At 49.0% G+C, this 70,048-nt stretch overlaps 2 protein-coding genes across 3 annotated transcripts; both read left to right on the top strand.

The window, feature by feature from the left end:
- Positions 1-22,233: 22,233 nt before the first annotated feature.
- Positions 22,234-34,697, top strand: LOC127563352 (cytochrome P450 2J2-like). The gene is made up of 9 exons (XM_051999757.1): positions 22,234-22,801; positions 24,033-24,195; positions 25,172-25,321; positions 26,114-26,274; positions 28,510-28,683; positions 29,068-29,209; positions 31,514-31,701; positions 32,564-32,705; positions 32,798-34,697. Exons 1-9 carry the CDS (start codon positions 22,631-22,633, stop codon positions 33,013-33,015), a joined length of 1,509 nt encoding a protein of 502 aa, XP_051855717.1. The 5' UTR covers positions 22,234-22,630; the 3' UTR covers positions 33,016-34,697.
- Positions 34,698-35,264: 567 nt separating this feature from the next.
- CAPN10 (calpain 10) lies at positions 35,265-50,327 on the top strand. Of its 2 annotated transcripts, none has more exons than XM_051999756.1 (13): positions 35,265-35,299; positions 36,138-36,334; positions 37,830-37,961; positions 39,311-39,507; positions 40,314-40,531; positions 42,083-42,224; positions 43,372-43,538; positions 43,742-44,028; positions 45,510-45,712; positions 45,798-46,053; positions 47,322-47,521; positions 47,750-47,795; positions 48,486-50,327. In XM_051999756.1, exons 2-13 carry the CDS (start codon positions 36,191-36,193, stop codon positions 48,513-48,515), a joined length of 2,022 nt encoding a protein of 673 aa, XP_051855716.1. In that variant the 5' UTR covers positions 35,265-35,299; positions 36,138-36,190; the 3' UTR covers positions 48,516-50,327. The 2 variants fall into 2 exon arrangements, with proteins under 2 accessions (XP_051855716.1, XP_051855715.1); XM_051999755.1 differs by lacking the exon at positions 35,265-35,299 and adding an exon at positions 35,311-35,394.
- The last annotated feature ends 19,721 nt before the right edge of the window (positions 50,328-70,048 follow it).

The following is a 70,048-nucleotide window of genomic DNA, read 5'->3' as shown; positions in this document are numbered from 1 at the left end:
TCAGATAAATATGAACTCGGAATGCTCTGTCACAGCTCAGACACAAATAGTCCTCGTGACTTAGGGGACGGCTTCTATAACTTTCAGCATCTCCTGTTTCTTCTGAGCTAATTCAATTCTGCTTTGTTCAGAGAGAGACAGACAGACAGAGAGAGAGAGACAGAGAGAGAGAGAGAGAGAGAGAGAGACAGAGAGAGAGACAGACAGAGACAGACAGACAGACAGACGGAGACAGAGAGAAAGAGAGAGACAGAGACAGAGAGATAGAGAGAGAGACACACACACACACAGAGAAACAAACAGACAGAGACAGAGAGACACACACACACACACAGAGACAGAGACAGACAGACAGACAGACAGACAGAGCCTAGAGTCATAAAGATCACAGAGCTAATGAGTGTCTGAAATGAATTTGAACTCAATCTTCCTGACTCCAGGCCTAGATCTCTATGCACTGAGCTGCCTCGCTGCTCAACTACAGGTAGGTCCACAGGTAAAATGCTTTCTGAAGGGGTTAAACTAGAGCTTTGACCTTCCCTCTTCATTAAGGGTGCCTCTGATCCTGTAAGACATTAACAATGATTATACTAAAAGAAAAATAAGCATTACAAATAAATCAGAAGGGATATATTTTAGTAAGGAGATTAAGGCTGGTTTAATCCTATTAAAGCAAGGACTATGAGAACGGGGTTGCTGGTATCTGGGAAGTATCACTGAATTAAGGGCCGAGGACATTGCCAAAGAGATGCTTCATTCCCACCTGACTTGGGCCAGTTTGGGATGCACCGAGACAAGGGAGACTCTTGCAGTGACACACTTGGAAGGTGGTCAGGGAGTGAGCCCAAGAAACCTAGGCAGAGGCTTATGAAGAATAAACAGTTGGTTTTTCCCAGGAGGTTCGATTCTAATAAGGAGATGAGTACCTATATATTAGAATATAAAATGCAAACAGATACTGCTGGTGCCTTCTCCTAGTTACGGAGAGGACACTAGCATGGCAGGGAGGGGAGAGGAAGACCAGGAAACCAGACACAAAAGCCCTACACACAGTGTGAGCCCTCTTTTAATCATCTCCCCCGGGCAGAGGCTCCCTTCACAGCAAAGGTCTCCTTAGGGAGCTATGGGACCCTCTGGATCCCACAGAAAGGTTTTATTTATAAAATAAAGGCTCCAGAAAGGACTCAGACTTGAGCCCGAGAGATTGGAAAGTCTCTCTTCCCACTGCGTCTCATTGCAAGAGCCTTCCTTGTCTCCGGTGGATCCGTCTGGACTACATCCAAAACTGGCCCGAGTCCCGCCGGAATGAAGCATCTCTTTGGCAGTGTCCTCAGGCCCCAACCCATTGATAATTCCACAGGATACGGGCAGTGCCTGTGAATGACGGCACCGCGAGGGGGAAGTCTGTGCCCGCTGTGGGCAGCCCCCCGTGGGGGCATCCGTGGCCCCAGCTCCCATTGATCATCTCTGTCCCTTTTAGGCTTTCTGTGGTTTAGGACCCACACTCCTAAGGAAGGGCTCGTCCCAGCTGTGGGATGGCTCTTCCTGCCACCATGTGTTTCCCCTCTGGTGGGAATTTCTAGTGTTTGACCGCCTCCTCCCATCCCAGCAGCAGGGAGCTTTGCCTCCTGCTCACACCAACCGCTGCGGATCCTCCCACCCTTTGCTTCTCTTTCTGTCTATTCCCTTCTTCAGAGACACGCTCGGGTTATCTCCCTAAAGGATTTCTCCGAGATGGGAGGGGGGAGCCGGCTTGTCCCCACCCAGGCACCTGCACCCAGAAACAGGGGCTTGCCCTGAGGGATGAGGAGTTTTGGCAATGCCCGTTCCATAGGATTCTGTCAATAATCTACCTCAACGTCCGGGTGCTGCTGATGGCCGCCATCTTAATCTTATTTAATGAGAAGCAGCTGGTGCCAGGTACCCCTTGTTCCCAAAGGGGAGACGCAGCCAACTAAGTTGACAGCGATTTTCAGAGCGCTAACAACCTCACCCGCTCCCTTCTGCCTTTGTCTGGGGGGCAGTACCAACCCGCCATCTAGAGGGTGTGCGTTCTTCTGGATTTACCCAACTCCCCCTCAACGACTCTAGAGTCCCTCCATCTGGCTCCCCTTCCCCCTCCATTCTACAGAGCCTCAGCATAAAGGAAATGATTCCTGGCAGGAAGTCGTTCCTGGATGTTGTATCCAGCACTTCCTCTCAGCCTAAGAAACATAAAAACAATGAACAATATGTAAGGAACTCTCTGCTGAGAGGCTGTTCCTATTGGTCTCCTAAACAGACACAGTCTCCGGAGTAGAGAAGCTCTTGGGACCCCAGAAGTCCCAGGAACGACAAAGTATAACTTGGTTCCCCCCGGCCACCCCTCCTGTGAAACTGATGATATCTGACGTGTGCCTCAGGCTGGGCCAATCCCTTGGGAAGGGGACAGGATGTCTCGGTGCTTCCCATTCAGGGCAGCAAGTCTTGCATGAGGAATCTTGAAGTTGGTGTTCTTCTGTTTGGGGTCCCCATCACTGAAGGGGATTCTTTGGGGTTTATTGTACTACAGGTTTGACTGAATTTTTCCTTGTTATTCAGCTGTTTTACCTTTCTCTGTGATCTCATGTGGAGTGTTTTTGGCAGAGACACTAGAATGGTTTGCTGTTTCCTTCTCCCTTAAATTTTTTTTTTCTTTTTGCTGAGGCAACTGGGGTGAAGTGACTTACTCAGGAACTATGTTAAGTGTCTGAGACCAGATTTGAATTCAGGTCCTCCTGATTTCAGGGCTGGTGCTCTATCCACCGTACCACCCAGCTGCCCCCTTCTCCCTTGATTTTACAAAGGAAGGAGCTAAGTCAAAGTTAAATGACTTGCCCAGAGTTAAACAGCTGGTAAGTATCTAAGGCAGGGGTCCTCAAACTTTTAAAATAGGGGGCCAGTTCACTGTCCCTCAGACTGTGGAAGGCCAGACTATAGTAAAAACAAAAACTTTATTTTGTGGGCCTTTAAATAAAGAAACTTCCTAGCCCTGGGGGAGGGGGATAAATGTCCTCAGCTGCTGCATCTGACCCGCGGCCGTAGTTTGAGGACCCCTGATAAGGTCATATTTGAACTCAGATCTTCTTGCCTTTAGGTTTGATATTCTATCATACATCACCTCCCTGCCCCAATTTTATTTTTTTTCAACAAATATTTATTCATCCCTGATTATACCCAAACCATCACACCATAAGGTGAAAACGAGAAATAAAATCAGATGCCTCAGCCAGGGAACTGATGTTTCCTATATAACACTCTAGCCTATATAGACTTTGTGTTTGTTTTTCGTTTGTTTTGTCCTAAATTGAATATGTATAGTCAAGCAAAACACATCCCCACATTGGGCCTATGCACAGGAAGGGATGCCGTGTCTCCACCCGAATTCTGAATCTGTCAGATCTCCATCAGGAGGAGGTAACACATTTCATTGTGAGTCACACACGGACGTACAATAATAACTGTACATGCATTATATATAAACTTACTAAAATTGCAAAGAACAAGCAGCAAGGAAAACATTGCATGGAAAACATGGAGGAGACGTTCCCTACCTCAGGACCTAACACCAGTTGTTTTTTGTTAAATAAGATCAAGATGGCGGCCATCATGGGTGTGATTTAGCTGCCTGAGTGACTCATCTTCTCCTCCTCCCAAAGTTTGGTCCCTCACTCCTAACTTCTCTCTCTCAGAAAACACCAGCCAGCGAGTCACAAATGGATTGCCGTCAGTCAACGCTGGAGTCTCAGAACTTCCCAATGAGGGTCCACAACAAAGCCAAGGACCCCAGTCTGTGTAGGGTTCCCTTCTCTCTGTAAGGTACCTCCTGGCCAATCCCATCAATGACCACCATTTGCGATCCCAGACCTTTCAGGCCGGCTTTGGGGTGCAGCAAATTGGTGGGATCCCAGTGGACCCTTCGGGGCTTTGTTCTCGTTACGTTCCCCCACCAGAGGCATCCGATGGTAGCCATGGTGCAGGTCGGGCATGGAGGGCCTTGGGGACTTAGTGAAGTCCCCAGCATCAGGGGCTTGTAACTCACTTTTGTTCTCTCGTTAAAAGTCGACCAGTCTAGACACAATTAGATCTTTTCAGTCTTCTTCCAAGCTGCTCAATGACCTCTACAGAGAGACGCTGGCCATTCCCCACAGGAAGTCAGAGACCAGAACGTTTGCCAAACGAGGGCAGCGGTCACTGTGAATGAGCCCGCCAAGCGGGAGCGAGCGGGCAGCTTTCCTGGCTGCAGACACCAGGAGGACACAAGGGCATCAGGCAAGGCTTGTGCAGCTCAGCCTCGGGGCTGTCAGAGGCAGGGCAAGGACATGTGATTTCCCAAATGACCGACCGTTCTGGCTCTTCCGAGTTCGGCCACGATCGAGAACTTCCTTTGTTTCTTTTTTCTGCAGAAAGGAGTCCCGGCTGGTGGCAAATGGGGTCCGTCGGAAAGAAGGACTTCTGGGGCTGGGAAGGTGGGCAGCTGCCTCGGCGAGGGCCTGCCACGGGGTCAGAGCGGGGCCGGGAAGCATGCTCCCGTGGCAAAGCCGCCCATTATGCTCCAAGACAAAGACAGCTTTCTGCTCCTGCTGCCTACGTGACCGGGGCAGCATCCCTCAATTCCCACATGACTTGTAATCCTATTGTCCCACAGTCAAAGTAAGGGCTTTCTCCTTGAAATTCAGCCACATGCAGCCGGGGCCTTCCCTGCGAAAAGCTCTCTGCCCATTAGGCTTGGCCCAGCCCTGCTAATGTCTGCAGACTGGCCCTAGCCTGCCCCACACTCACATGTCGCTGCACAGCCCCACAAGCTGCTCTGCCCCGCAGCCTCCTCTGCTGGGGGAGGCTCTTCCCTCAGGCTCCTGGCACTTTGGCCACTCCAGGATCCTCCGTCCGCCCAGGACCAGTTTCTGCTTCATGTTCCGTTTCACAGCAGATCTGGCTGAGCTCCTTGTACCTTTTCCATCTGGGCAATCCAGTGGAATCTCCTGCTTTTGCTTCCATAGCATTGGGCATGTTACCTCACTCTGTCTCTCTTTTCCCCTCTGTCTTTTTGTCTTTATCTCTGACTTTCTCTCTCTTTCTCTCTCTTTCTTCCTCTCCCCCTTTGTTTCTGTCTCTCTTCTCCTCTATCTTTTTGTTTTTCTCTTTCTTGTTGTCTGTCTCCATCTCTCTCTCTGTGTCGCTATCTCTGTGTATGTCTCAGTTTTTGTCTGTTTTTCTGTCTCTCTCTCTTCTTTTCTCTCTCCCCCTCTGCTTCTTTGTCTCTCTGTCTTTGTTCCTGTCTGTTTCTCTATCTCTGGTTCTGCTTTGTCTTTGTTTCTGTATGTGTGTCTGTCTCTCTTTTTCTCTGTCTCTTGTGTGTGTGTGTGTCTCTGTCTCTTGTCTCTTTTTCTCTGTCTCTTTCCCCCCTCTCTGTCTCTGTCCTTTCCCTCTTTCCACTAACTCGGAGCAGTTCACTGTATTGAATTTGTGGCTGAGACGCTCTAAATGCTCTTCCTAGAAAACCAGACTTTAAAGTACTTTCTTCATGGGCATCTTGAGTGAACGAATGAATGAAAAAATACATTTATTAAGGTTTACTATGTGCCAGGCACAAGGATACAAAAGCAAAAGTGAGCCAGTCCCTGTCCTTGAGGGGCTTACATTTTAGTAGGGGAGGCGAGTAGAAGTGGTGGCCAGAGTGGGTCTTGTGACGTTAGCAGTCACAAGGAAAATAAGGGAGAAAGCTACAGAGAACATGGTGGTCTTCTCCCGTTGGCCCAGGACGAGGACAAAAACTCATCATGGACTCTCGGCAACAGCACCCTGCTTCTTTTGTCTTTGAAGAGTTTCTGCCTTTTGGACTTGGGATTGCTGACCGGTCTCCATCATTTCTCTCCTTTGATCACCTGGTTCTATAACATCCTTTCATGTCCTGTCTAGGCCTTATATGGTTAAATTGTTCCCCTGGAGCTGGATGTGGCAACTCAGGGCTAAGGGATCATGGCTTGCCACGGTGACGTCCTTGGCAGCCTTGGGTCTGGCTTACTCTCCACTTCCAGGTTTCACCTTTTCTTCTTTCACAAACTACCTAGAAATATCAGGCTGCCCACCAGCCTTCTGCTGACCTCACCGTTGTGTGCTTGTGAAACCTGGACAGTCCACTCTGGACTTGGCTCGGGATCTGAAGATCACCCGGCAGGACAAGGGACCGGACATCATTGAGGACCTTACTTGACCTGAAGTGCCAAGGAGTCAGACTCCGCTGCAGAAAGTGCAATTCAGATGAGCTGGCCACCTCGCTCCAAGCCAAATTTACCTTTGTCTAAAAGACACAGACTCCACCCAGGCAAAGTGCTCCCACAGAGGTCAAGGATACCCTCAAGGTCTCTCTGAATTCTGGGCCTTGGGAAACACTGGCCCGGGACCACCCATATCAAAGAAGGTGCTGTGCTCTATGAGCAAAGCAGAATCGTGGGAACTCAAAAGAAGCACAAAGTTTGCCAATTTAGAGCCATCTCTCTTGCACATGTTCATCTGGACTAGCTGTGCCTGCCTTGGGGTAGAACATTCTGAGCCCATGTTAGTGTGATCAGCCACAGTTGGGCACACGGCATCTCAGCAGCAACATAGGGTTTGGGTCCTTTTTGAGAAGGAAGGACAGCAATCCGCCGTCCAGGGACTCTAGGGAAGCCCCAGTTTAAGTTTGTTTCATTTCTCATGGTCATTGCTTCTGGGAGGAGGCAAGGGAGGAAGTGCCCAAATGGTGTCTCCTCGTGTATTAAGTATTGCTAGCTAGCCAGGACAGTTAAGAACTTATAGATGCCAAGAGATACAAATCCAAGCAAACAAGATAGTGCCCCCCTCGAGGAACTTAGAAAGGGGGAAAGCAAGACCCAAAGGGGGTCGGAAAGCAAAGTGAGGGGAGGAAAGAGTAACTGAGAGGGAGAAGAGAGTGGGGCTAAGATGAAGTCTGGAAAGGGGTGAAGTCATCCTACAAAGCAATTTGTAACTCTGACCAAAGATGCATATAGCTAAGTGGTACAGTAGGTGCTCTGTACAGACCCAGGTACACAGTAGGCGACCCTAGGCAGATCACTTAATTACTGCCTGCTTTAGCTTCTTCATTGATAAAATGGGATTAGTAATTGCATCTACCTCCAAGTGTTGTTGTGAAAATAAAATGAAGTAATATTTGCAAACCCTAAAGCACTGAATCCTAGCTTTTATTACTATTCCCCTTTGCCCCAGCTATAATGTAATGCCAGAGAAACTGAGGCAAGACAGAGATTGGTTTTTAATCTTTTAATTGTGGAGAGTGTAAGCTAGCTGATCAAATGGAACTCATGTTCAAAAATCATTTGAGAGGCAGCTAGGTGGCGCCGTGGCTAGAGCACCAACCCTGAAGTCAGGAGGACCTGAGTTCAAATTTAGCCTCAGACTCTTAACATGTCCTGGCTGTGTGACCCTGGGGCACTTACCCCAATTGCCTGAGCAAAATTCAATAAATAAATGAAAACCCCCAAACTAAAAATCATTCGACCCTGAGTGAGGAAGCTTTATAGCTGATTAGGGTTGCAAACAGCTAATAGGGGAAACAAAAGCAGATAAAGGGGGCAAGGACACTGGGTGAATGGACTAGCCAAAATTCTGGATCATAATTTAGTCCTGACAGGATAAGGGTCAAGATAAGAAGGTGAGGGCAGGAGACAGTAAGATGTCTCAAAAGGAGGGGGAATTATCTCAGCAAGGATTGAGATAAGGTACCTGGAGTTTTATGACTCAATGGTATTTTAAGGCTTCTTTTCTGACTCGATTCTCCCAGTCCTAATGACAAGGAAAAGGTGGGGAGCAGCTATAATAATTTTATTCAGAGCATAACAATACTACTATTAGTCTTATATCTCCAAAGAACTACTTTATTATATATTTAAGAGGCATAGCAAGTTGCATATAATAGATCTGCAATTTTAAGTGCAATTATATTTTTTATTATACTATGTTATAGAAATGTTTGTTTTATTCCAAAAACTAAAAATTAAATAAATAATTTTTTTAAAATCCAAGAAAGAGAAAAAGAACCTATTTTACAAAGAAATTTATAACATCTCTTTTCACGGTAACCAAAAATTAGAAACAAAGCGGGTATCCATTAGGGAATGATTAAACAAGTTGTGGTGTATGAATGTAATGGGCTATCACAACAGCATAAGAAATAACAAAATGGACAATTTCACAGGAAATGGGGAAGACCTCTACAAACTGAGTCAGAGTGAAGTAAAGAGAACCAGGAAAACAATGTATAAAAAGAAACAGAAAGAAAAGCAGCTTTGAAAAACTTTAGAAGTCTTCTCCTTGCACTGATAAACCATGAATTCAAAAGAATGAAGAGGAAACCTGGCATTGACAGAGAGAGGTGGTGAACTTCACATGCAAAAGAGATGTTCTCACACACACAGCCCCTGTGGACATTTGTTTGGCGGGATTACACAAAAATATGGATTGAGGCTTTTCTTTTTCTTTCTTTCTTTAAAAAAAATTACTCAGAGAAGGGTTTTGAGAATGAAGGTGGGCAGAGGGATAAAAGGGAATAAATCTAAACAAAGGAAACTGAAATAGTGATTCAAGGCAATTCCAACTGGATGATGATGGAAAGTGTCATCCACATCCAGATAGAACTATGGAGACTAAATGTTATAGTGTTTTCATCTTATTTTTGTTTTTATTGTTTGCTTTTTTCCCCTCTTTCCTTTTTCCTTTTGATATGATTTTTCTTGTGCAGCATGAAAATACGAAAATTTTACAAGAATTGCACATTTCACCTATATTGAATTACCTTGAGGGAGAAAAATTTGGAATGCAAGATTTTACAAAGGTGAATGTTGAAAACTAACATTGCAGTATTTTGAAAAATAAAATATTGTATAAAATTGTTATGGGCCAGATTCTTACAAGGTGCTAAGTCAGTGGAATTGATAAATACAATGGTTATCTAGTTTAGCATGGTGCTTAATAGTTCTCTAAGTTCAGTATGATTGACTTAATCTTACAACAAATAATGGTTTCCTAGTGATATAATGATTGGTTTATACTTAGAATAGAGCATATAAGCCGGGGGGGGGGGGGAGGGGGAAGGAGAGAGAGATTCAATTCCATCTTTGGTCAGGCTTTGGAGGCTGGCCTGGCCTGCACTTTCCCATTGAAACCAAGACTGCAGAAGGCCTTGAAGAAAGCTAATGGGGCCCCAGGAAAGGAGATAAGACTTTGAAGGAGCCAATAAAGATTGTGGATATTGACACCTGGCTGTTCTCATGGTGATTACTGAACTGAAACGAAGGCTGCTCCCAAGACCTCCAGGAAACCAAACCAAGAACTTTGCATTTTGGCACCTGAATGTGGGACCAAGGACCTACATCTGTCACTCAGAAATTAGGCTAAGTACAAAAATAGACAAGAAGGAAACTCTATAAAAGGCTAAACTAGTATTGCAGCTAAAATGAGACAAATGTTTAGAAAAGAGCCTTTTCCACTTCAAGGAAAATGTGTAGAGAGCATTTTTAGATTTATGAAAAACCAAGCTTTATTGTAACTTGGATGCAGATCATTGAACTCTTTGAAATATTAAAATACACAACTCCTTGGTTCTCTAAGGAAAAAGAATTAGATCCAGACAAGTGGAAATAAGTAGGAGAGCAACTATGTAAACATTACAATGATAATAATACCAATTCAATTCCTAAAGAAACATTTTATACATATAACAATACGATTCGGTTTAGTAAATTATATAAGTATTAGAATAAGGAAAAAAGAAGAGAGTGCAGGAGGGAGAGGATATTGACAAACTAGGTGAAAAGATTTAAGAATTAGACAAGAAAGGAGTTAAGTACAATTCTGATGAAATTAAGGAGTGTGGTGCTTCACAGCAGGAGCCATTAGGGCATTCCCCATACCCTGACCTACCCCCCTTAATTAATCCTTCAAGGGTGAAGGGAAAAGGAGGAGGAGAAGGGGCAGTGACACCATCAACACTACTCATGCAGGAGCTTTATCCACCCCCTATGACAAGATTACAAAAGGCACTAGTTAAAGCTAAAAAAGAAGGACAGGATACATCTGATTTAAAAATAAATGCAAAGATTTAAAAAAGGGTTGCACTCTTTATGGGGCTACATCGTCTTATGTTAAGATGGTATTAGAGAATTTGGCTTATGAAATCTTAACCCTAGTGACTGGAAATCTATAACAAGGACATGCTTAGAATCTGGCCAAAACTTGTGGCTTTTGGAGTATAGTGAACTCTGTAGGATACAAGCCCAACGAAATAGGCAAACCGGAGTCAATATACAAATCACCTTTGACCACCTAGCAGGTAAAGGTCAGTATGCAGACGCTTTAGCACAGATTAATTACCCTTTGATAGCATATGAGCAAATTGCTGCTATTGCAATGAAAGCATGGGGCTCTCTCCAAGGAAAAGATGGAGGGGAAGCCTTCACAAAACTAGAGTAAGGTCCAAATGAACCCTTTGCTGATTTTGTGGGATGTCTGCAGACAGCTGTCACAAGAATCACTGGAGAAAATGCAGCTACAGGAATTATAAGACAACTGGCTAAGGAAAATGTTAATGAGGTTTGTAGAAGAATTGTATGAGGACCACATAAAGATGCTCCTTTAGAAGAGATCATAAGATGCTGTGCCACGGTGGGAACAAATGCCTTTTATACTCAGGTTATAATGCAGGACATCAGAAGAGGGGTTCCCTCTTGGCAAGGGACTTCCAGAGAGACTCATTGATGCTTTCAGTGTAGTAAAGTAGGGCATCTGAAAGCTCAATGTAGGCAAAGAGACGGAGTGAGAAAACAGGGTGGGAGAACAAGACCCAAAACCGTATGCAACAAGGGCTTCCACTGGGCCTCAGAATGTAGATTGACCCAGGGAAATGAGAGGTGGGACCCAGCTCCAAGACCTCAAACAAAAACAGGTGGGGCATGATGGCAGCCAAGATTACACCCAGAGAGTCTTTAGAAGTTCAGGACTCTGATATGATCAATCAGCAGAGAAGCAATCAGGTGGGAAAAAAAGGATTATAATTAGGGAGAATACAGGCTTTTTAACCCAACAGAAGGGCAGTGTCCAGTGCAAGCAGCTTCAATATAATCTCCAGGTGATGAAGAGAGATCTAGACAGTGGTGAATGGAAGGGACTAGATAGGTTAACTGCTTGGGAGAAAGAGTTTGCTTGTATCTATACAGGTGGAGAAGGAATCAGATGGGTGCCAACAAGCCATCGGAGAGAAACAGAAACAGAGAAAAACCTTGAAACAAAGGAGAAGACCTAAAAAACATCTGACACTGAAAGAGCATGGCTGATAATGAGACTGTTATAGAACTTCAAAACCAGCAGGAATCATTGGACTTCCTGAGATGAAAAATTGTTCATAAGACTTGGCAAAACTTCAAAACCCTCAGGAATCATTGGATTCCCTGAGATGAAAAAGTGTTCATAAGACTTGCAGAACTTCAAAACCACAGGAATCATTGGATTCCCTAAGATGAAAAACTCTTGATAAGATTGATGCAGGACTTCAAAATCTGCAGGAATCATTGTATTCCCTACACACATGAACTAATGGACAATAGATTCTTTTTGGACTATTTCTAGGACTTATGGACATGTATAATTCCTCATGTTGATTCATGTTATTTGTTATATCACTACTAGCTTGTGTTACTATGTGCTTGTACAAATTATGTAATTATATGTAATACCACCCATCTTGACAGATTTATGTATACCTGTTTCAAGAAGGACCCTTCAGAAACCTGCTCATCTGGTTTGATTCCTCATTTTCCTTTGGTCTTCATCTCCCTTCCTGAGATGCCAGAGAGAACGTGATTACCTCCTTTTATGATGTTTTCACCCCTTTTTTGAGCAGTCAGGGAAGCCATGATCACCTCCTTTTTGGAGTTCTCACCTCCTTGAGAAGTCAGGGAGAGTGTGACCACCTTATGTTGTAAAACAAAAGAAAGCAGGAGATGTTATGGGCCAGGACTCTGAAACAAGGATTCTTACAAGGTGCCAAGTCAGTGGAATTGATAAAGACAATGGTTATTTAGTTTAGCATGGTGCTTAATAGTTCTTTAAGTTCAGTATGATTGACTTAATCTTACAACAAATAATGGTTTCCTAGTGATATAATGATTGGTTTATATTCTGAATAGCTCATATAAGCCAGGGGGAAAGGAGAAAGAGATTCAATTCCATCTTCGGTCAGGCACTGGTGGCTGGCCTGGCCTCCTGCACTTCTCCACTGAAACCAAGACTCTGGAAGGCCTTAAGAGAACTAACCTGGCCCCAGAAAAGGAGATAAGACTTTGAAGGAAACAATAAAGACTTTTGGACATTAACACTTGGCTGTTCTCGTGGTGATTACTGAACTGAAATGAAAGCTGTTCCTAAGACCTCCAGAAAATCAAACCAAGAACTTTACAAAAAGTTTTAAAAATAAATAAGTACCTACAAAGAAACCAAAACAAAACAAAAATATCAAACTGGGTGTGAAGTGAACATGTTAGGCTCCTCATGAAATGGTCATGGCCGGAACTCACCAAACAGATGAATGGGCTTCAAAGGGCAGGTAAGCCAGGGTAGTGAAAGCTCATTTCTGTCTGTTCCTGAGTTTAGCCTGGAAGCCTTTCCAGCTTGTTGGACCTGCCAGATGTATGCTCTGTGGCACAGTTTCCAAAAACCCAGAGGGTTCTTCAATCAAGAGGAAATGTTGAGAAAGGATCTTAGGGAAGGTAGTTCAACCATGGCCAAAAAAAAAAAAAAAAAAAAAAAAGAGTCTGGAGACAAGAGGAGCTGAACTCTGCTTTTTACTATCTATATGAACTTGGGCCAGGACTTCCTAGCTTGGGGCCTCAGTTTCCTGATCTATAAAATGGGGAGGTTAAACTCAGATACTTCTAGTCCTAGGTGTTCTGATCCTATGAATGGAGGAATTAAATGAAACTTTTAATTAACAAGCTTATAGAATGAAGCTTCTTACTTCATTACTAATCTTACAAAATCTGAAATTCTTGCCAGGCTCTGCCCTATTTGGCTTTGCCCTTGTGATACAGATCTAGTAACATTGTCACGGTATGCTAATTTGGCAGTAGGCATGGGAAATTAAGGAAGAGACCTGGGAGGAAAAGGGCAGCCTTAGACCAGTGGCTCCCCAACACTGGAGTGTCTCTGTTCAAAGGGAACTCTAGGCTGATGTCAAGGACCGAGCTCTCACTGACCTAGGGACTGTGCAAAGAAGCAGAAGACTAAGTACAATGAAATCCATTTCTTCGGTTTTGTCTATTGGGAGAATGACATGTATATAATAATAATAAATCAGCATTTCTATAGCAAAGTGTTTTTACAAATATCTCATTTTATGTTCACAGAAACTTTAGGAGGTAAGTGCTATTATGACTCCCATTTTACAGATGAGGACAATGAGGCAAACAGGTTGTGACTTGCCCAGAATATAACTAAAGCCAGGTCCAATGCTCTATTCACTGTACCACAAAGCTGCCATGTTGAAGTTTTATTTTGGAGAAGAAGAAATAGGAAAACAATGCTTGATTTGAAACCATGTTCAATCCTTTGTTTTCTCTTAATTTATTCAGAGACCTTTATCTTTCTAGAACCTTGTTTATAAGTAAAGGACTTGGGGTAAGCTGGCCTCTAAGATTCCTTCCAACTTAAAGAGGAGTTGAAAATTCTTATTATTCAGCTGTTTTAATCCAATTCTTCATGATTCATTTGGGGTTTTTGTGGCAAATCACTCCCTGGGCCAGAGGGATTTACATGTGAATTCTACTAAACATTTAAAGAACAATTAATTCTAATACTAAGTAAAATATTTGGAAAAGTAGTAAAGAAGGAGTCCTGCCACATTCCTTCTATGACACAAATATGGTACTGATAACCTAAACCAGGAAGAAACAGAACAGAAAAAGAAAATTACAGATCAGTCTCCTTAGTGAATATCAATGCAAAAATTTTAAATATTTAAAAATTGCTAAAAATATTAGCAAAAAGATTACAATAACTTATCAGCAGGCTACACAATGACCAAAAGTGGGATTTATATCAGGAATATGGTTTAATATCAGGAAAACTATTGCCATAATCGACTATAACAATAATAAAACAAACAGAAATCATATGATAATCTCAAAAGATGTAGAAAATGCTTTTGACAAAATACAGCACCCATCCCTATAGAAAACACTAGTGAGTATAGGGATAAAGGGGTTTTCTGTTAAAATAATAATCAGCATCTCTCTAAAACCATGAGCAAGCATTATTTGTAATGGAAAGAAGCTGAATAAATTCCCAATAAGATCAGGGGTGAAACAAGGATACCCATTATCACCACTATTATTCAATGTTGTATTCGAAATGTTGACTTTTGCAATAAGAAAAAGAAATTTTAAAAATTAGAATAGGCAATGAAGAGATAAAATTGTCACTCTTGGAAGATATGATGATATACTTAGAGATTCCTAGAAAATCATCCAAAAACCTACTTGAAACAATTCACAGTGATATCAAAGTTGTAGAATGTAAAAGAAATCCACACAAATCATCAGCATTTCTTTATATTACTGACAAAGCCCAGCAGCAAGAGATAGAGAAATCCCATGTAAAATAATTAGACAAAATAAAATAGTTGGGTGTCTACCTTCCAAGACAAACCCAGGAACTGTATGAACACAATTACAAAATACTTCTCACACAAATAAAATCAGCTCTAAACAATTGGAAGAACATCAATTGCTTATGGATAAATTGAGCTAATATGATAAAAATGACAATTCTACCTAAATTCATCTACCTGTTCAGTAACATACCAATCAAACTACCAAAAATGTATTTTATGGAGGTATGAAAAATAATAACAAAACTCTTCTGGAAGAACAAAAAAGCAAGAATATCAAAGGGATTAGTGGGGAAAATTACAAAGGATGGTGGCCTAGCAGTACCACACTCAAAACTCTATTATAAAGTAGCAGTCATCAAAACCATTTGATGCTGGCTAAGAAATAAAGTGATGGATCAGTGAATACAGGTTAGATATGCATGACACAGTATACACACACACACACACACACACACACAACTATAGTAATCTAGTGTTAGACCCCACTTCTGGGATAAGAACTCCTACCTCACAAAAATTGTTGGGGAAACTGGAAAATAATATGTCAGAAACTCCATACAGACTTACATCTCATACCCCATACCAAAATAAAGTCAAAATGGGTATATGATTTGGGCATAAAGGATGATACCATGTACAAATTATAAGAGCAAGGGATAGTTTGCCTATCAGATCTTTGGAGAAGGGAGAAATTTATGACCAAAAAAGAACTAGAGAACATTATAAAATATAAAATGGTCAACTTTGATTACATTAAATTAAAAAGGTTTTGCAGAAACAACCAATGGGAAGTACAAAGCTAGGGAAAAAAATTTATAGCAGCATTTCTGATAAAGTTCTCATTTCTAAAATATATAAAGAACTATGTCAAATTTATAAGAATACAAGTCATTCCCCAGTTGGTAAGTGGTCAAAACATATAAACAGACAATTTTCAGATCATGAAATTAAAGCCATCTATGTCATATGAAAAATGCTCTAAATCATTATTGATTAGAGAAATGCAAATTAAACAACTCTGAGGTATCATCTCACACCTCTCAGACTAGCTAAAATGACAAGAAACAATAATAATAAATGTTGGAGGGGATATGGGAAAAGTGGGACAAATACATTGTTGATGGAGTCATGAATTGATACAAACATTCTGGAAAGCAATTTGGAATTATGGTCAAAGGGCTACAAAACTGTGCTTCTATTGGGTCTGTACCCCAAGGAAATCATAAAGGAGGGAAAAGGACCCACATGTGCAAAAATATTTGTAGCAGCTTTTTGTGGTGGCAAAGAATTGGAAAATGCCCATCAGCTGGGGAATGGCTGAACAAATTATGGTATATGAAAGTAATGGAATGTTATTTTTCTATAAAAAATGATGAACAAGCTCCTTTTAGAAAGGCCTGGAAAGATTTACATGAACTGATGCTGAGTAAAAGAAGAACTAAGAATACATCATACACAGTAATAGCAAAATAGCAAAATTAATAGCAAATACTATGAAAGGCTTGGTTGTTCTCAGTAGTTCAGTGATCCAAGGCAGTCCCAATAAATTTTATAATAGAATACTTCATCTGCATCCAGAAAAAGCATTATGGAGAATGAATGTAAATCAACACATGCTATGTTTACTCTTTTTTTCTGTTTTCTCTCGTAGATTTTTTTTTTTGTCCTTTTGTTCTGATTTTTTTTCCACAACATGATTCATGGAAAAAATGTGTATTTAAAAAGTCAATATACATGTATAAGCAGAAAAAATAAAACAAATAATTAGAAAAATTTAAAAAATAAAAAGATACCATTTCCTTCTCTAGTCCATTTTACAGATGAAGAAACTGAGGCAAAAAGGGTTGAATAGAATCAAACAGCTACTAAGTGTTTGAGGCCAGATTGGAACTCCTGAAGATGAGTCTTCCTGACTTCAATCTCAGCTCTATTCAGTTGCCCCAATTAGGAATTCTCTGTAGTTATATATTTAATGGTGAACTTAATCAATCAACCAATCAACAAACATTATTAAGAGCTTAGTATGTGCCCAAAGTTAAAAGGTGGGAAAGGGCTACCTAAATTTTGAATCTCTAAAGGACTTTGGAATCCCCAAGAAATTCTTGGGTTACTTGGGAAATTTCTGGCCTCAGCAGTGAGGTGTATCCCTTGTTAGAAGAAAAGTCCCCATGGAAGCCTGCCTTCCCCCCGCCCCAAGGCCCCTGTCCTATCCAGCTGGCTGATGTTGATTGTTGGGTGAGGGAAGAAGAGAGAGGGAAAGAAGGAGGAGCTGAGCAGGTTGGGACTATATGAGAGCTCAATTCCAACAAATGGGAAAAAGTCTTTTTTTTTTCTTTATAACTCACGCAACCTTTTGCAATCTGGTTTTCTTTTCTTTCTTTCTTTCTTTTTTTTTGTAAACTTTTTTTTTAATTTTTATTTAATAATTACTTTATATTGACAGAATCCATGCCAGGGTAATTTTTTTTACAACATTATCCCTTGCACTCGTTTCTGTTCCGATTTTTCCCCTCCCTCCCTCCACCCCCTCCCCTAGATGGCAAGCAGTCCTATATATATTAGATATGTTGCAGTATATCCTAGATACAATATATGTTTGCAGAACCGAACAGTTCTCTTGTTGCATAGGGAGAATTGGATTCAGAAGGTAGAAATAACCCGGGAAGAAAAACAAAAATGCAGATAGTTCACATTCGTTTCTCAGTGTTCTTTCTTTGGGTGTAGCTGCTTCTGTCCGTCATTTATCAATTGAAACTCAGTTAGGTTGCTTTGTCAAAGAAATCCACTTCCATCAAAATATGTACTCATACAATATCATTGTCGAAGTGTATAATGATCTCCTGGTTCTGCTCATTTCACTCAGCATCAGTTCATGTAAGTCTTGCCAGTCCTCTCTGTATTCATCCTGCTGGTCATTTCTTACAGAACAATAATATTCCATAACATTCATATACCACAATTTACCCAGCCATTCTCCCATTGATGGACATCCATTCATTTTCCAGTTTCTAGCCACTATAAACAGGGCTGCTACAAACATTTTGGCACATACAGGTCCCTTTCCCTTCTTTAGTATTTCTTTGGGATATAAGCCCAATGCTATCTATGCTGGATCAAAGGGTATGCACAATTTGATAACTTTTTGGGCATAGTTCCAGATTTGCAATCTGGTTTTCAACCTCACCACCTTACCGCAATCAATCTCTCCAGAGCTACCAATGATCTCTTTGCCAAATCCAATGGTCTCTTAATCTCTTTATTTCATCCAGGAATGTGCTCAGGTCATATTTATGTGTCCATAACTTCCCTCTATAGTACTTTGAGATCAGGGACTATATCTAATCTGGTCTCATTTTCTGGATCTTTCAAGTCTCATTCTAGATGGTGATGGAGCAGTAGGAATGAAAGGACCAAGGATGATCACATCAAAGTCCAACATAGGAAATTCAATTTCATTTTTTTTTTTATCAAGTGCCTACTGTGTATTAAGCACTGTATTGGGCTACTAAGTAGAATGAAGTTTGATTGTTACTACTGGTCCCACTATGAAGTTAGAGGAATTACATATAAAACTAAAAAACAAAGTAACATGTGATAATTCAATTCAAAAAACATGTAGTGCATATGTGTATGTGCGTGTGCCTGTGTGTGTGTGTTTATGCAATAGCACCTTCTGCTATCCATGCTGGAAAAACAATCCACGCTTGGATGAAGCATGTTTGTTGTCTCAAATAAAATGTACAGATGGAGTGACAATCTGTAAAGCTATCCCCTCGGCACATATACCTTGGATAGATGCTGCACATCAGTGATGAACTTGGTCCAAAGTGAAACAAGAGGAGGAGAGTCAGCTGGATTGCTTTGGGGAAATTTTACAGCAATTTTCATCACCCCAAGCTTCTCTGAGAAAAAAATGACCCATCTTTAAAAAACAAAAGATTCTTCTGATAATACAATGAGGTTTCAAGTCATAGAATTCAAAGGCTTCCCAGGATTGAAGTTCTCACTCAAAGAGCAATGGAAAAGCACTTACTGAGCATAGGGAGGAGACAACATATTGTCAACCAAGAATTGAGTAAGGATCATCACAAGGAATATTATCAAACACTTATATGATCAGGAAAAAAAAATCCTTCCATGGACCTCCACCCAAAGCAGATAAACAAAACATACTGAGCTTGGTCTGAATGAATGCACCATCCATCTCTAAGGAAACAGTAGAAAGATTTCCCCTTCTTTGAGGTCAACTTTGGTCATCCAAACTTTCATTTTATGTTCATCCTTTTGCATTACGGCGTTGTGTAAATTCTTTTCCTAGATCTAGATTTCCAAAAAGTGTCCATAGAAGACTAGGGTGAAACTGAGAATTAAGATCAACTAATATGTGAGATCTCCCTTTCACTCTGCCCTTCTTCCCGCCATGAGGTGCAGAGAGACTTTGACAATACAGAAGAGAAGGAAGGGAGGACATTTAGCAGAGGAAGTGGTGTGATGACCCTACATGACCTGTCCACGGAGACTAAGAAAGCCCATGGTGGGAGCTTCTATTTTCTGATATACACTGAATTCATGCTCTTGCTATGAGAGGCCCCAAGTCCCAGTTTCTGCATCTCTCCCCAGGACTGGTCCAGCTGGCTGCATGAATTAATCACTGAGTGGAAACCAGGTTGTATTGCTTCTGCTTCTCTGCCCAATTTCAGAAGGAGCAGTCAAGGGGATAATAAGCACAGTGGGAAACCTCCTGAATGTCTGGATTGGAAATAACTTCTGGATGGCTAGGGGACTGCTGGGGTCAAGAAGAATGGTGGATTTGCATCTGCTTATTTGATTTGAGTATCATTCATTGTTATTGTTGTTTCCCCCAAGAGTAAAAGAACTGGAGGCAACATTCAAACATGTCTCTCCCTTTCCATGGACAAAATTCCATCATATCAAGACTATGTCTTGAAGGCTCAAGAAGCAGCAAGTTCAAGGAAGCAGAGTTTAGGAGTTTTCGAAGTAGAATAAGTAAGAGCTTGAGAGCTGATTTCTGATTGGTCGAATTTATAATCATCTCGGTATCTCCTAGAAAATTGTCCAGTATAGAGTTGACTCTAAGAAATGGAAGGGGATTCTTTCCCCAGAACGCTAAAGAGTTTTTCATAGTTGTACAATGGGATAGATGCACCTGATCATTTGGGGGGCAATGTGAGACCATGTGAGCTCTGGCTCCTTCCTGTTGACTAGAATCAGGATAATGGCTACTAGCACCATGTTAAACTTTTAATTTTTAACTGACTAGATATAGGAATGAAGAAGGAAGTGTAAGGATCCTCCCGAGACTACACGTGGTGGTGCCTGGAAAGATGATGGTATCTTTAATAGAAAGAGGAAAGTTGGAAAGAAGGGTAGATTTCATGAAGATAATGAGTTCTGTTTCATACATAATGAGTTTGAGGTACCCATGGGCTGTTCAGGTGGAATTGTCTAGCAGACAATTAGCAAGGCTGGACAGGAGCTAATAAAAAGATTGGGGGTTGGGCATATAGATGATAACTGGACTGAACGGAGACCCTGAGATCCCCAAGACAGAGTGAAGAGAAAGAGTAGATCAAAAGATATGAACAGACAATTCTCAGACGAAGAAATTGAAACTATTTCTAGCCATATGAAAATATGCCCAAATCATTATTAATCAGAGAAATGCAAATTAAGACAACTCTGAGATACCACTACACACCTGTCAGATTGGCTAGAGTGACAGGGAAAGATAATGGGGAATGTTGAAGGGGATGTGGGAAAACTGGGACACTGATACATTGTTGGTGGAATTGTGAACACATCCAGCCATTCTGGAGAGCAATTTGGAACTATGCTCAAAAAGTTATCAAACTGGGCATACCCTTTGTCTCAGCAGTGTTTCTACTGGGCTTATACCCCAAAGAGATACTAAAGAAGGGAAAGGGACCTGTATGTACCAAAATGTTTGTGGCAGCCCTGTTTGTAGTGGCCAGAAGCTGGAAAATGAATTCTCCATCAATTGGAGAATGGTTGGGTAAATTGTGGTATATGAATGTTATGGAATATTATTGTTCTGTAAGGAATAACCAGCAGGATGAATACAGAGAGGCTTGCAGAGACTTACATGAACCGATGCTGAGTGAAATGAGCAGAACCAGGAGATCATAATACACTTCAACAACCATACTGTATGAGGATGTATTCTGATGGAAGTGGATTTCTTTGACAAAGAGATCTAACTCAGTTTCAATTGATCAAGGATGGACAGAAGCGACTACACCCAAAGAAAGAACACTGGGAAATGAATGTAAACTGCTTGCATTTTTGTTTTTCTTCCCAGGTTATCTATACTTTCTGAATCCAATTCTCCCTGTGCAACAAGAGAACTGTTTGGTTCTGTACACAGAGATTGTATCTAGGATATACTGCAACATATCTAACATGTATAGGACTGCTTGCCATCTGGGGGAGGGGGTGGAGGGAGGGAGGAGAAAAATCGGAACAGAAGTGAGTGCAAGGGACAGTGTTGTAAAAAATTACCCTGGCATGGGTTCTGTCAATAAAAAGTTATTTTAAAAAATAAATTTAAATTTAAAAAAAGAGCGAGAAAGAGTAGAGAAGAGCAAGCAGAGCTGTGCTGTACACAAAAGCATATAGGGTGGGACATGAGTGATGGCCAGTCAACAAACATCTATCTAACACCTGCAATGGTGCAGGCATCCCTCAAAAGAAGGAGCAGTCAGACATATAAGAACCAGGAGAGCGGCATGAAAACTCAGAAAACATCCAGGAGAAGGGGGTGATTAATAGTGTTAGAAAAGTCAAGGAATTGTTAGAAATGTTTTCGAATTGATTCTCCTGCCAAAAAGGTGAATTTAGATTGAGCCAGATGAACAGCTCTCCCATGGTCCATCTTATATCCAGGGCTATGGGACTAGACTGGGGAGCACAATAAAGAGGACTGGCTCCTGGGATGATCCATTGACTTTGCCTTTAGTAGCCCCATGAGGCTACTGGCCAGCCCTTCAGCACTTTGTCTGGGAGTAGTGAAAAGTATGGACTGGGCAGGGGAATTAGAGGTGGGGATCCCATTAGGAGGTTGTTGCTTCTTGAGGCTAGAGAGAGGACTGTTAGAGTCACTCTCCATAGAATTGAGGTTCTTCTGTATGTGACTGCTAGCTGGAGTATAACGACAGAGAAATGGGGAAGGGGCTGGGAGTCAGTTCCTTGACTCATGGAGCCATTGATTGTCAGAGGCAATCCAGAGATAATGTTGGCTCTCTGAGGGGTTGGGGAAATGGGTGAGTGGTTCGCCTCCCTTAGGGTGAGGCTATGTCTTTCTATGTCAGGTTAAGCTTCTGCTGAGGGGCCAGGGTGTGGGCCCATTCACGGAACCAAAATGAGATCATTCCACTACACTAAGACAACACCCCTGAGGCTTTTCCTTGTTTAGAATGCAGAGTGCACGGTGTGTTCTTGATATAAAAGGAGAGAGAGAGGAAGGGAAACTTAGTATGACTGTATAGGAGACGGAAAGGAAAGGAAAAGGGAAAAAAAGAAAGGAAAAGAGAGGAGAGGAAAGGAAAGACAAAAAGAGAAAAGAGAAAATATTCCATATGAGAACAGAATAAAAAAGAATAAGTAAAGACAAAAAAAAATAGGGGAATAGAACTAAATCGAGGAAGGAAGAAGGGAAGAGAGACCCAAAGAGGAAAATAGAGAAGACAACAGGGAAGAGGAAAAGAACATAAATGTATTAGAATATAGAGAAGGGAGAAAAGAAGAATAAAAACAGGGCAAAGAAAAGGAGAATAGGAGAAACAAACAGGCTAACAAAGAAAAGGGGAGTAAAAGGGAAGAGCAGAGAGGAGGTGAGAGACAGCAGAGGGAAGACTTTGGGAGACCAAGTTGAGGCAGAGTCACGGGAGCCACATGTTCTCGCTGGTCAGTGGTCTGGCCCTACTGGCCACCTCCCTCCTGCTCCTGAGAATGCTCAGTTTCTACCTGGCCCGAAACCAGTTCCCTCCTGGTCCGTGCCCCCTCCCCATCCTTGGAAATCTGCTGCAGTTGAATTTCCAGCTTCATCCTGAGAAGCTCAGTCAGGTAGGGCTTCCTTGATGATTCAAAGTTTGTTTGCCTGCCTTCCTTCAACCCCCATTCACAGGACAATGGAAGAAAACAACTTTCCAAAGAAGGGGAGTTCTCAGAGGGGAGCAGAAAAGGGGAACCCAAGGGAAGAGCTCAGCTTTCTCCCAAATCTCATCATTGGAGTTCTAGACTGGGAAGGAGCATTCTGAGATGGTGCTTATTGACTTCTGCTGCCCAGATTTCTGAACTTCAGCAGATGCATAAATGGGAATATTAATTGCATAGGGGAACCTGCTAAAATAATCGGTCATTAGTTGTCTGCTATATCCGAGGAGCTTTTTTGAAAGGGAGTGAGTCCCATCTCAGAGGCTGATCCCCATCTATCCTGAGGCCCAAACACCTGCTAATGTCCTGCTACAAATGGCACTTTGGTCCTCCTTTCTGGTTCTTGGTTCACCCCAATTGTGCCTCTACTGTAGCTTGCCAGCCCATTCTCCTGCTGGTAAGGATTCTGGATGGGAAGGAGCAAATGTTGGTGTTGGCCATGGGGAAGAGGAGGCACAGAGGTTGTTTCTCTTAGTTTCTAAAAGGCAAAGCAGGAGCAATGGTGTGGAGTTGTAAAGTAAAATTTCAGTTTGATAGAAGGGTAATTTTCCTAAGAATTGGAAATGACTAAGCAAAAGCTGGATGACCAATTGTCTATTATCAAGAATCATAGATTTAGATCTGGAAGAACTACAAGACTATCAGTCTCCAACCCCCTCACTTTACAAATAAGAAAACTGAGGTACAGGGAGGCTATATGACTAGCCCAAAGTCACATGGATACTATGCATTAGAAGTAGGATTTGACACAGGCAATAGGCAATTATACCACCCTGCCTGCCTGTGTGTCCCGGAGACATGGATTACTAGAGGAGATTCCATTAAGGTAGCCTTAAAGGTCCTCTTCTCAGTCAGGAGTTTGTCTAAGTTAGGACAAAGCTGGCATTGGACTCAGCCATGACATAGTCTCCTGGATACATGACTTCTTGCTAAAAGTATAATCTATCCCACTCAGAAAGGAGAAGAAGCCAATCAAACTTTCTCTTTTCACAGCCAAACCCTTACAACTCCAATCTGCTCATTTTATAGAAGAGTAAACTGAGAAATGATTGTCCCAGATCATGAACTAAGCAGCAGGGCAAGATTTTAGACACAGCTCATCTGATTCCCCCCAAACCAGAGTCACATCTTCCCTCTGCAGCTGGCCAGGAAACATGGGAGCATCTTCACTGTGTGGTTGGGGTCAACGCCAGTAGTTGTACTGAATGGTTTCCAGGCTGTGAAGGATGCCTTAATCACTCATTCAGAGGACTTTGCTGACCGCCCAATTACCCCCCTCTTCGAGGACCTGTTTGGAGACAAAGGTAACGCTCTCGTTGCGACCAACAGTGAGGTCATGATGAAGGCCTAATTGTGGATGACAAGTGGGGCTATGCCTGGGACTGGTTAAGGAAACTCGATAAACCTTCAGCCTTTAGATCGGCCTTTTCTCTAGCTTCATTTTGGGAGGTGTGAACTTGGAGGAAAACAGAAGGGAGAGACCAAGTGGTTTTCTAGATATTATTTGTGGATATTACAATGAGCTCCTGCTGGACTAGGATGAGCATTTCAATAAATGGGTGAATGAATAAAAAAAAAGCATCTGCTACATTCTCCCTCTGTGACAAGCATTGTACCAAGTCTTGAGATACAAAAAGAAAAACAAGGTAGCTCTTATAGAAACTAATGTTCTCAATAGAGGGAAATATTACATAAAGGGGACTGGTGGCCAGGGAAAAAAGTTTTGGTTTGAGAAATAGAGAGGATGGTGACGGTGGCCACACACTTTTCAATTGCATTGAAAATATTGATTAGTTTATGGTTTCAGACCAGGTTGGGTTTGGGAAGAGGATACACTCAAAGACAGTAGGGAAAAAGGCAAGATGGCCAGGGTGGAATGTCAAGTTTAGGTATAGCCTGCTGGAGAAAGCGGACTATGCAATGCATTTCTAAAAAAGGCCACATGGAGCCCAAGGAAGCAGTTTCAGATCTCAGAGATTTAAGTCTTCCAGCCTGTGGTCTTTGGTCAGAGGAAGCAGCGAGGCAGAGGGAATGGCAAAAAGAGGGCTGTGTTATAAGGAGCATCCCCTCGTGACCACCTTACTACCAGCCTCTGTCCTCTGTTATTTAAAAGTTTATACTTCTTGTCCCACATTGGACAAAAGATCCAGTAACAGCGTCAAAAAGACTATCATTGAACTGGGTGAACTTTGTCATCATATGGTATAGGGAGTGTAACCATAAGTCATAGTAAAGCAGGGGTAGAATGTCACTAAAACCTCCTTTTTCCATTGGCATCAGGGATCATCTCCACCAGTGGTCACACCTGGTTACAGCAGAGACGCTTTGGTCTGACCACCCTACGCAGCCTGGGGATGGGCAAGAAAGCCCTGGAGCAGCGACTGCAGGAGGAGGCACAGTACCTGGTGGAGATCTTTCGCAGAGAAAATGGTAGGAAATGGGAAGTTGAGGTGGAAGTGGGCAGCAATACTAATGGCTGACATTTATCATCTTCAGGTTTACAAAGCAGTTTTTACAGACCTCTCACTGGATTCTGCTACAGCCCTGGGAACCGAGTGGTTTGATTTTTTTTTTTTAACCAAACTAATCAGAGACTTTCTTTAAAAAATCTTCTTTTCCAGTGTAGATGAGAATCTACTCTTCCTTTATCCTCTTGGATGCTCATAGTGCCATTATAAGGTATCGTCCCAACTCCAAAGTCAGTTCTTAATCCATACTATGATTATCTCTCTATGATTTTAAAGGTGAGGAAGTCAAGACCCAAAGAGGCAAAGCCACTTGTTTAAAGCTATACAGCTTGTCAATGCTGATGACAGAATTTGAACCCAGATCTTTTCTCATTCCAAATTTAATTTTTGTTTTTTATTATACCACACTACCTTTCCAACATGCAGCCCAGGTGTGTGTGTGGAGAGGAGTGATAAGTTGGTGAGTCAATAGTACAAGCAATTGTAGTTACAAATTAAGACAGAGCCAGGCCAAGGGGAGAAGGGAAGGGAAGGGAAAGGAAAGGAAAAAGAAAGGGAGGAAGAAGGGAAAGAGGAAGAGGAGAGGGAAGGAAAGACAAGAGAAACAGAGGAAAGGGAAAGAAAGAGAAGGAGAGGGGAAGGGAAAAACAAAAAAAAATCATTATCTCTCTTCAGATCAGCCTAGAATACTGGCAGGTGTAGCTAAAACCTCTATTGCCATTCGCTTCTATATCTCATCCTTTCTCTCTCAAAGGCAAATCCTTCGACCCCCATGTTCCTATTGTCTGGGTAGCAGCCAATGTGATCTGTGCTCTAGTGTTTGGCCATCGCTTCTCCCACGGGGATCCCTTCTTCCAAGAAATGATGAAAGCAATTGACTTTGGGCTGGCTTTTGTCACTACCATCTGGCGCCGGGTAAGCTGGGGTTGGGGTCGTGCTGTCAGTCATTTGTTCAGGGATTTTGATGCCTTCTTGGGTAATGATCTACAGGAAGCAACCTGTGAAACCTGCCTTCTCAGTCAGTTAAGTATCTATTGAGACCCAAAGGACACACACATAAGTAGCATCTGACCAGACAGTTGTGGCAGAAAAGGTTAGACAAATCATTTTTCCCAGGAGGCTTTTTTTTTTTCTAGAAGAGCTATCTCCTACTTCCTCCATGTATTGGAAGGGTTATCCTCAATGTAGAACGAACTAAGGAGCACAGAGTGAAATAAGATTGGAAACGTAGTCCAGAACCAGTCTTTGAAGGGCTTTAACAGCTAAGTTGGGGATTTGTATTTTATTATACAAACAACAGGAAGCCATTGAAAACCGAGCTGGGAAGTATGAGGGCATACCTGTGCTTTAAGAAGATTACTTTGAAGGAATATTAGAGAAGGGAGAAAATGGAAGCACAGAGACTGAGAGACTATACCAATAGTCCTGGCACATGTAACTAGTAATTATTCTACATATTCATACTTTGAGTGCCACTCATGCGCATACTGCTAAAAATAATTTAACCACTAGGGGGTTCTGTTGACTAGTTTCCTGATCTTGTTCTGTTATAAGGACCAAGTGTTAGTGACCCAACAGAGATCTGACTGTAGACAACACTAGAGGGCACTCTGGGGTGGGTGATAATGCCAAGTTCTTTTTGGCTTTCAGAGAGTAGCAACCTTTCCTTTTTAATCCTAAATCTTTTGTGGGTGGCAATGCTCAAAGGACTTTAGGCAAAGGGCCACTTGATCCCTTAATCCCTTGGGTTTTATCCAGGCAGATTTTTGGATTAATGTTTATTCCTCCTGAGTTTCTGTCTATTGTCACATTCTTGTTATATTTCTTTTCTATTCTTTTCTTTTTTTTTGCTGAAGCAATTGGGGTTAAGTGACTTGTCCAGAGTCATACAGCTAGGAAGTGTTAAGAGTCTGAGGCTGGATTTGGACTCAGATCCTCCTGACTTCAGGGCTGGTGCTCTAGCCACCGCACCAACTAGTTGCCCCTATTCTTGATGTACTCCAATTGAACGTCCTGTCCAAAAGTACTAATTGTGGATACAGCCACAATCCAGGTACTCAGGTTCAAACCTCCCACTTTGGGTTCAGACAACCTCAAATGCGAGAGTTCAAAGAAACACAGGCCATGTGTTATGGTTCAAACCTTCCACTCTTTGTGACTCTGGATCTCATAAACACAAAGGTGTTCATTAGTCACAAGTTTCCATGGCTAGACCAGATACTGAAAATCTACCTCTGGATACATCTTCTAGGCACTCTGCTTCTATTCTGCTTTCTATTTCTATTTTAGCTCTGAATACATGCCTTGCTTGCTCCCAAGAATCGTTTCGAGCCCAAAGACTCATATTTCAGGGACTGATCCAAAGCATCTTACCTCAAACTGTTCACCTAGACTGTGCCCAACCTATGTAGAGCATTCCAAACTCATATTGGTCTGATCAACCATAATCAGACATACTGTTCTTGATTCCAACTTATTTTGGTCCTCTTCAAGAATGAAAGACCACAACCAATCAACCTCTGCACTTCATGCTCAAAGATTCTCATATCATGATTCCAAAGTCTTATCTCAAGAGATTAGCTTAAGGGAAGACATAGGTTGACTCAATCATGGTTCCCATTTTGGCCTCTCTCTTTCCTCAAATATTTCTCCCATGGCAGGTCCAACAGTACCTCCAGGTACCTCACTGACCAGTCCTCTGGAGTGGTCATCTGAGGTAGGAAAACATAGCCATATTTCACCGTATGACAATAATGAAGGTCACACTTATATTAGTACTTTATGATTTATAAAGTGTTGACCTCAACGATCCTGCAAAATAAGTTGGGTAGGTATAATTAAGCCTATTTAACAGATCAGGACATGAAGTTTCAGCAAAATTAAGGGATTTGCCTCAGGTCAATGGCTAGTTCGTGATGGAACCAACATCCTCATCAAAGCCCGGGAATTAAATAACGTGCTGCTTTAATAGGAACTTCTCTGTCCCTTTTTGAAACTCTCCTTCCACTCATTTTCCACTGCAGACTCATTGTCATTCTAATTTATTCTCATAAGCTTCTAGAAACGCTAAGCTTTTCCAGGTTGTTTTCAGTAAGTTGAATCTAATAAGTTCCACAAGTTCTTATATTAAATGTGGGTCCTTTTATGCAGTTGTATGATGTCTTTCCATGGCTACTGCGCCAACTCCCTGGACCTCACCACAAGATCTTTCAGTATCAGGAGATCGTGAAGAATCTCATCTTCCAAGAGATCCAGAGCCACAAACAAAGGGGGCCCAAAGACTCAGAGGACTTTATCAGCTGCTATTTGGCTCAGATTACTAAGGTAAGAACCATGTCAGGAATTCTGGGCCACCTTTAAGCTTCAGCTTTCTTCTTGTATACTCAGAGAGAATTGCTTTCCCTAGAAGTCAATCTGATATCATGTTCTCTGTTCTTTAGGAAAGCTTTCAGAGCTCCTCAGGCCCCTTAGAAGGACCATATTACTTCTTTGCTTCCTTTGACTTTTCTCTGTCTTGGGCCAGAGCTAAAGTCTTATAGACTTGGGCTCCAAGGATGACAGAATTGAGAACTTCCTGAGAATTCTGATCGCCAATTTGGGGAAGTTTGGGACTTGCCAATGGGTGCTCAGAACAAAGGAGGGCTAGAGAGTCAGGAGCATCCACTCATTAATCCTATCTTGTGGTGTTTTTTTTTTTTTTCCTTACAGAAAAAGGATGACCCTTTGTCCACATTCAATGAAGAGAATTTGGTCCAAGTAATCATTGATCTCTTCCTAGGAGGCACTGAAACTACAGCCACTACCCTGCGCTGGGCACTACTCTATATGATCCATCATAGAGATGTTCAAGGTGAGGACACACTGGGAAAAGGGAAGCTCAACACAGGCCATGAGCTCTCTAAGGAAGGCTTTCTCATATCTTGCCAGAGTTCATCCCTGAATAAAGTAGTCATCCCCCCAGGATTGGCACTTACAGATGGGTAGATGATGAATGGTCCTGTATAACTCAATGGTTCGTCAGCCATTCCTGGGGAATCTGAGGCTGATTTTTATTCTTAGGATATCCCCCTCCCCATCCTCCCAAGTGAAAGCATGGAGTTAATTCTCCAATTAATAAAATGGTCAAAGGATATGAACAGACAATTTCAGATGAAGAAATTAAAACCATTTCTAGTCATATGAAAAAATGCTATAAATCACTATTGATCAGAGAAATGCAATTAAGACAACCCTGAGATACCATTATATACCTCTCAGATTGGCTAAGATGACAGGAAAAGATAATGAAGAATGTTGGAGGAGATGTGGGGAAATTGGGACACTGATACATTGTTAGTGGACTGATTCAACCATTTAAGAGCAATTTGGAACTATACTCAAAGGGCTACCAAACTGTGAATACCATTGGATCCAGTTGTGTCTCTACTGGGCTTATATCCCAAAGAGGTCATAAAGGAGGGAAAGGGATGTGTACAAAAATGTTTGTAACAGCTCTTTTATAGTGGCAAGGAACTGGAAATTGAATGGCTGCCTATCAGCTGGGGAATGGATGAATAAGTAATGGTATATGAAGGTTATGGAATATTATTGTTCTGTAAGAAATGATCAGCAGGATGATTTCAGAGAGGCTTGGAGAGATCTACATGAACTGATGCTAAGTGACATGAGTGGAACCAGGAGAACATTGTACACAACAGCAATATTATACCATGATCAATTCTAATGGACATGGCTCTCTTCAACAATGAGGTGATTCAGATCAGTTCCAATGGTCTTGTGATGATTCTGCACCCAGAGAGAGAATTGTGGGAAATGAGTGTGGTTCACAACTAACATTTTCACTTTTTTTGCTCATTTGCTTGCATTTTGTTTTCTTTTGTTTTCTTTTTTGATCTGATTTTTCTTGTGCAGCACAATTGTGGAAGTATGTACAGAAGAATTTCACATTAAAAAAAAAAAAAAACATGGAGGCAGCTAAGTGGTACAAGAGATAGAGCACCAGCTCTGAAGTCAGGAAGACCTGACTTCAAATCTGGCCTCATACACTTAACACTTCCTAGCTATGTGACCCTGGGCAAGTCACTTAATCCCAATTGCCTCAGGAAAAAAAATAGGACTACTCCTGGCTATCACTTACCCTGAAATCCAGTACAATTCAGTGCAGCACTCTAGGCTTAGAGACTGAAGGTTTGCATGAAACATCTAGCTCTGGCATTTACTACTCAGAATTATGGGACCTTCAATAAACCATATCCTCTCTGACTCCCAGTTTCTCCATCCATAAATATTATATTACCTGCCTCACCTACCCTCACCTCACTTTTTTGAGGAAAGTACTTTGTAAACAGCTACTGAAGATTGTATTGCTATTTGCAGAATAACCAACTAGTGTTGATGACTTGGGTCACTAGAACTCAGTTTCCCCAACGTAGGATAGGGAAATCATATTTGGATTACCTGTGCTCAAGGTGGTCAGGAAAGTGCTAAAGAAAGGAAGTTGTTATTGGTAAGGAGGCAAATTAGTTTTGATTAGGGTAGATGAGTTTGAGAAGGTCTTCAATTTTCTGACTCTGAGTTTCCTTATCTTTGTAGCGAGAGGTTCAAGAGATCATGTCAACATCTTGCGCCCTTGTGGCCTATTTTAGAAGAACAAAAGGAATGATAGAGGATAGGGCCCTCTGCAGATTCCTGGCATTGGACTATGGGCCAGAGGGATGGTAGTGACCTTTCACTGCTGTCAGTGAATGAGCTTTGGAAATAATAAGGCAAGGAGTCTGGCTCTTGTTTCTCCTCATAACCCAGAGCATGGTCCTGCTCAGAGGTGTTCAGCATATGACTGAATGCAATACATGGTAGGACTGAGGTATGGGTTACCTTGAAGTAGATGCTTTTTTTTTTTTTTGCTGAGGCAATTGAGGTTAAGTGACTTGCCCAAGGTTACACAGCCAGGAAGTGTTAAGTGTCTGAAGCCAGATTTGAACTCAGGTTCTTCAGGCTTCGGGGTTAGTGCTCAATCTACTGTACCATTTAGCTACCCCAAAGTAGATGCTTCTTATATACAGGAGAATCCCATCTCCTGTGGAATAAGACAAACTCCAAGAGCATCAAATCCCAAAAGACTGGTACCCAAATGACCCAGAGAATCTCTCTGCAGAAAAGGTTCAGGAGGAGTTGGACACAGTCCTGGGTCCATCCCAGGTGATCAGCTTTGACGACCGCAAGCGCTTGCCTTACACCAACGCCGTCCTCCACGAAGTACAACGCTTTTGTAGTGTCATCTCCGTGGGCGCTGTGCGCAAGTGTGTGACGGCCACCACTGTGCAGGGATTTTTCATCCACAAGGTACAAGGGCTGGCCCTGTCCACGGAGCACTAATAATCTACTGTTCCCCTTCCCCCACCCCATCCCATTCCAGTGAGATGGGATCTGGCCATCCCCTCTCCACGATGTCCATGGTCCCTGAGGAGCTTTCTCTTCTTTCCCCATCAGTTCTACCTGGGCCATGATATACTGATGAAGCATCTGTGATGCGCACGGCACCATGCCAGGTGCAGGGCCGTGACGAGGGAGTAATTCACAGTTTGGCTCAAGTTCCATCTCTTCCACTAGGGCCAGAGCTCCTTCTCCAGATATCTCCTGCTGACTTCAAATATGTGACATCACCCAGGGTACAGGTGTTTGTGTGTGTGTGTGTGTGTGTGTGTGTGTGTGTGTGTGTGTGTTGGGAATGGAGTCAAGTCCCAACTTTTCAGTAGGCTGAAATATTCCCTTTGGTCTCCAGAGCATATTCAAAGACTGAGCTATTCTTATTGCCTGAACAAGTGTGAGTTTGTTCATCATCACCATCACCAACCCATCCCATCATCATCATCACCATCATCACCATCATCATCATCACCATCACCACCAAAAATAGATTGTTCCACATAATACACATAATGTTCACTGAGAGGAGTCATAGTGCATAGAATGCCAGTTCCAGACACTTATATAAGTTACGTCATCCTGGGCCAGTCACTTCTTCCTGTTTGTCTCAATTTTCTTATCTGTAAACGAGCTACAGAAGGAAATGAAAAAACACTCCAGGATCTTTGCTAAGAGAATCCCCAAATGGGGTCAAGAAGCACTGCTTCTAGTTTGTTTTCACTGGGCCTGCCCATTCCTGCTGTAGCCAGCAGCCATAGTCCTTTTTCCCTTTCTGTAGGGCACAATCATCTTACCGAACCTGGCCTCGGTATTGTTTGACCCCGAGCACTGGGAGACCCCCTGGCAGTTCAATCCTGAGCACTTCTTGGACCGAAAAGGAAACTTTGTGATCCATGAGGCTTTCTTGCCCTTCTCTGCAGGTAATGCCCGGAGAGCTTCACTCCATGAGCATGGGCGGTGGAGATGGGGGTGGATACCCCAGATAGTACTGATGGTCCTATTCTTCTTCCAGGTCATCGAGTGTGCTTGGGCGAGCTGCTGGCCAAGGCGGAACTCTTCCTGGTGTTTGCCAACCTGCTCCGGGAGTTTCGGCTGCAGTGTCCTGAAGGAGCCTCTGGGAATGAGCGAGATTACGTTTTCTGGGGCACTTTGCAACCCCAGCCCTACAAGCTCTGTGCCAGCCCTCGTCGAGGCGGGTCTCGCGGATGTGGCAGGGAAGACAGGCTTTAAGCTCCTGAGCTTCCCCTGGATCTCCTCCACTGTTTTCTGTTTCTTCTCATGGCTCACTAAACTTCTGTAGCGTTAGGATGGGAGAAATGTGGGGGGGAAGACACAGAGCCAGTGCTTTTCGGTCTCAGGAAGGCCTGAGAGCCGCTAACTGTAGCATCCCAGGAGGGTACGGTGGCTGGCTGGTACTTAGAGACTTCATATTTACCACTACGGACATGCTGGGCTTCATGAGCAAGGGGCTGGCCGTGCTAGAAATCCAGGACCTTTTCCTTGGCTTTGTTCAGGGACTGCAGGAGATTCAGAGAGAGGCAAAAGCCGGGCTTCAGCCTTTGCTTCACCAACAACAGCCCGGCATCCCTTCCAGAAATCCCAAACAATTCAAAGGCACAACAGCCAGGATGTTCTATGGGCTTCCACTCGGACTTTTCATTTCAAATGAAATTTCAATTCGGCCTGAAGTTGGGAAAGCTGCCAGTTCCCTTTTCTGCTTCTGACAGGGAAAGAATCCGGTGGGATAATAGAGCGAACCCCATGGAAAGCGACGGGAGAAGGGCTGGCCTGGGGGGCGGCTTCATCTGTCCCGAGCTCGGGACCAGGGGTCTGCTGTTCTTAATGTCTTGGCAGCCCGGGGGCCCCCACCACAGAGACTCTAGCTCCCCAGATACAGCAAACACAGCCATTTTCGGTGCTGGGACCGTCTGCAAACTCCAGCTGGGAGTCCCAGCGCCCGGCTCTGAGGTTTCCCGGCCGTCACTCGTCCACTCCACAGCCGAGGAATTTCTAGAATTCCAAGGGCCCCCCTCTCCTGCCCGTTTTCCTTCCCGCTCCCCATCCCCGACAGAGGAGGAAGCCCGAAGCTGCCTTTTGGGGCCAGAAGGTTGATGGGCTTCTCTTCCCTCCTCAGTTCCTCCGGCTGCTTTTGAGCTTGAGCCCCAAGTGTGTTCATTTTCCTCCCCTTTTAAGCCCAGCGCTTTCAGGGGCGGGTTTCCACGGTAGGATCGGAACCCAGACCCGGCCCCGGACTCAGAACTCTGCCTTTCCCCGCGCTGCCTGCTTCAGTAAGGACGCACAAAGCAGCCGGCGCAGGGTTCTTGGCCCGCCCTGCGCAGCGTCCTGGGCCGGTCTCCCTCCCTGGACCGCCCAGCTCAGCCTCGCACCCCCGGTCCCATCTTCATTCCCTGGGGAAGCACTGGTAGAACCGGAATAGTAGGGACGCAGGTTCCAATCCTACCGTCGGGCTTCGGGACTTCAGTCTTAAATTCTGAATTTAAATAAAATAATTAGCAGTTCCGTACACGGTAAAGTGGGGTTTTTCATGCCCCTGCTTCCCAGCTCCCCAGGCTCTTGGTTCATGAACTGCATTTTCCTTAAAACTTTTGTTTACAAATCACTGACAATTTCCCCTAGATCCCTCTTGCTGTCCTGGAATATATAGATTCTCTACGTACTGTATAACTAAGGATCCTGTTAAAAACCAGAAATCGGAACGCGGGGGAAGCGATCAGAAAAGCAACAAAAGAGTCTGGAAACAGACTAAGGAACGTTCGCTCTCCGGGAGACGCTTCCTTACCACGGAGGGGAGGGGAGACTTTACAAGTCTTCTCCGGGGTCACGCTCTTTGTGAATCTGTTCTGTTCGCTTTTCACAGAATATATAATAAATTCTGCCCGTTATTTTCAAAACTTCTGCTTCTGTTCTTTTAAAAGTTCATCTTTTTAAAGATTATTGCGATTGACTCCCTGCCCTTCTCCCATTAAAAACTTGAGAAAGAGGAACGAGCCCAAGCCTTGTAACAACCCAGCGGGGCCCTGCCCTCCGCGGCGGCCGTATCTAAAGGGACTGGGCGCTTTTTCACGCTAGGTCCTTTTGCTAAAGGCGCGCGCGGCGCTGGGCCCGGGAAGCCCCCGGCCGGGCTCGGGAAGCGGGACAGCCGCGCGGGGCGGGGCGGGAAGCCTGGGAGGAAGCAGCAGCCGCGCTCCCGGGGACCCCCAGCAGGCAGGGAGCGCCGCCCCGGGGAGTGTCCCGACAGTGTGACTCGCAGTCGGAGAAACGGGTTGTCAAGGAAAAGGCAGGGTCGGAAGAGCCGCCCCAGCAGAGGGAGCTAAGCGCCCCGGGCTAGAGGCGGCGACGTCTGCGGCTGCGCGGAGGGCCTGGGCCGGCCTGGGGAAGTGGCTCACCATTGGTCGGCCGTGTCTCGTGACATAACTGAAATGTCTGATTGGCTGCGGTGCGGGAGGAGGGTCGTTGCTGTGGAGACGGAGTGACAGGAGGGAAGTGACAGGAGGTGAGTGACGGTCCGTCCGGGCTCGGGGCGGCGGCGGCGGCTGCAGGAGCTGGAGCGGGAGGAGGAGTGGGCCGGGGAGCCGGGGCCGGGCGGAGGTGAGCTAACAGCCGGGCGGAGGGCATCACTGGCTGGACTGCGACTGTTAAAATTACTGGGGGTTCGGCCCCTCCCCCTTCCGTCAGCCCCGCCCCCTGCTCCCCTCCCCCTTTCCTCCTCGGCTGATGGCATTTAGACCCCCTTTGCGTACCCCTCCCCCTGTCCCCTGCAGTATCATAGACCACTCCCTTTCCCCTGCTCCCCCTCCTCTCTCTGTTTCCTCCGGTATCTAAGACCCTCGTGCCCTTCCCCCTGCCCCTTTCCCTCCAGTATCTTAGATTCCTCTTCTCCCTCCCCCTCCCCTTCTCTTGACTGCTTTGGACCTCTCCTGTCTCCTCCCCTTCTGCTCTCGCACCTTTTCCTACAGGTCAGCCGTGGCCTCCCCGCCCCTCTCCCATATTTTTCCTTGGACCCCTCTCCGACGCCCCCTCCTCCTTGGCATGACTCACCCCCCCACCTGGCTCTTAGGGGCAAAGAGGTGGCCAGCTGCCCCGGGTCAGCGCCGTCCCCTCGGACGCCCCCTGGCCTTGGGCCCCACCTGGATCCCCCTCCTGCCAGCCCACTCAAGCCTGGTCCGGAGCCGCAGTTTCCGGGGCTCTCAGAGGAGGGGGAGGGAGATCTGGGGTTTCCCAAGGGCCGGGTTCCTTCGCTCACAGGGGGAAAGCCCCACAGAGAGCTGCCGGGCTCATGTTTTCATTGAGAAGGCCCCTCTCAGCCAACCTGTCCTGCTTTGGTGTTGCAGTTTCAGGTGGGAGACAAAGTTTTGGCAGCTGCTGCTCCTTTGTGAGACTGAAAATGCCGGCAGAGGGAACAGAGTCCCCGGCTGAGAGAGAGTTCTTCAAGGATGCCACGTTCCCTGCCTGTGATTCTTCCCTCTTCTGCACCTTTTCCACTCCCCTGGCCCAGTTCCGAGAAGAGATCACCTGGCTTCGCCCACAGGTGATGCTGGCGGGTTTACAGGTTTTCCACTGTCCACAACAGAGTCTTCTTTTCAGGGTCTGGATGGGCCTTTCTCAGGCCTTTCTTAGGGGAGGAAGACAGTAGTTTGTATTTCATGAGTTACAGAGTGTCTGTTAATGGTCAGTCCAAGACACCATGCTGAGGGTACTTTAATACTTTGATTAGAAACGATCATTGTGAGCATCCCCCTGCATCCGAAAGGACTCACAAATAGGTTTGCTGAGCCACTGTTTATATTTGAGGAATCCAGCCCAGAGAAGTGCCACAAAATTCAAGATGGTCAAAAGCTTCCGTTTTCCAGTGGAACGGTGCTGGGCCCGGGCCTGGCTTGTTGGGTGATGTTCTTAATTCATGTCTGGGATGAAAATGCCCATATAGTTTCCCAGTAATGAAATCCCAAAGAAGGCTGGGCTGCCTCTGTGTGGGGAGCCCCCCCCCCAAAAAAGCCTTCAGTCCAAAGCAGAGGTTCTGGTAAAAAGGAACCCTGCTCAGATCTACGTCGGTCTAGATAGTCCTCTACGAAGATGCTGGGATTTAGATAACGTGTTTCTCAGGTTGTTGGCAGAATAAACGAAGATATATGATAGTGTCAGGCTTCACAGACATTGCAATGGCCATAACATGTTTTCTCTCTCAAGTTCAAGTTAAGAAGCATTCATTGAGCACCCATGGTGTGAGATGCTGTGCTAAATGTTGGTGATGAAAAGAGAGGGGAGAAAAGCAGCCCCTGCTTTCAATCTCTTCCCCACAAACCCCTGACAGTAGATTTGTTGTTATTCAGTCATTTAAGTCTCATCCAACTCTTCGTGACCCCATTTGGGATTTTCTTGGCAAAAAAAAAAAAAAAATACTACAATGATTTGCCATTTCCTTTTCTAGCCTGTTTTATAGATGAGGAAACCGAGGCAAACACAGTCACCCAGCCAGTAAGTGTCTGAGGCCAGATTTGAATTCGGGAAGACTTCAGGCCCAGCACTCTGTCCCCTACATCAATATTGCTTATTTATAGAGCATAGGGAAGGCCTAAGCTTGTGCTTCTGTGCAGTGTTCCTCAAGGTGTGGAATGCCCTTCCTTCCCCTGGGCATCTAGTAAGGGTGAAGGGCCCTGGGACAACAATGTACCTCAGTGCACCTCACCAGCACAGAGTTGTCAGGACACCAGCACCCTCCACGTGGCCTCATTTCTCAGCCTTTGGATTCAGGCCGTGCCTTTCACTTAGTTGGGCCTTTGAGCACGTCTTCATGTCACTTGTCCTTCATCGCTTTGTACTGGGTCTGGTGTTTTCTACGGGACTCTTCTAATGATCATTAATCTGTACCTCGTTCTGCTTCTCTGCTGTACTGTGAGCGTGGAGGTCAGAAATCACAGCGGTTTCTTTAGTGTGCCAGCAAGGACAGGGGATGCTTTGGAATATTTGACTTGTAACCCTGCTACCTCATTGTGCTCTAACTGGGAAGTTTTTCTTTATTGTAGGAAATTTGCTCAACTCCCCGACTGTTCCCAGATAACCCACAGGAAGGCCAGATAAAGCAAGGGATTCTGGGAGACTGCTGGTTTCTCTGTGCCTGTGTAGCTCTCCAGAAGAACAAACATCTCTTGGATCAGGTAAGAGGGCTCCCCCATCCTTGCTGAGGCTGACAAGCACAGGCTTCTTCCTGTCCTCCGCTGCCACCAGACAGCCCTTGAGAAAGCTAGCGAGGGAGCACTGGCACGGAGCAGGCGGGGAGAGGCCATGGGAGTTTTTGCTGTTTCATTGCCTTTACTGTAGCGGCTCAGGATGGTTAGTTGGAAGTGGGAGGACCTGCCAAGAGGTATCAGTCAGGCTGAGTTTTTTGCTGCCGTTACTAGAAACCAGAAACGGGGGCTCTCGAGAACTCGAAGGGCCACTATAGATGTGTCATCCGCCACACAGAATCGGTTCAGAGAATAAACTTGGACTCTCCACTTGGGGAACCCAGAGTACAAAGTCTATGCAGGCCCAGGAGGCCCCATTTCTTAGTGAATTGGCACAGCTCCCTCCCCACAAGTGGGAGGTTCTTCCTTCTAACGTGGTCTTCCTTGGTCTTCAGTGCCAGCTGAAGGGAATGTGCTTTGCTCACTGGCTTACCTGGATCCAGTTGCTTTTTGTGCCATTCTGATATTTTCCAAGCCCTCCAGTGCCCTCAGGGATTTATGGTTAATGAACTTGAAAGAAAACTTCTATATTTTTGAAAAATTCTCCTGGGGAAAATGTCCCTGCCTGTTGCCATGGTTGCATCTCCTAACATGTTCAGGGGATTGTGGATGACCATGGAGGAAATTGTCCAAAGGCCTAGTTGGCTCAACTCTGCAGACACAGATAGGTTTCTGAGGATTTCAGGGGCACCCAGACGTTTGTCTTTCCGTGTCTTACATTTTTAACAATGTCCAGTAAAAGTGATCCTGTCCCTCCCCGCCATCACTCTAGATATTGGATCACATTGTTGCCTGAGTCACTTGACAGAATGTTGGGCCCGCCATTGGCCACCGTTTCTGTGACGGCGGGCAGTTTGTCCAGTGATGCAGTTGTGTTTGATCTCAGTCCAGTTAGGGGCTTATTTTAGACAGTGGAAGGTGATAGGACGATTCTCAAAACACTTGATCTGACCTGAAATCTCTGACTGAAAAATCATCTTCATTTACACAGTATATTTAAAAAGGAACTTCCAAATATCCCAGACGGCTTTAAGATCATAAGCTTGAGTCTAGTGGACAATCTGCATCTGGAGAGAGTTTTCCACACTGGGACTTCCCACTTTGATGAAATCTCAGTTCCAAACACTAACAGTGTCCTACATGATGACTGAGTCATCTCTTAGCCCTAAGAAAGTGGGCTTGGAAGGAAGGGTTAGTGTGTGGCCAGGCTGTTGCCGTTTCCAGGTCATTTCCCTGTTTTCTCTATTGTGACTTCTCACCGACTCCCTCTCTCCCTACAGGTGATTCCCCCAGGACAGCCCAGCTGGCCGGATCTAGCCTATCGCGGCTGTTTCACCTGCCGGGTGTGGCAGTTTGGACAGTGGGTCGAGGTGACTGTGGATGACCGCCTGCCCTGCCTTGGGGGGCGGCTGTGCTTTTCCCAGTGTCAGACAGAAGATGTATTCTGGCTTCCCTTGCTGGAAAAGGTGTACGCCAAGTAGGTGTGCCAGCAGGCAGGACTCCACTGCAAGGGGTGGGGGAGCAGAGGCCGGAGCCCCTGAGAGGTGCCCCTCTCTTCTGCGTGGCCCGTTTAGCTGGATCCCGGGGAGCAGAGCTGCTGTTTGGGGTTAACTCCGAAGGGAGCGGCAGAGATTCATTTCTGCGTCTTTCATCCCCGCCTGTTTGGGGGGTAGGTTTCAGGACATCACTCCCCAGAGAAGGGGCCGGCCTTTCTCCGCCTTTTTAATTTTTCCAAACCACACCAGCTCTCCTCTTGCTTTTTGAACAGCAGTATTGATCTAAAAGGGAGACGCTGGCAGGAAGTTTTCCTTGGGCCCGTTTCTCGTTATTGTGGGTCCTTATTGACCGGAATGACTGGCTCCCCAGGCCCCACACTTTGTCAATCAGGAAAGCCGAGTCTCTGCCCCCCGGTAATGAGGAGGAGAGCTGAGGCTTACACAGCACTTGGAGGTTACACGGTCTCGTCCGTGAGTTAGTAACTCCCAGTCACTGTGGGCAGGGCCCGAAACCAGTCCTAGACCAGGCGGGCTTGCTCCCGGGGAACTTGATGGAAACTGGGCAGGTAGGAAGTGGGCGGCCCTGGGCAGCATCAGGAAAGATGTATCTGGAGGGAGCCAGGAAGCGTCGGTGGATGACCTCCGAGGTGAGGAGGAAGCCCGCTGAGGGAGGGGGGAAGTAATGAGTGGGGGCAGTGGTGAGGAGGGAGGGCAGCTTGCTCTGGTAGTCGGGACTTAATCGGGGACCACGATGCCCGGCCTCATCGCCGTGGTGCTGTTCTCCCAGGTTCTACGGGTCCTATGAACAGCTGTGGGCGGGGCAGGTGGCAGACGCCTTGGTGGATCTAACCGGAGGCCTGGCGGAAAGGTGGAGCCTGAGGGACCCAGGGGGGCACAGGGAGGCGGCCCGGAGTCCCAGCAGCCTGGAGCCCGCGACCTTCCGGAAGCTGCTGGGCCTCAAGGACCAGTGTGTGATAAGCTGCTCGGTGCTCAGCTCCAGGGGAGGTGAGGGCCGCCGGGGACCCCGAGGGGGGGGGGGGGGGCGCCTTCAGCCTCCAGGCCCGGCTTTAGGAGGAAGAGGCTTTTCAGCCTAAGCCAAGGCTTCCCCCAGGCTGGGTTCCCTCATTGGATCCTGGGTCCCGGACCTCACTTTTTTTGCTGCCGTTACTAGAAACCAGAAACGGGGGATTCTTGAGGACTCAAAGGGCCACTTTAGCCGTGTCATCCAGCACACAGAATCGTTCAGAGAATAAACTTGGACTCTTCACTTGGGGAACCCAGAGTCTGTGCAGGCCCAGGAGGCCCCACTTCTCAGTGAATTGGCACAGCTCCCTCCCCCCAAGTGGGGGGTTCTTCCTTCTAACGTGGTCTTCCGCGGCCTTCAGGCTCCGCTCTCCCATCGGCCCTGCCCCGCTCCCACCCCCAAACACACCTGCGCTCGCACACGCCCCCCCGGAGACCTCCACCGGCCGTTTCTGGGCCTCTTCAGGCCCTCGGCTCCCGATCCCGTTTGTCCAAGCTGAGGGGCCCGTTTTGCTCAGGGTTTTCACCTCCACCGCGTGCTCCCTTCTCGTTTCCTCTTCGTTCTCCTCTCCCTGCCCCTTAGGGTCCTCCTTATTGGACTGTTCACGTCGGTGCAGCACCGATTTGTAAACTGTCAAAGTAAGAAGGGGGCTCAGTTTCTGAACCGAAGCCAGACTGAGCCTTCCCGAGCTCGGGGCGCCTCCCTCTCCTGCTGCCGGCCCCGCGCCCGTTTTCAGGATCCTCTCCCCAGCACAAGCATGGCCAGGATGTCGTGGTCTTTGAGTTGGCCTTGACGTCGCCCTTTGTCTTCCTTTCCATGTTTTGACCCCACGGGAACTCCCAGGCTATGGCTGACCATTGACTAGAAGCCCCCCTGCCGTCCAGTGACTTGCTGGATTTTTGGCTCGATGATGTAGCTGCTGATGAGGAAACAGAGGCCTTTGCTCCGGGGAAAGGAGCCTCTGGAAAGTGGCAGGAGGTTAGGGAGCCCTTGGGGCGGCCAGGAGCGTCCCAGGTCCCAGAGCACCAGGCCTGGAGTCAGGGAGCTTCTCCTTCCCGATTCAAATCTGGCCTCAGACGTGGGATCCTGGGCAAGTCACGCCCTGGCCGCCCTTCTGTCCCCGCCAAATGAGCCGGGGAAGGAGATGGCCACCGCTCCGGGATCTCTGCCAAGAAAACCCCAAAGGGGGTCGTGCAGATTTGGACACAATTAATGAACTAAACAGCAAACAAGGAGAGGGACCCTTGGAACTGTAGCCCCGCCCTCATTCTCAAGGCCTGGCCAAAGCAGCCTGTGAGGGTTACACGGGAGAGAGAGAGGAGAGCGTTTCTGTGGCACAGGAGGCACTTTCTGCCTTTTAACAAAGTCCCCTAGAGACGCCTGCTTTGGCCCCGGCCGCTCCCCAGAGTGAGCCTTTCCTGTGACAGCTGGCAATGCCAGGGTGTGCCCACGGCGTGTCCCGCCAGTGCCAAGGGTGGCACCCCAGGGTCCTCCCCGGCTGGGGCCGGTCACTGCTCTTGTTCTTCGCGCAGGGGCCAGCGAATTGGGGGAGTTTCACGCCTTCATCATCTCGGACGTGCGGGAGCTGCGCAGCAGTCTGGGCAGGGAGGTGCTCCTGCTCCGGATTCTGAACCCGTGGGGTCGGCGATGCTGGCGAGGGCCCTGGAGAGAGGAGTGAGTGGCCGGGGAGGGGCTCCCAGAAGCTAGCTCAGCCCTGGGGGGGGGGCGGGCAGAAGCCCTGGGGATGCCCCTCTGGGACTCCCCCTTTGTGGCCCACATGACCCCAGAGCTCTGGGGTCCTTGTATCGATTGCCGCCGACACCGTATGAAGTCGTTAGTGCAGGTGTTATTTCTGTTAGAAGTCACTGGGGCCCAAAGCAGTGGGAATGGTTGACCCGAGGCCCCGGGCTGGGGACAGAGCCAGCCCTGGAACTGTGGGTGTCCGGCCCTTCTCTCAGTCCCCATCCTGGCCCTTCAGGGCCGGCCCAGAGTCCCAGCCAGCAGCTATGCTGAGCATGTTTGGGTGGGCAAAGCCCTTTAGTAGAAGCCCATTTGATCCTCCCAACAGCCCATTTCTCAGAGGAGGAAGAGAGAGGCAAAGGGCTTTGCCCAGGCTGTCCCAGCTAGGAAGTCGCGGCCATCCCCCAGGAACTGTCCCTCGCATTGCGTGGGCTGAAGCTGCCTGTGTAGCCCCGATCCCGGGAGCTTCTGCTGGAAGTGGGCGGGCTCATGGTAGAGGAAGAGGATGAGCAGAGGGTGGGGGGCTTGGCGGCCCTGAGTCCTCCCGGGCAAGAGAGACCTGGGGCTGGAGGGGCTTGGAAGTCCCGCATCCGATGCCGTCTCAGCTCCTCAGACCCGCACCCGGCTCAGCCCTGCCGGTCGCTTCTCGTCCTCGCCCAGGAAATGAAAGGCTGCTGAGGCTCCCTCCAGCCCCTGCTGTGACTCTGGGGTCGGGGTCTCTGCCCAGAGCCTCTCCCTGTGCCAGGCCCTTCCTCCCGGGCCTGACCCTCTCTGCCCCCCGACTCGCCCGCTGGCCATCCTTTGGCTCTCCCGGGGTGCTCTAGGGCAGGAAGAAAGCAGCAGGAGCCCCTCCGAGGGGCGGGAGAGCTGGGGGAGCTGCCCCCGCCTCTGTGTACCAGGGCAGGACAGGCTGTGCCCCTGAAGAGTCCGGGACGGATGGGAATGACCTGGGATCCCATGACGTAACCGCCGCCAGACTCTGGGGCCTCCGGGAAGTCTTCCTTCTGGCTGTTGGAGGGCGATGGTTGCCCCTCGTGCAGTCAGACACGCAGACGGGGTTAGCCGGGGCGTCTTCTTCCAGGGGCGAGGGCTGGAGCCAGTTGGAGCCAGAAGATGCCGCGGATCTCTTGTCTCAGCTCCAGGAAGGGGAGTTCTGGGTGGAAGAGGAGGAGTTTATCCGGGAGTTTGACGAGATCACCATCAGCTACCCCATCACCGAGGAGGGTCACCTGCAGAGCCTCTACACTGGTGGGTGGCGGGCTCAGGACAGCCCCGCCGCGGTGGGAGGGGGAGCGGCCCCGGGCCCGGGGAGACAGCAGCCCCTCCTCCCATCCTGTGTCTTTGGGGGGCGGCTTCCAGATGTAACCGAGCCCGTCCCTTGAGCACGGGGAGAGGGGGCTGGCCCGCTTTGTTTGCCCGCACTGACACGTCCTGTGCGTTTTTTGTACTAGCAAAGGTGTTACGTCATACCCAGAAGCTGCCCGGGGCCTGGGTCAAAGGGCAGTCGGCCGGAGGTTGCCGGAACAACAGCAGTTTCCCCAGCAACCCCAAGTTCTGGCTGCGGGTCTTGGAACCCAGCGAGGTGTGCATCGCCCTCCTGCAGAGGCCCCAGGTGTGCCAGGCCGACTGGGCGGGCCGGATCCTGGCCCCGCCTCCAGGCCGAGGGGGCAGAGCCGCCCTGAGCCCGCGGGGCCTCCCGGGGAAGGAGCACCAGGCCGTGGGGCTCCACGTGTGGAAGGTAACAGCCGTTCAGCCGGGAAGCCTCTGGCTGAGGGGGCCCTGACAGACTGGCCGTGGGGCGGGGGAGGCCCGGAAAAGTCCCCGTCGGGGACCGGCCGGCAGGTTTCTGGGGCACTTCCCCCATGGCCGGGCCCCGAAAATTACAGTGCATCCCCTTGCCCAAAATCGGACAAAGTCCTGTGCCCGTTCCCAAACCCCACAGAAAGGACGAACGTCCGATGGGCTGCCCGGGGGCCCCTGTCCGGGAGATGGGCCGGAAACACCCCTCGCTGGGTAGAGACCCCCGAGACCCCCGAGCCCTGCACGGTGCGCCCAGGGGGCTCCTTCTGTGACCCCGCTTACAGGCAGAGGTGCTGAGGACAGAGAGGGGGAGCTGGGGCCTGGCTTTGTGGGCGGGGGTCCGGAGCAGCCCTGGCTCTCACCCCTGGGCTGCAGAGCCCATTTTGATGCTTGTGGGGGAGTGGGATTGACAGGGCCCGATGCTCTTCCTGCCTTCTGTGGCTCAGCAGGTTTCTGGGGGCCCCGGGGGCTGGTTGGCTCAGAAGTAAGGGGTCCCTCCTCACCTTGTGATTGAGGAAGGGGAGGGGAGGGAATGACCGTTGCCGAGGTCACCTGAGGTTGGCCGGGCCCCAAGAGCCTCAGTTTCCCCCGGGTGAGCCCTTTGGGGTTTGGCTGTGCTTTGGGAGCCCCCTCCCTCAGCCTCCGTCGCCTTTGCAAAAACAGGAAAACAAGGGGAGGGGGGTTTCCAGGAGATGGTCAGGGGAAGCTCCAAGGAATGAGGGGGGGCGCTTCAGCAGCCCCTCTCTGACCGGCGCCGTTCCCCCCGAGACCCAGAGAGTGCACGTCCTGCTCCTCGGGGGCTGGCAGGGAACCGGGCGAGGCTTGTGCTCCGGTCTCGGCTGGGAGAAGCTGGGAGTTCTCTGTGATTCTATAGAGATTTATACGTGAATCTTCCAAATCTGTGGGAGCCGCTGTCCTCGGGCATCCTCGGGGGGGCCGCCTTTCGGGGAGTCTCCCATCCTGGGCCGGGCCATAATGCCCCTGTCCTGGCACTCTCCGGGACGCCCGGATTTCGGGGGCACTTGGTCCTCCCCTGGGGGGGGGAGAGCAGGGCCTTCCCTGGGGCCCGGGGGGGTGTGAGCGTCCTGGGTCCTGGTGAGTGTGAAGGACCTGAAGGTTCCCTGGCAGTGCCCACGGGAGGCTCCGGCCCCTTAGGAGAGGCCGGCATTAGCGGGAGCTGGGGGCTCCTATACTGAAGTTTGGGGCTCAGCCAGCGGGCTCGCGGCCTCCGGGGAGCAAGGGGACGGGCCAGGTTCTGGTTGGGTTTTTGCAGAGGTTTTATCCGCAGTTTTGAGCAGACCCTGAGCCCTGACCCCTCATCTCCCCCTCCCTGTCTTTTGGGGGGAAGGGATTGGGGGGCAAGGGCCGAGTGGGGCTCACTGGTGGCCCGGGGGCCGAGCCGGCCCTTCTGACCCCCAGGTGGAGAAGAAGCGGGTCAGCCTGCCCGCGCTGCTGTCCGCCCCCCCGGTGGCCGGCACCGCCTGCCACGCCTACGACCGCGAGGTCCACCTGCGCTGCAGCCTCTCTCCCGGCTACTACCTGGTGGTCCCCAGCACCTTCCTGAAGGACGCCGCCGGGCACTTCCTGCTGCGCGTGTTTTCCAGCGGCAGGATCTCCCTCAGGTGAGGCCGGAGAGGGGGACGTCCGGGGCGCGGCTGGGGGCGGGCGGGGGCGCCTCCCCCACCCCTGCTGCTCTCTCCCCGGCAGGGAAATCCAGCCGGCCTCGGCCGCCACCTCCCCCCGCGAAGACCTCGCTGCCGGGGAGTGGGAGACAGTGCAGCTGAAGGGGCGCTGGCGAAGCGGGCACAGCGCGGGGGGCAGCAGGAACTTCCCGTCCTACCCCAGCAACCCCTGCTTCCCTCTCTCCGTGCCCCTGGGCACGGGCCCCCGCAGCGTCCGGGTCACGCTGCGCCAGCACTGCCAGGACAGTGAGTGCCACCCCATCGGCTTCCACATCTTCCAGGTATTCCTCCCGCCTTCTGGGCCCCGGGGGCGTCTCTGTGGGGGGGCTCTGCGTCCGGCCCGGCCATGAGAAGCCGTCCTTCAGTCTCGGGGGCCCAGGAACTGGGGAGCAGGGTCTGCACCGGGTGGGATTTCCCGGCAGCAGCTTTGGGGCCTTTTGGTGACTCCCCGGGACAGGCCGAGTCCCCCAGGGGAAGAAAGTCTGCGCCGGCTTAGGGCTTGCCCGTGGGGCCCCCGGGGCTGCTGGGAGCCGGGCTGGGCGAGTCCGGAGTCCCCAGGGGTCATTTCCCGCGCCCCCTTCCCTGGCTGCCGGGCTTCGGCCCCAGAGCGAAAGGGGCTTTTTGGCGGGAGGCTCCGGAGGGCGTGGCCACCCTGGTGGTGACCTCACCGTTTCCCCCCTGGGACTTTCCCCTGCTTCCCCTGGCACTGAGGGGGGCGGCCGGTGAGCCCCGGGGCTGGGGCACCGCCGCCCGACCTCAGTGGGCCCGGTTTTCCCAGTGCCTGGGTCAGATGTGGGGACGGAGCCGCCCCGAGCCCGGTCCTCCTGCCCCCCTCCTCCGAAGGCCGCCTGAGGCTGCCCTCCCGGCGCCCCCTCCCCATTTCCTTGGAAGCCTGTGCATACACGGCCCTCGGGAGGGAGCCGCTGGAGGAAGAGGCCGCTTCGGGGGTCACCGCATCCTCAGAGACAAAGCAGACCTTCTCCTCCTGCGTGTGTAACAGGCCTCCGAGGCTGGGGGCGCAGACCCAGGCAGGGCCTTCAAGGACGTTAGCAGCCCCCCAGATCCCAAGGGCCCGAGGGCTGCCCAGCCTCCCCGTCCCCCATTAATTGGTGCCCTCTCCCCTGTGGTATCTGGGGGGCGAACATTCCTCCCGCTGATGACCCTCCATCCAGTGGGCTCAGGGAGGATTCCCTAACCTGGGGGTGCAGCAGGGGGGCGGGGGTGAAGGGGGATCTGGGGGGGCTTCTGCCCAGGTGAGACATCAGCCCTGGCAGCCCCAGAGCCGGAGCACTTTGTGGGGGCCCAGGAGTCCCAGGCCGCCTCTGCTTGCCTTCCTGCCTGAGCTCTGGGTGGGCCCGGGAAAGGAGCCCTAGGCCCCCTGAGGAAGGAGTGGGGCTACAGGCGGGTGTCCCGTGCCCCTGCCCCCGGCCCTCCTGCCAGGCTGGGAAGCAGCTTCTCCGGGCGCATTTCAGGCCCGAGACGAGCAGCGCCGCAAAAGCTACGAGTTTTCCCCCAAGGAGTGACCGGGGCGCCTCCTCCCCCTCCGCAGATGCCGGAGAGCGGCTGGCCGCGGGGGGCCGCCTCCCTGCTCCACCTGGAGCCCCTGCTCAGCTGCGTGCCCCACCGCTACGCCCAGGAAGTGAGTCGCCTGTGCCGGCTGCCCGCGGGCACTTACAAGATCGTGCCCTCAACCTACCTGCCCGACACCGAGGGAGAGTTCACCGTCGTCATAGCAACCCAGATAGACAGGTGCGCCAGCCTCGAGGCCCCTCCCCCAGCTCGGTGAAGGGCCCCAAGGGTGGGTGCAGGGAAAGTGGGAGCCTGTGTGAGGACCCCGGAAAACCAGCTTCCGAGAGCAGGGAGGGAGGGCCCTCAGCAGGTCACCCGAGGGTCCCACATCCTCTGAGCCGGCGCAGTCTCCCGCAGGGTCTGGCTTGTGGGGGGGCCATCTCCTGACCAGCGTTTCCCCCTCTGTAGGAGGCCGATTCGGAGCCAGGAGACCCTGGGGCAGCTCCTGCAGGAGGTAGGGATCCTACCAAGGGACTTCTGGGGAGGGGGGCTCGGCCCAGGCCGGGGCGTCCTCCCCCGCCCCACACGCAGAGACCCCCCTGTTCCTGGGCTCAGCGGTGTCCGCAGGGGGATCTGGGCTTCAGAAAGAGCCGCAGAGTTAGGAGTCTCCCGGGCACCCACGGTCCCACCCGGGCCCGTTCTGGAGGGGAAGAGGTGCCGCCTGCCGGTCCACGTGTCGGGGCAACAGACTGCCTGGCATCGGACCGTTGTCTAACCCTAAATGCGCCAGCGGGGGCGCCCTCACACGGGACCTCTAAGTGCTGAGCCCCGGGCACGTGGGCACTGGCGGCTCCGCTGGGCCACGGGCCTCCTAAGTTGGCCTGCCCCGGCCTCCATGTGTTTGGGCCCGGCCTCCAGTCTGCCCAGGCTGCCTTCTCCCCTTGCCTCCCAGGGGCACTTCAGTGTGGGGCTTTCTTAGGGTTCCCAGAGTCTCCACCTTCATCTTCCTGCATTCTGCACCTTGGGGGGGGGTGAGCCCCCCCTCCCCGTTTGCCCCAGGAAGGCACTAGCAGAGCTGGAGGGGCTGGGCAAGGGCAAAGGCTTCTGCAGATGCCAGCCTGGGGCGCGCCCCTCTCTGGGGGGCTCACTCTGGGGAGCGGGAGAGTCCTTGGCCTGCTGACCAGCAGCGTCCCCTCCCCTGCAGGTCTCCTTCACAGCAGTGATGAAAAGGTAACTGGCAGTGCCCCGAGGAGCGCTTTCGGCGCCGAAGGCTGAGGCCCTCGAGGGCACCTGGTGCCACGCTCTCTGCCGCGGCCGCGCGGGCTCCTGTCTGCCCCTCCCCAGTGCCCCGCACCTGATATACCTCATTTCTTCAGCTCCACGTTGCCAATTTTTCAAGCCTTGATTTTATAGAGACCTCACTGTACTTGACTGGAACATCCCCTCTCATAGAAGAACCTCAGGCTTGTGGGAAGCCAGGAGCCCCTGCTCCTCTCCTCCAGCCCCGTCCCCAGGGCGCCAGGACTTCCTGCCATGGCCAGAGGGGGGAAGCCCTGGGACCCTGGGCCAGAATGCTGGGTTGAAAATTGTATCAATTCATAGCTGGAGGCTATGCTGCGCTGCTGGAGGAGCTTGGAGAAACCACTTTACAAATGAGGACATGGGACCCTAGAGGAAAGACCCCCGAGGTCTTGTAGGTGGGGGGTCGCCACGGCAGCTCCACCGCTCCCTCCCGGAACGGGAAATGATTTCAGCAGAGAGGCTCCAGGACCGTGGCGGCTCAGATTGGGGGGCGGCAGGAAAGGAGAGGCCGCGATCTGTGCCGGTTCCAGCTGTGATGGGAGCGAGAGGAAGATCAGGGAGGCAGAGGTGACCCTGGCTGGCCCAAGGTGGGTCAAGAACGGGGCCTCAGGGAGAGGGCAGGGGGCTGCTCCAGTACTGGGGTTTTCTCCGGCAAGAAGTACCTGGGGACTGGGAAAGAGGCGCCAAAATGGCCAAAGGGAGCTGAAACCCAAGACGAATCAGGAAGTGGAAGCAGCGCTCTTGGCTCCCAGGGACCAGACAAGGTCCCTCTTAGGGTGGGTCTTCTTGGAAAGCTTCTGGAGAACAAATCTGGAACAAAACTGGCTGGATTTTCGAAATGGGGAACGGGCTGGAGCCTTCTGCCGTTTACTGGAACCGTGGCTCGGAGCCCGGAGTTCTCAGAAATGTCATTCCGTTCGGCAAGCAGTGAGTGCTCAGTTTGTGCAGGACACTCTGCTGGGCACCGGGGGGTGGGGAAGGACAATAACATGGCCCCTGCCCTCAAGGCACTGACTTCTCTGTGGGGCCAAATCCCACATATACGTCCCGAATGTTTGGAGAACAACTGAACAGCCGGGAACCAGCCCCTGAGCCCTGAAGGGAGCGCTGGCCAGAAGCTGAAGAGACCGATTTTGACTTGTTATGGGGGAAAACTGGCCAAGAGCGCTCAGGTGCCCGCCAGAGGAGGCGTCCCTCTCCCCGGGGCCTCACTTGGACACAGGCCCTGGCACAGATGTTGTGGAGGAGGTCCCTGTTCAGGAATCAGAGGGACTGGGCAGCCCTGTGGTCTCTTCCAGCATGAGACTGAGAGAACCTGGTTCTCATGGCGGCTGCTATCAAGGACCTCTGACTTTCCTCGGTGTGGTGCGTACCAAGATGCAGATTGCAGCCCATCTCTTAACACCGTCTCACACTGATGGAACTGCAGAGAAGCCAAGGGACCCCCTGCCAGCCAGCGCTAAGTGTTAGCATATGGCCCCGGTTCTCCGGACTCCCGAGTTCAGCACTGTGTCCTCTACGTTGCACTGCCTCTCTTGACGTCTGCAATATTCAAAATCATCTCCTGGTGAATGCAGAAAGATGCTCTAGCATCAGGAAGAAATGTATTATGAAGCTGTTTTTTATTTGAAACATTTTTAAGATTGTAATTTTTATAATAAACACATAAATTTTAAAAAAAAATTAAGTTTTATTTAAAGTTGCCATGACGGTGCTAATTAAATAAATTACACTTTTATTTTGACATGGTTTTAAATTATTTTTGTTGTCCAACTCTCATGTCATGTCCAATTCTTTGTGACCTTTTTGGGGGTTTTCTTGGCAAATCTACTGAAGTAGTTGGCCATTTCTTTCTCTAGCTCATTTTGCAAATATGGAAACTAAGGCAAAACAGGGTTGAGGGACTTGCCCAGAGTCATATAGCTTAGTAGGTGTCTGAGGCTGGATTTGCATCATAAAGATGTCTTCCTAATTCCAAGCCCAGTATTCTACCCACTGGGCCAGCTCGCTGCCCTTGAATATTAATTTCCTTCCATTAGTGTGCCCCGGCCACCTTATTGCCTCTTTCCAAGAAATTGATCCCACTTATGCAATACAGAATCTAAAGCCCCCTTGGCCATCTTCAGGCTAATTCTGGCAGAGAGTGCCGTGTCGACCATGGAGGAAGGTGTCTGGTGGGCCACTTCTCGTCCTTGGTGTATCTGTCAGCTCCTAAATGGCAGGGACTGGGCATCTCTTTTGGTTTCGTGCCCCCCACATGGCATGTAAACGTTTAATCGATACGCTCCGAGCACCTCCAGGTTTTGAACCAAATGGCATTTGCAGAGCTCCTTCGGTAGTTGGCGCCTGCAAGATCCCCAACCTGTGGGCTTCAAAACTGGCTGTGGGATTGTCACATTGGAAGGTTTCAGAATAACTTTCTATTCTTAATATTGACGGCAGCCAGGACTGGAAAAATCTGTCATTTGGAGATTCATCAAGGTGAAAAAAATTATATGGGCCACCGAGTTCAAATTAGGAGCGGATTTCCAAGAGTGAGAGAGAGTTGACTTTGACTTGTATTCTGCTGATGGAATTAGCAAAGCCACGAGTGTCCATCCAAAAACCATCCTTTTGGGGACTTGGGCCATGGGCTCCTGCTTGTTTTTTTTCACTCGCTTATTTTTTAACGAGTGGAAAATGGAAAGTGAATTACTCCAAAGACGGGAAGGAGTTTTTGGTTATTACTTATTCTCATAATGGGAAAGGCTCAGAAGCAGGTGTCCTAGAATAATCATCCTTGGGAGTTAATCATGTGTTTTGGCTGCTGCCTTCCTCTCCACATCTCCCTGCTCTTCCCACACCTGCCGCAGGTGCTACGGAGCGCATGGAGCTCCATCAGACCTGGAGGTTACCCACGGCATCTTGTGCCATCATCTCGGCTTGTCCTGCCGCCGGAATTCCATGACACTGGAACAGAGGAGGCCTGGGTCCAACGGCCTCGCTTAAGTCCAATTCATGTGCAAATCAAGACATCAGCCAAGATGTCCCTGGTTCTCTGAAAACAGCTGGTCATGTGACCCAGGCAAGTCATCTGACCTCTCCATGTCCCAGGGACCCCCTGTGCTGGCCGGTATTGCCAGGGGGAGTTTCCTGTGTGTATGATGTCATAAGTTCGGCCCCTCTCCTCATGTGCCGGACATGGCATTAAGTGCTGGAGGGGCAGAAAGAAGCGACCCCTGCTCTCCAGACGTCCTCATTCTGTCAGGGGGAATGTGAGTGTGTGTGAGTGTGTGTGAGTGTGTGTGAGTGTGTGTGTGTGTGTGTGTGTGTGTGTGTGTGTGTGTGTGTGTATGGATATACAGAATAAATGCGTACAGAAGTAACCCAAGGGAGTTTGGGAAGGGGAATAACGAGCCACACCAGGGGGAGCGCGCCAGGAAAGGCGTCACGGGAGAAGACGGGGCTTCCTTCCGCCAGCCGATAAGCACCAAGTGCCCGCTACATGCAGGCCCTGCACTAAGCAGCCAGGGCACCAAAAGAGGCAAAAGTGGGTCCACCCCCGAAGAGCTTCACAACCTAATGGGGGGGAAACGTGCCCACAAACATACATAACGAGCTGTAGGTGATGAGTGACAGGGAGGGCTTTCTGTGGAAGCTGGGATTTAGTGGGGACTTAAGCCAGGGAGGCCACTTGTAGGAATGGGGGGGAGTGTTCAGATGTGGGGGAGAGCGGGGCGCCCGAAAAGGGCCCCGAGCTGAGAGATGCCGAGTCTCGTTTGCGGAACGGCCTCCTGGCTCTCACTGCGTCACTGTTCATGCTGGGGAGTAAGGCGTGAGAAGGCTGGAAAGGTAGAAGGGGGGCTATGGAGGGGTTTGATGCCACATGGAGTATTTTGTATTTGATCCTGGAGGTGACTGAGTAAAAGGGGTGACAGAGACCTGTGTTTTAGGAAAAGCACTTCAGCAGCCGACCGGGGGATGGATTAGAGCACAGAGTGATGGGGCAGCTGGAGGCGGGAGACGAGGTCAGCAGAGAGATGGGGCCGGACCAGCGGCAGAGACGTGGTCATTCAGTCCAGGGAAGTGAAGGGGAGAAGGAGCGAGAAGAGCCCCCGACCAAGGCAGAACCCTAAGGGCTGTTAGAGGGAGCGACCTGGAGGGGAGGGCTCGGCAAAGGAGAAGTCGGTGTCCTCGATCAGGAGGGGAGGCGGTCCGCGGCCTCCAAGGCTGCCCAGACGTCCAGAAGGAGGAGGACTGGGAGCGGCTCGGGCTGGGCACTGGAAGGAGGGGGTTCTGGGCTGTGGAGGCGAGGAGGGAGGGCGGGGTAGGGCAGAGGCCCAGAGCTCAGAGACGGAGGGCACGTTGGGCAGGACCACGCGAGGAAATTAATAGTTTACATAAGGCTTTGAGGTTTGCTAAGCATTTTATAAATACTGTCTCAATAACCCTCAGTAATCTCAGCAGAGGCTGGATGGGATTTAGCCCCCTGCCCGCCGCACCATCAGCCGCCTCAAAAGGAGCCGAACGAGACCGAAAGCTGGGTTTCAGTCACCAGGAAAGTGTGATTTTTTTTTTTTTTTTGGCTGCTGAGGCAATTGGGGTGAAATGACTTGTCACCCAGCTAGGAAGTCAAGTATGAGGTCAGATTTGAACTCAGGTCCTCCTGATTTCAGGGGCTCTATCCACGGCGCCCCCTAGCTGTCCCGAAAGGCACGATTTTAAAGCCAGAGGAGGCTGTAGTGGACCCTAGAGACAGTAGGGAGCCCTTGGGGTTCATTGAGGAGAGGAGTGACAGGGTCACTTTTGCTCAAGGCAAACTGCAGGAAGGCCAGTGCACTGGAGAGGGAGGGACTAGGGCAGGCAGGGCCCTCAGAAGGCTTTTGGCCAAGCTGAGGCGAGGAGCTGAGAGACGGGGACAGGCTGCCCGGCAGAGCTAGAACCCGGGCCACTGAATGGAAGGTGGGGGCAGGGGACGTGTAAGGCTGGGAGCAGGAGGGCACCCGGGGAAGCCCGCCCACTGTCCCGCTCCCACCCAGTCTGGCCCAGTTCTGGATGCCCTCTGTTAGTAAAGATGTTGAGAAGGTGGAGCATGTTCTGATGATGAACTGTCCCCACATGGGCAGTAGCCACACTGTGTGATGTTTGCTGAGCCTTGAGAATCCGCATCCCTTCCTCGCCCCTTCCCAGTCTGGCAGCCCCTCCCCCCCCCCCCCCCGGTCCATTTCTCCCTGCCCCCTTTCCCGGGACCACTCGGCCAACCTCAGCAGGGCAGCTGGACCCGGAGTCAGCGGGACAAGGCGAGCGTGTGAAAGCCTTCGGCCAACTCCGACATAACTGATCCAAATGTTTCCGAATGAGCGCGGACCCTCAAGTCGCGTCACGTGCTATCCGTCCAATCACCAGCCCGTGACCGGCCAGGCCTCCGGGCAGCCACAGCAAGGGCCCACTGTGCTGGTTCCCGGGGACGAGGCGCCCCGAGGGGAGCAGTTTTGCTGCCCTCCCTTCCTCCTTAACACCCTCTTCTCCCTCCCCAGATGCCCCAGAGAAAACTCCAGGCTGATGGGGGCTGCTCCGAGATCAGCATGGGATCTAGCCCCCGGAGAGCCTGGTAGCAGAGACCTCCTCCCTAACTCACGCGTGGGACTTCCTCAGCCTGCGGGGGGATGGGGGTCCTGGTGCAAGTGCATTGTGGGAGTCACTGACTCGGAGCCGGGCAAGTGGTCCCGCGTATCTCCCTGTACTGGGCTCTCTCAGCTCCCTCTGTCGGTCAGCACGGACCCCAGTCGGACCCTCTCCCCATGAGGGGCTTTAATCGGACTGAAGATGGAACAGAGGAAAAGTTCCTTGGAAGTCAGGTCGCTGTTCCTGGGTCTACAAGGCTGTCAGGGGAAGGGGATCCAGACTCGGCCAGAGAGTATGGGGAGGGGCCAGGACAGTCGGGGCCCAGCTCAGGCAAGTGGGGATCCCAGGCCTTCTTACCCAACACATTCGCGCCCTTCAGTTCAGCCAGCCCAAGCCAGGCCCCCCATGAAGGCCTGTTTGGCTTTTAAGAACCCCCCATCGGAAAGAGCTTTGGATCAGAAGGCAGAGAACGAGGGGCTTCCGTTTTTCTCAGCCCTTAAAGGCTAGATGACTTTGGACAAAGCCTGGGCCCTTTCTGAGCCTCAGGAGCCTCATTTTCACAATAATCCCTGTAGTATCCTCCAGGAAATTCAACACATAGAAGCGAGAGGTGCGCTGGAGGCCAGCCCCAGCCTTCCGCCAGGACAAGGGCCTCCGCCTCTCCTGTCTGAGAGATGGAGACATGCGGGGAGCACGCCTCTAGCGCTCTCTGGCAGTCACTTCCTCCCCAGGACGGTCCTGGGGACGGGGTCCAGTCCTTTTCCTTCCCCCACTGGTAAAACGAAGGGCTGACACCACCAGCCGCTCCGGGCCCGGCCCTCGCCCTTTGGCTCGGCCCACCGGCGAGGCTCACGGACGGGAAGCAGAGCGCAGCCTCGATGGCGCTTGCGTTTGCCCAAACCGGGCACGGAACGTGGGGCCGGGGGACGGCGTCACTCTCCCAACGTCAGCAGCCTGTTCTGAGAGCAGCTCCCAGGGCAGCCAGTTATTGTCGGGGCAAGTGATGGGGCTTTCGGCGTCTCGGATTTCTCGGGTGCTCTTAAGTCCCCTATTTCTTGCTGGTGACCACCTGCCGGCTGTGGGGTGGGGGGTAGCAATGGGGGGCTCCTGAGATTCCGGGGAATCAAGTCTGTCCCAAGCCCAACATGCAGCCTTACCTTGTCAATGGGAGCCAGGGTCCCCTTCCGAGCCACTTCCAGGAACTCTACAATCGTGTTCAACTGTTTGGCAATCATGTCCATCTCTCCATGGCCCCATTTGGGTTTTCTGGGCAGAGACTGGAGCGGTGGCCACCTCCTTCCCCAGCTCATGGGACAGATAAACTGAGGCAAACGGGGTGAAGTGACAGGCCCAGAGTCACGCCTGGCAAGCGCCCGAGGCCAGATCTGAATTTGGGGAAATGCGTCTCGCCAAGACATTTAGACAGGGGGCGAGTGCCCCTAAATCATTTTTTCTTCAGGCTAAATATGCCCGGCCCCTTCAAGAATCTGCCCAGGATTGTGTGAATGTGACTCGTGTCCGGGCCCCCCACGCCTCGGTGGCCGCTCTCCCTTCTCGCTCTCAAAGACAACTTCCCCTCTGTGCCTTTGCACCGGCTGCCCCCATCTCTTCATTTTGGTCCCGTAGGATTCCCAGAATCCTCCCCGCTGGGAGCCACAGTGGATAGAGCATCGGGACTTTGGAAGTCACTTCACCCTGTTTGCCTCATTTCCTCATCTATAAAATGAGCTGGAGGAGGAAAGGGCCAATCAAGGAAACCCCAAATGGGGTCAAACCCCCAGTGTCTGCTCCTTGAGGAGGGGAAGTCTCATTGCTGCATCATCCCCTGCAGGGTCTGATAAACGGCAGATGCTTAATACGTGGGGGCTGAAGGCCAACTCCAAGTCTCTTCTGGGACTCGGTGGGAGAGCCTGCCCCTCCTCGCGATCCCGGCCCCACGGCTGGTAGAGGAGGCTCCTTCCCGTCGGTCCTTATGGGTCGGGCTTTCCTGACTGGACACCCCCCACCCCCACATGTCCTACTCCCAGACCCTTCCCCTTGTGCCATCCTCGGAGGTCCGAGCCAGCCCTTTCCTCACATCCCAGGCCCGGATCCTTCAGCCGTCCCTGAGGTCATGTTCACACCTGCCAGGCTGAGGGGCCCTGGGAGACCCCTTGGCACCAAAGGGGCTCCTGAGATGCAGATCTGGGCAAGGGCAGCGTCCCTGGAAGGCTCGGTCTCCAGTTGCACGTGGGGCCCCTGCCGTCACCCCCGGGCCCCACACATGTTCCCAGTTGCTGCTTGTACCCATTCCCTTCCCTGCTTCATGTACTGTTCCCTCTTCCTGTGATTCCACTGTGCTGGCTGGGAAGGGACCCCACAAACTGGGTTTGTGCAGGGAGAGCAGGAACAGCCAGCAGCAACACAGGGGACGTGGGGCAGGGGCCCTGGGGAGCTCTCCTAGCTCTTGTTGCCGGTCTGCCCGACTCACAGCTTGCCCGCTGGTGGCCGCCCGGTGGCCTCTCCTACCCTGGGGGACCTTAGCCACTTCACCTGGGGTCAGGATACTCACCTGGACTCCATGGGCCCCAAAGTCCGTCCAGCTCTGGGTTTGGGGCCTGGGAGTCCATGCTGGCTGGAGTCCCGGGGTCGGGGAAAGCTCTCAGGCTTCACCCTGACCCCTAGGCTGGCCCCTCCTGGGGTGGCCCCTTTGCCCACCACCCATAGGGCAAGGGATCCACCCGAGCCCCTGAAACACCAAGCGGTGACAAGGGGTTGGGGAGGGAGCCCTGCCCGAGGAGGAGCCGGCCGGGGGATTCCATCTCAAGATAAGTCCATTTGCCTCAGCTGGTGGAGGGTGAAGGGTCTGAATGAGTCCCAGGGTCTTTCCCCACGTCTCCATTTCTTAACCCAAGGCCCGGTTTTCCCATGGTGAACACCGAGTCTTTCTCGGCGCGCACTTACTTGGCTCTGTCCTGCTGGGACGGCCCCGAGGGGTCACGCTGGGGGTGGCCTCCGGGAGCCCCAGCAGACAAATACAAGGGACAAGGAAAAACAGTCTCCTGTGGCCGTGCCAGGCCTGGGGGCTCGGAACAGGGAGGAAGGGGTGTCCCGGAGAACCCTTGCTCCCTGAGAAAAGCAGGGAAGGGGAGGTTCTAGAGCAGGTTCCCCTCCCTGGAAAGCTGCTGGGTGCTTTCAGAACCGGGCAAAGTGCAGGCAGCCGGGCCTCCGATGATCCCAATCTCAGGTCTCACTCCTACGACCCAGAGGCACAGGGAGGCGATGCTCATATTTAATGGAGGTATCCATTTTTTTTTAAGTCTCCAGAAAAGATTCCCCAGACCCAGAAGAATCCCTGCTGCCTCGACTCCCCCCTTTCTCCTGCCTCAGTGGAGAACTCCGCTTCGATCTAACGAAAACCCTGTTACTGAAAATGGAAACAGACCAAAAGCGAGCCCTGCAGCAGAGTGGGAGCCCACGGGCGACAGGCCCCTGGACGGAGCCACCCTTAACTCCAGGCCCCGGGGCTCAGGGCCCCGAGAGCTCGGTGCAGGGCTGGCAGCAGAGGTGCTGGCCCCAAGCTGCCCGTGGGGCAAAGGCCCCCAGGAAGCCCCCAAAGCAGACTGGGTGGAGGGCAGCCGTGCCCCCTCCACCTGTGACTGTTCTGACCTCTGGTCCTTGGCAAAGTAGACCCCCTGGCCCAGGAGAGGGCACTGTGTCAGTGAGTCAGTCAGGAGACTTTATTAAGCACCTATTGTGTGTGTCTGAGACAGGAGAGAGCAGGGCAGCCTCTGGGCACAAGCGATTTAGGAAGAGGAGAGAACCAGGCAGGGGGAGATGAGATCTGGGTCCCTACAAGACTTAAGGGGGGCTTCAAGGCACCGGAGAGTGAGAGACGCGGCACCGAGGAGCTCACAGGGCGGGGCCTCGACACTGTCTGGGAGTCACTCTCCCTGCTTGCCTCGGTTTCCTCCTTGGTCAGAGGAGCGGGAGAAGGGAATGGAGGACGCCCGAGACCTCTGCGGGGAGGTTCTGGGGAGAGCCACCGGAGCGGAATGCTGAACCACAGCAGGATTAATAGGTGCATCACAGGGGGCCGTGCTCGGAGGGGCAGGACAGGGAAGGCGGGCGTCCCGGGCAGCGGCACAGATGCCCAACTAAGGCTGGCAGAGGGGGAAGGTGGCCCTGGGGAGGCAGAGAGTGCACAGCGCCCGCCCTGGGGGCCCACAGAGGATCCCCCAGCCTGCCACTGCTGAGAGACTTGAAGTCCCTTGGTCTCTAGGAACTTCAGTTTCTCACGGGGTGGGCAGAGGGCAGAAAAAGGATGGATGCTTGGGTGGCCCAGGGCTAGGAGGGCCGGGCTTGAAGGGGCAGGACAGGGAAGGTGGGCATCCCGTCCCAAGGATTCAACAGTCGCCTTTACACAGACGACTCCCACATCTTCCTAACAGAGGCAGGGAGCCCCGAGATCAAATTCTGCCCCAGCCACTTATTAGCCATTGCAACCCTTGGCAGCTGCTTCATGTCAACTTCTCAGCTGTAAAATGGGGCTAACAGCCGCACTACCTTGTAGGGTTGTTGAGAGAACACAGGAGAGAATATTTGCCAACCACTTAGTACAGTGCCTGGCACACAGAAGGCGCTGTATAAATGCTTAAAAATCAATTGCTCATCTTGCTCTTGGGCTCCAATCCCTTTCTCCAGATCTCTGGGGGACGCCTCCCCCAGATGTCCCCAAGGCATCTGAAATTCAGCATGTCCAAAGGCTAACTCATTCCCTTCCTCCGGATGTATTCCTAACTGCCCTGTTCTACCGGGTTTGGGAGTCCGTGTCTTCCTCCTTCCCTCGCACTCACCCCCATAACGCTCTTGCGTGAGCCGAGGCCGTAGGCCTTAGACCACTCCCATCTCAAACGTCCTTCGTTGGGTCTTCCTTGCCCCTCCTGCACAGAGAAGCCATGGAGACATCCCCTCACACACAGGTCTGACCCAGGCACTGCCCTGCTGATGAAGCTCTCGGAGGCTTCCAGAGACTCCTCCCATCAGCACCGAAAGCCCACAAGGCCCGGTTCCGACCAAACCAGTCTGGTTTCAGTCAGACATCACATTACTTCTTTCACGTTTTCTGCATCACTGGCTACTGGCAGCTGGCTACAACCTTCCATGCCTTTGCACAGGATGACCCCCGGCCTGAGTGGGCTCCTCTTCCCCTTGATCTCCCTTCAAAGTTCAGCTCAATGGCCACAAGAGGCCTTTCCTGAAACTGAATATTCTCTGACTCAGAATTGGTTCATTGTATTTAACTGATTTCTGATCCTCTTTATTTTTTGTTACAGGGGATGCCTTCCTGGAGAGGAGAGAAAATATATCTGGAGATGAAAATATAAAAATAAAAGATTTCAATAATTAATTCACAGAAAGGGTTTTTTCTTAATTGCCTCAGTTGCTGGTCGAGAACCACCTTCCTGCACATATTTACTGACAGATGAACATGTTGTTTCTAACCAGTAAAATGTAAAGCCCCTTGAAGGAAGAGGCTCGTCTCCTTTTTGTATGTGTAACAACCCTCTGGGCCACCGTCCCCAGATTGGACTCGTAGGTTGGGTCCCCCAGGAGATGATTCCAATACATTCTGTGGATCCATCCTCCTAAAACAGGGGCTCATGAGCCCCCACTGAGGGGTTTACCATGTTTCTAGTCAGCAGGGGATACAATTCTCTCAGAGCAAGGAAATTTCGGGAAATGGCACAGCAGGAAGAGCAGCAGCCAAGTTTCTTCTCCACAAACCTGGAGCGCTCTCCTCCTCACACACAAATACGGTATCAGTGAGAAGAAGGAACCCACACGCAGCTTCTTCTGCTTCTAATGTGGAGCTGTGTTCGTGGAGCTCCCTTGAGCCTAGTCCCCAGTGGTGCTGAGGGCTCCCGGCTGCTGGTCGCTGGCGGAGGCCTCTCTCCCCAGTCCCTACCAGATGCTGCTTCATTGTGTGGAGGTGCCGCCATGTCCAGCTTTCCACTTAACTGACACTTGGGCCTCAGTGCTGCTGCGGGGCCACAGCCAGAGGCTCAGCTCCGGGGCTCGCCACGTCCAGAGCAGAATCCCAGCACACGTGGGCCCCGTTCTTCTCACTTCTGTCAACTAGATTCTGAGACTAGACTCTGGGCTCTGGGATGCTTACGTGGACTTCTGGCTCTATGATTGAGGACCTGCCTTTTTTTTTAATCTAGGCCAGTCAAAGAATGGCTAATTTCAACCAATTATTCAAAGTTCTCTTCAAAATCCTCATCCTCTGGTCCATGTCCTTTGATGAGCTCCTTCATCTTTTGTCATAAGGTAACCCTTTCATTCAGTACTATTGGATTGTTTAGGAAAACTCCTCTCTTTATGTAAAAATTTCCAAAGTCTAGCACAGTGCCTGACACTAAGAACATATTATAATAATACATATGCTTGTTGAAAAACAATACCATTATAATTAGAAGAGAACCACTTAACTGGGGGGGGGGGGAAACCTTAGCATTAAGTTTCTCTGATTAAGATCTAATAGCCAAGATATATAAAGAACAGCCTCAAATATAGAAGATGAAGAGCCATTTCCAGTTGATCATTGGTGAAAGAATATAAACAAGCAGTTAATTCTCAAAGGAAGAAATCTAAGCTAACCAAAGAAAGAAAACAAATCATTGCTGGAGGGGCTGTGGGAAGCCGGCACACTGGTGACAATTTGGAACTATGTCCAGAAAAGGCCACCCCCCCCCCTCACTGTGCCTATCCCACTTTACCCCGATGAGATCTAAAGTTCAAAGACATCAAAGTAAGAAGAAAAGGATCCATCCACTCAAAACACTTAGAGCAGCTCTCTGCTGGGACAGAGAGGGCACCCGCCTATCGACCGGGGAAGGAATGGCTGAATGTGTCATGTCGTATGAACATAACAGGATATTGTTGCACCTCAAGAAATGGTGAAAGAACAGGTTCAAAGAAACTCTATGAACTGATGCAAAAGAGAAGGAAGCAGAAGTGAGATGGATCACACAGCAACAGCCACGACTTTCCAAGTCTGCAGGCTCGGATCTGGGCAGTCGGTGACCCTTGAAGTCCAAGAACCAATCAGGAAGCCCATAAGCCGCCCACTCTCTACGCGATGGGCAATGGATTCAATTGTGTCGATCAGACACAATGCTGGACATGGCCAGTGCGCAGATGTGTTTTGCTCAACTATAATTTTGGCTACAAAGATTTTGTTTCTCTTTATCGAAGATAAAATGGTAGGAAGAATTGGAGAGGAGTCAGCCAAAGTCTTGCCAAAAAAGGAAAAGAAAGAGGTCACTGAAACATTCTGGAGAAACTCAAATTGGAGGAGAGTCCCAAGGGAACCTCCAGGAGAGCAGGGCAACATTAAAATTCAAATGGAGAGTATGTTACATCATTTTTTTTTAAAGCAAGCCAAATGTGAGAGCTATGTAGTTTTGAATATAATAGAAGCATTTGGATTTATATTCAAAATACCTACTATGCACTATGTACTACTGCACCAGAGACGAAAATCTGCCCCCAGGTAGTTAGCTTTTTAGGGAAGAGGAAAAAACCTGTGGGCAGAAGACTGAAGATAAAACAGCGATTCAGAGAGCGGATAGAGCACTGGGCCTGGAATCTGGAGGGCCCCACACCCCTATTAACTTTGTGACTCTCAGCAAAGACACTGAATTCTCTCAGTCCCGGCTTCCTCATCTGTAAAATGGAAGTAGAAAGAGTAACTTCCCAACAGGGTTGCTGTGAGAATCAAATGAGGTTAATATATGTAACATGACTTAAAACCATCAGAGTCATATATAAATGCTGTCACACGCCTCACATCTAACAAATTGACAAAGATGAGGAAAGGCAGGAAGAGTTAATGTAGCAGGAGCCGTGGAGAGACTGACACACTAACACACAGTTGGTGGAGCTGAACTGTTACAATCCTATTTGGAATTATGAAAACAAAGTAACCATAATACACACTCCTTTTGGCCCAGAGATCCACAGCTAGGGATATTACCCAAGAAGGGCACCGACAAACAAAGACTCCCAAGACCCCAAAACATTAACAGTGGCATTTTGGGGTAGCAAAGAATGGGAAACAAAGTCCCCATCGCCCGGGGAATGGCTAGACAGGTCACAGTCCATGAACACGATGCAAATTACCATGTTGTATGAAACAAAGTATGACGATGCCTAAAGAAGCATGGAAACAGTGCGAACTGATGCAAAGCAAAGCAAGCGGAGCCAAGAAAACACCATGCAGATGATGGGCACTGAAAAGGCCGGGGCCCACCAAACCATCAAAACGGAAAGCTGTGAACTTACAGAGAACGAGCCTGGCCCCCAAGAGAAGTGAGAAGCCCTCGCCCCCTTCCTCTCCCCTGCATGTGATGTCTGATTGACTTAATGAATGGATCGGCTTCGCAGAGTTCTTTCGCTTCTTCTTCCTTTCCTTTTTAAAAAATTCTGTGTTACAAGGGGCTGTTCTCTGGCAAGGATGTAGGAGAGAGACCGAGGGGGTATCTAGGTGATAGAAAATCAAAAGACAAAATTAACACCTATTTAAAAACCAAAACAAAACAGATACCAAGGAATTGTGGAGGAGGAGTGGGGGAGCTTTAGCACTGAGAGATGGGGCGTGGATCAGGGGGGTTTTCTGCGGGACACGGCAGCTGGGAATTTCATAGGACATTCTGCCAGTGTCTCTTAGGCGGGCTAGATCAGTGGAACAGAAGCTCTAACTGGCTCAAGCAAACTGCAAAGGCTTAGTTTATAGGCCCTACACTGGATTGGACTGTATGGATGCCAACTGAGGACCAGCCTGGCTAAGTGTGGAGGGTCATTGTCACGGAAGTTCTAAGTGGATGCGTTTTCAGTCACAACAATTCTGGAAGATCACCTATGAAATTAGAGGAGGAATGATCTGCCCTGGTAGAGACGGTAACTGCATAGTGAAATCCCAGATCCTAGAAAGAAAATACACCATCTAAAAAAATCATTCATCACATTAGTCCCCTCAGCCAAGCAGACAATTGTGTACAGTTTAGTTGGGAAATGTTTACACTCAACACTGATTTAGCTAGAACACACAGGGCTTTCTCAGGGAAAAACCAATGTGCTTTGTTATAAATCCCCAGAGTCATTCATTAGCTTGTGCAGGAGAGCTGGATACCCAGGGTCAGTCAACAAACAGCCCTCAGGGAATCCCACAGAAACCAGGGCAAGCCAAGCTGCCCTTACCTCCCCATCTGCCGGGAATTCCCCTACTGGGAGGCTTTGAGATGGAGGCTAGTTTTCATCTGCAACGGGGGAGTCCCACGAGCTCAGGGGATGATGCTGAGTTTCTTTTAGTTGCTGGGCCCATATCCACAGGGAATCTCATTGTGCCACTGCAGTGAGAAAGAAACTTTCTCATTAGTTAATACAAAAATTCAAGGAAAATAATCATTAACTGGAGATACAAGAGTAACCACAGTTTTCACAAGGGCAAAAATTCTAAAAGACAAAAGCAAACAAGATGGCGAGTCTCGGTGGCTATCAGATCAGCATTTCCAAAGCCTGGCAAAGCCTTCCTTTCAGCTGTAGCCGTGGCAGCCCAGCCCTCCGGCAGGTCCAAAAACAAAAGGAACATGATGGACCTGGCAGCTGCGCCCGGCAGCTCGAGATGTCATAGAGAGCGGGGGCAGTGTACACCTTGGGCACAGTAATAAATCTGGAGACCTAAGCCCTAGGCCCAAATCCCAGTTCTTCCAGAAAGCTGATGGCCTCTAGTCAGAGCACTGATTCCGGAGCCAGAAGGCTCGGCAAGTCCCATCCTTATCTGCAAATGAAGGGTTGGACTGGAGACCTCGAAGGCTGCTTCTCATCCTGTGCCTTCCAAACTATGTGGCCAGACCCCTATTTCCTTGCCAAAAAATAAGGAGGGAGGGCGGGGGACCCCTGAAGCCTCTCCTGATTCTAAATCTCTGAGGGAGAGGGAGCTACCTGGCACCAGACACTGTGCTCAGACCTTTAGAGAGGTTCTAGCATCCACTGGCTTCTCACATCCTGTTCCGCACTGGAAGACGACGACACGCTCATGCGGGTACTCGGAGCTGCCTGCAAACGCTGCTGTGAGAAGGGTCCCTCCCAGACTGTCTCACGTCATTCAAACAGCCAGAGGCCCTCGCTGTTGGGAAGAAAATCAGCCCTTGCACGCCTTGATTCCAACAAAAGGATGGGGACATGTGTCTGCGCAGAGGAAAGTCGGGGAGTCCACGCGCCAGCATCACCTCAGAAGGGCGATGGGAGCGAGTGACCCATCTCCACTCACAGAGGATGTTACTGCCTCTGGTTCTGCCATTGCCTCTAGAGAGAGGAAGGAGTTAACGGTCTCCAGCAGGGAGCTTCATTTGGCCTTCAGAGTTTCAAGCCAACACAAATTTACTGAGTCTCAACCACCCGGAAGGCATCATGCCAGACACTGCGGTCACAGAGATGAGTAATGACACATTCTTTGCCCTTAAATTCTGTACTAACAGAGGAGAAAACACACGGGCATAAAAAACTGTGACTCAGACTCTGAGGACAAAGGCAAGGTCGGCATGGCAGGAGAGTCCCAAAGAGAGCCGGAGTCTTTCCTCTTGGACGCTCAGAAGAGGGAGGAAGGAAGGCCTAGGTTGATCCTTTCCTCTGAATGGACGGATTAGGCCGCACTTCAGAGAGAGAGGTTAGCAGCTAAGGGGGAACCCAGGAGGAAAATTCGAGGTGAGGTGGAGGCAGTCTGCTACGGCAACAGAGGACAACAGAGTCAGAGAGGAGACAGACAAGCTCAGAGAAGAGGGATAAGTCCAACCTGGTTAAAGCACTGAGGGTACAAAGGAGAGCAGAGGGAAATAAGGTTCTTAAGGTAGGCCTTAAATATCAGGCCAAGGAACATCCGGAAGGTTTGTGAGCCTCTATGACCATGAGTGATGTGGTCGGGCCTAAGTTTAGAAAGGTTAACTCCTTGGCCAGGTGAAGGATGCATTTGACAAAGGACATAATAGAGGCAGGAAGACCAATGAGGAGGCCATTATCGTCCAGGGGAAGGAGATGTCCTTGAGCCTCAGTGTTCTCATGAGCCAAATAAGAGTTGGACTGTATAGCCTCAGAGGCTCCACCGAGCTCTAGAGCAAAGGTTCCAATCCTTTTGGGGTCACAGACCCCTCGGAAAGCATAAGTTGTTGCCTACATTTGTAAAGGAAGGACAAACTAAATTTCGATTAGAATTTTTTTCTATTCGGGTTCACAAATCCTCTGAAATGTATTTATGAACCCCCTGGTGGATACAGGAACTCCAAGTTAAGGATCCCTGCTTTAAACTGATAATTCTCCGACACATAGAATGCTGTCAGTTTGACAAATACTCTTTTCTTAGAAGCCTGGAATTTGAATGAATGCACTTTTAGAAAAGCAACCACATAATCCTTAAGATAAATAATTATGCTGGGCAAACACACACACACACACACACACACACACACACACACACACACACACTCCCCATGTTTTCCTGATATTTTTGCTTAGCTGTTTTTCCTTATGAGGGAGATTTCAATCTGGTGGGTGGGACAGGAAATATTAACATTAAGACAAAAACCATCAATGTTTTAAAAAAAAAAAAAAAACAAAGACACAAACAGATCTCAAAGTGCTCCAGAGCAGGCTGGAAAAAAACAAGAACCCCACCCAAAACAATACAACAACAAAAAAGGTTCCCTAGGACACTGATGCCTCATCCAAAGGGGAGGAAAAACTCTCCCGCCTAAGCAGCTAGATTTCTGTGCTTGCCTTCCTTATGGTGGGGCAAGAAAGGGGATGAGACAATGGAATAAGAAAGAGGATGGAGGGCAAAGATGTACGGAGAGCCCAGTCCTCTGGAAGTCACCGAATCCCCTTTCCATCTTGCAGGAGAAGCAGCATCAACAGGTCCTGTGGGAATCTCCCTGATTTTCAGACAATCTAGCATTTTACCAGTCCTGGAGGTGATGGTCACTCAAGGAAGTAACATTTCTCACTCCTCACCCCGTCCTCACAGTGAGAACGAAGGGACACTCCGAGTCCCCGAGGACAAAGCTTCTTCCTCCATGACATGACAGAGGGAATCAGTGACTTCCTGGACATACTTTTCCCCACACTGTAAAATATGACCACTGACTCACAGAACTTTAAGACCGATTTGCCAACAACAGGGTCTACAGGGAAGAGAGATGACATTGCAATAGCTCTGCCATGAAGTCCAGTGACCTCAGGCCAATGTCCCCTCCACATGGGAACAGACTCAGAGGTCAGACAAGAGAAGACAATGCGCCTTCTGTATTGTTTAGATATAATTGCCTCATAGTGAACCCATGATGTTGTTGGCACAGCTGCCCGTGTCATGGCCTCCCTATTGGCTCTGCAATCAAATAATACCCCGCTGTTGGGCACGAAAAGCCCTTGACAACTTGGCTCCAATGTTCCTCTCCAATTTCATCACACACTTATTACAATTTGTTTCTCACGTTCCAATTGCTTGGACTGGAATGGGAACCTTTCAGAAAATCCCTAGTTTCCTTATGGCTCAGCTCAGCTGTTAATACTCTTTAAGAAGTCATTCTGGGTTGGCCCAGAACCTAGCATCTTCCCCTAGAAATCACCTTGTATTCTGTATACACCTAGGTGTATGATTGTCTCCCCAATAAAATGTAAGCTCGATTTGGGCATAAAGATGATACCATAAACAAATTAGGAGAATAAGGAATAATTTACCTATCAGATCTTGGAGAAGGGAAGAATTTATGACTAAAGAAGACTAAAGAAGAACTAGCGAACATCATGAAAGGCAAAATAGACAACTTTGATTACATTAAATTAAAAAGTTTTTTCACAAACAAAACCGACAGAAACAAGATAAAAAGGGAAGTAGAAAGCTAGGAAAAAATCTTTATAGCCAGTATTTCTGATAAAGATCTCATTTCTAAAATATATATTTTAAAAACCGTCAAATTTATAAGAAAACAAGTCATTCCCCAATTGAGAAATGGTCAAAGGATATTAAAAGACAATTTTTAGATGAGGAAATTAAAACCATTTATATGAAATGCTCTATTGCATATATGAAAATATGCTCGATGAAAAAATGCTCTAAATCACTATTGATTAAAAAAATGCAAACTAAAACAACTCGGAGGCACTACCTCACACCTTTCAGAATGGCTAAATTGACAGGAAAAGATAATGATAAATGTGGGAGGAGATGCAAAAACGTTGGTGGAGTTGTGAAATGATCCAACCATTCTGGAGAGCAATCTAAAACTATGCCCAAAGGGCTATACAACCGTGCATACCCTTTGACCCAGCAGTGTCATTACTGTATCCCAAGGAAATCACAAAGGAGAGAAAAGGGCCCGTATGGGCAAAAATGTTTGTAGCAGCTCTTTTTGTGGTAGCAAAGAATTGGAAGAGAACTGAGAAATGGTTGAACAAGCTGTGGTACATGAAGGGAATGGAATATAATTGTTTTCTAAAAACGATGAACAATCTGATTTTAGAAAAGCCTGGAAAGATTTACACAAACTGAGGCTGAGTGAAACAAGCAGAACCATTGTTAACAATAAGAGCAAGAATGTGCGATGATCAACTATGAAAGACGTGGTTCTTTTCAGTGGTTCAGTGATCCAAGGCAATCCTAATAGACTTTGGACAGAAAATACCATCTGTTTCCAGAGATCTAAGGAGACTGAATGTAAATTAAGAAATGCTATGTTCACTTCTTTTTTCTGTTTTTTTTTAAATTTATTCCAACATGATTCAAAAAGCAATGTGTATTAAAAATAAACTTATTACAATTTTAAAAAATAAATAAAATGTAATTTCCTTGAAGGCAGGAACTCTTATAATGTGCTTGGCACATAGTAATCATTTAATGTTTTTAATCAGCCAAATGATTTCCTATTTTTTCTCATTTTCTGTACCAGAGAGAAAAAAACAAAAAACAGTGAACTGGGAACTGATACCCCAAATAAGTAAGGAAATTAATAATAGCTCTGGAGTTGAAAGGGTCTTCAAATGCCATCCAGTCCAGTTTCTTTCATAATACAGATGAACAAACTGAGTCCCAGATGGAAAGAAATACTAATCATCAGAAATAGCATTTGAACTTAGGACCCTTATTCCTGAGGCAATGTTCTTTGCAACCAATGTATGGTCCTGATTCCTGTTAATATAGAATCCTTTTTGTCCTTGATAATTTCAAGTCAGCTGGCTCAGATGAATGACACCCTCAGCTACTAAGAGAATTGACAGACGTAGGTGCTGAGCCCCTGTGAGACTTCTGAAGGACTGTGGAGAATGAGAGAGATACAACTGGACTGTAGATGTGGTGGGGGCAGGGCAAAAAGGAGGAAGAGAACAGAGGCCCTAAAAACTGTGGGACAGTGACCTGGTCTGCAATTCTTGGGAAAATTCTAACACCTAATGTAAAAGATAGTGAGCACCTAGCAAAGGAAGTGGTGATTACAAAGAGCCAGCAGACGACATCAAGAACGGGTCAAAGCAGACTAAGCAGATTTCCATTTTTGGACTAATCCCATTTTAGTAATGCTTTTGATGAAGTATCTTCTATGATATTCTTGGGGAAAAGCGGAAGAGATGTGGACTAGAGGATAATTAAATTAGATGGATTCATAACTGGCTGAATGACCCGACTCAGAATTATCCCAGAGGGTTCAAGAGAAAGGGCCTTAGATGTGAAGGCAGAGAAGAGAAATTCCAGCATTGCCTCTGCTATTCTCCGTCGCGCGTGTGACCTTCGGTAGGGCGCCTTGGGGTGTTTCGGCTATTTGGATAAAGGGATACAAAGATGGCACACTCAGCTTGCTTCCTCAAATGAAGAACAAGATGAGTTAGATGTTCACCCTGACCTTAAAGGCATTTCCAGTTAAATCCATCACCCTAATAAGAGAAAATTCAATAAACATAAATGTTAAATCTGTCACTAATGCTCAAAAACTCCACTGTACAAGTAGTACAGGATGGAGGAGGCGGGATTAGATAGTTCTGGGAGTCTAGGTGGACTACAAGTTCAGTGCCAGTCAGTTAAAGAGAAACATTCGTGTACTTTGGGGCTACACTGAGATAGAACTTCCAGAAATAAGGAGTTGACTCTGCCCCTCTAGAGCAGAACACCTCTAGAGCTTTTAATTCAGGTCCAGGAGTCAATATTTAAGATTAGTGCTAAAATGAAGAGCGTGCAGAGGAGGTAAGCAGGATGTGGAAGGACGAGTCCATGCCATGAGGATTAAAGGAACCGGGGGCATTTAGTCTAAAATAGATGCTAGGAAGACACAATAGATTTAGTATTATGGGACTGGAAGAACAAGATTTGCTTAATCTGGATCAAGGGAAAAGGAAAGGAGTAGAACTGGATGGGATTTTTTTCTCCCATGACTTCTCCGCAATTAATATGAAATTTGGTTAGAAGAGAGATTTGCCTCATTTTGTTGGGTAAGAACAAAGGGCAATGGATTAAGTTGCAATGCAAAGGGGCCGATTTCCTCACAGTGAGAGCCATCCAAGAATGGAATGAGTGCCGCGGGTGGGTTCCCCTTCCTCGGAGTTCCCCAAGAAGAAGCCGATGACATGTCCAAATGTTTTGGACTAGATGGCCACTGAAGTCCCCAAATTCTCATTCTGTGATTTGGGCCAAGGGAGAAGCAACATGTCATCAAGGAAAATTCATTGCCTGTGGGCAACAGCGTGTGTTACACGTGCTAAGGTGATGAGAATTTGTAGGACAATCCTTCCCTGCACCCAAAGTTGCTAAGTTGTTTGCCACATTTAGCGAATATCTGCTTA

Source organism: Antechinus flavipes, chromosome 4, assembly GCF_016432865.1.
Source record: "Antechinus flavipes isolate AdamAnt ecotype Samford, QLD, Australia chromosome 4, AdamAnt_v2, whole genome shotgun sequence".
NCBI classification, from domain to species: Eukaryota; Metazoa; Chordata; class Mammalia; order Dasyuromorphia; family Dasyuridae; genus Antechinus; species Antechinus flavipes.
This window is presented reverse-complemented; position numbering and strand designations above follow the sequence as displayed.

Excerpts from the sequence above, each read along its gene's own strand:
- LOC127563352 (XM_051999757.1), top strand. The coding sequence starts at position 22,631 with ATGTTCTCGCTGGTCAGTGGTCTGGCCCTACTGGCCACCTCCCTCCTG. Across the intron at positions 24,196-25,171 it reads GGACCTGTTTGGAGACAAAG|GGATCATCTCCACCAGTGGT; the intron begins GTAACGCTCTCG and ends CATTGGCATCAG. Across the intron at positions 32,706-32,797 it reads TTTCTTGCCCTTCTCTGCAG|GTCATCGAGTGTGCTTGGGC; the intron begins GTAATGCCCGGA and ends TTCTTCTTCCAG.
- CAPN10 (XM_051999756.1), top strand. The coding sequence starts at position 36,191 with ATGCCGGCAGAGGGAACAGAGTCCCCGGCTGAGAGAGAGTTCTTCAAG. Across the intron at positions 37,962-39,310 it reads ACAAACATCTCTTGGATCAG|GTGATTCCCCCAGGACAGCC; the intron begins GTAAGAGGGCTC and ends CTCTCCCTACAG. Across the intron at positions 44,029-45,509 it reads TGGGGCTCCACGTGTGGAAG|GTGGAGAAGAAGCGGGTCAG; the intron begins GTAACAGCCGTT and ends TCTGACCCCCAG.